The sequence below is a fragment of the Oryx dammah genome, unplaced genomic scaffold (assembly GCF_014754425.2).
Source record: "Oryx dammah isolate SB20612 unplaced genomic scaffold, SCBI_Odam_1.1 HiC_scaffold_2, whole genome shotgun sequence".
NCBI classification, from domain to species: domain Eukaryota; kingdom Metazoa; phylum Chordata; class Mammalia; order Artiodactyla; family Bovidae; genus Oryx; species Oryx dammah.
The window spans coordinates 113,992,063-114,064,151 of NW_024070186.1; the positions used below are offsets into that span (position 1 = coordinate 113,992,063).

A 72,089-nucleotide genomic window follows, 5' to 3' on the forward strand; every position below is an offset into this window, starting at 1 on the left:
AGTTCACTCAGTTGTGTCCAGCTCTTTGCAATCTCATGAATTGCAGCACACCAGGCTTCCTTGTCCAGCACCAAATCCCAGAGCTTGCTCAAACTCATGTCCATTGAGTCGGTGATGCCATCAAACCATGTCATCCTCTGTCATCCCCTTCTCCTCCTGCCTTCAATCTTTCCCAGCATCAGGATCTTTTCCAGTGAGTCAGTTCTTCACATCAGGTGGCCAAAGTACTGGAGTTTCAGCTTCAGCATCAGTTCTACCAATGAATATTCAAGTCTGATTTCCTTTAGGATTGACTGGATCTCCTTGCATCCAAGGGACTCTCAAGAGTCTTCACCAACACCACAGTTCAAAAGCATCAGTTTTTTGGTGCTCAGCTTTCTTTATAGTCCAGTTGTCACATTCATACATGACTAATGGAAAACCATAGTTTGACTAGACGGACCTTTGTTGGCAAAGTAATGTCTCTGCTCTTTAATATGCTGTCTAGGTTTGTCATAGCTTTTCTTCCAGGGAGCAAGCATCTTTTAATTTAATGGCTGCACTCACCACCTGCAGTGATTTTGGAGCCCCCCCAAAATAAAGTCTCTCACTGTTTCCACTATTTCCCCATCTATTTGCCATGAAGTGATGGGACCTGATGCCATGATCTTAGTTTTCTGAATGTTGATATTTAAGCCAGCTTTTCCACTCTCCTCTTTCTCTTTCATCAAGAGGCTCTTTAGTTTTTCACTCTCTGTCATAAGGGTGGTGTCATCTGCATAGCTGAGGTTATTGATATTTCTCCCGGCAATCTTGATTCCAGCATGTGCTTCATCCAGCCTGGCATTCTGCATGATGTACTTTGCATATAAGTTAAATAAGCAGGGTGACAATATACAGCCTTGGTGTACTCCTTTTCAAATTTGGAACCAGGCTGCTTTTCCGTGTCCAGTTCTAACTGTTGCTTCTTGATCTGCATACAGCTTTCTCAGGAGACAGGTCAGGTGGTCTGGTATCTCAGAATTTTCCACAGTTTATTGTGATCCATATACAGTGAAAGGCTTAAACATAGTCAATGAAACAGAAACAGATGTTTTTCTGGAATTCTCTTGCTTTTTCTATGATCTAACAGATGTTGGTAATTTGATCTCTTATTCTTTTGCTTTTTCTAAATCCAGCTTGAACATCTGGAAGTTCATGGTTTGCATACTGTTCAAGCCCAGCTTGGAGAATTTTGAGCATTACTTTCCTAGCATGTGGGATGAGTGCAATCGTACAGTAGTTTGAACATTTTTTTGCATTTCCTCTCTTTGGGATTGGAATGAAATGTGATCTTTTCCAGTCCTATGGCCACTGCTGAGTTTTCCAAATTTGCTGGCATATTAAGTGCAGCACTTTCACAGCATCATCATTTAGGATTTGAAGTAGCTTAACTGGAATTCCATCACCTCCACTAGCTTTGTTCGTAGTGATGCTTCCTAAGGCCCACTTGATTTCACATTCCAGGATGTCTGCTCTAGGTGAGTGATCAGACCATCGTGGTTATCTGTGTCATGAAGATCTTTTTTGTATAGTTCTTCTGTGTGTTCTTGCCACCTCTCTTAATATCTTTTGCTCTGTTAAGTCCATACCATTTCTGTCCTTTATTGAGCCCATCTTTGCATGAAATGTTCCCTTGGTATCTCTAATTTTCTTGAAGAGATCTCTGGTCTTTCCCATTCTATTGTTTTCCTCTATTTCTTTGCATTGATCACTGAGAAGCCTTTCTTGTCTCTCCTTGCTATTCTTTGGAACTCTTTAATCAAATGGATATATCTTTCCTTTTCTCCTTTGCCTTTAACTTCTCTTCTTTTCTCAGCTATTTGTAAGGCCTCCTCAGACAATCATTTTGCCTTTTTGCATTTCTTTTTCTTGGGAATGGTCTTGATCACTGTTTCCTGTACAATGTCATGAACCTTTGTCCATATTTTTTCAGGCACTCTGTCTATCAGATCTAATCCCTCGAGTCTGTTTCTCACTTCCACTGTATAATCATAAGGGATTTGACTTAGGTCATACCTGATTGGTCTCGTGGCTTTCCCTACTTTCTTCAATTAAAGTCTGAATTTTGAAACAAGGAGTTCATGATCTGAGCCTCATGATCTTATGGCCTCGTCTGAGACTAATTACCTGTCAAAGAGTCTACTCTAATACCACCATATTAAGGGGCTGGTGCTTCAACATACAAATTTGGGAGGAAACTGACATTCAGCCCCTACAGTAGTCTGCACTTGTGTGCTCATTGTGTGCTCAGGACTCTTTGTGACCCTGTGGACTGTTCCACCTGACTCTTCTGTTCATGGAATTTTCCAGATAGGGATACTGGAGGAGGTTGCCATTTCCTCCTATAGAGGATCTCCCTCGCCCAGGGATCTAACCCACATGTCTTGTGCCTCCTGTATTGGCAGGCAGATTCTTTACCACTGTGCTAATTGGCAGATTTCAAAGACTGAGACCATTTCCTTCCAATTCTGCCACTTGTTTCTTTCCCATGCCCATTTCAAATTAGGTTCTCAATTTAAACTGTTAGCTTTCTGACACAGTGAAGATTTTCAGACTACCCAATAACAAGCATAGCTAGAAGGGGCCTTAGAAAGCATTATGGACAGTGAGAGGCAACTCACTCCTTTTTGGTCCTCATAGAAGCAGGCTGAGTTAAGAGAATCCTTCAACAGTGAAAGTCAGGTCAAAATCCTTGAATCCTTTCTCGTGTTTTCTTCATTGCTTTCCCATTTTGTTTATAGTTCTGTGTCAAATGAAAGTTGAATACACAAGAAGTGAACTCACTATGTCCTAAATAAAGTAGAATAGAAGACATTTTGATGGTCAGCAACATTCCTGGGATCTACCTCTGTTCACTCAAACACAACATGCTTACTATGTGGAGTTATATGTAATATGAGTCTCCAGACTATATGATTGATTATGATCAAAGGCCTATATTTGAGTTCTTTTCAGAGGTACAGCACAATTTTAGTGCTTAATATATGTTTAGTAAATACACTTATAAAACCACAATGAAGAATATGCAAGCATGTAAAATATTTTCATTTCTACTTATTTTAGTATGATATGAATACTTGATTAAAATTTCCTGTGTGTTTAAATAATATATATAAATATTTAAAATCACTTATTAGGTACTAAAACCTTGTCATTAAAATAATAGAACAGTTATGAATGCAAAAAACTTTGAATGTTAAACACAATTAAACATTTAATCTACATAATTTTATGCTGTTTTCATATAAAAGAACACATATAAGTATTAAATCTAAATGTTTCTTTTTAATATTTTTAGCAGTGAATATATGACTTTTTTATTTCTCAGGCTGTAGATAATGGGATTTAGGAAAGGAATTATGACAGTGTAAAACAGAGAGTCCATCATATCCTGATCATCTGCTTGTGTGGATCCAGGGTGCACATACATAAAAAGAAGAGGGCCATAATATAAAGAGACAGATAGAAGGTGGGCCCCACAGGTGGAGAAGGTCTTCCTTATGCCTTGCGCAGACTTCTTTTTTAAAATTGTGAAGAGAACTAGTGTATAAGAGATAAGAACAATAAGAATGGTGAACACCTGTATTGAACCAGAGAAAATAAATATCATCAGAACATTAATAGAAGGGTCAGTGCAAGAAATTTTAAACAAGGGCATGATGTCACAGTAAAAGTGATGTATTATGTTGTCATTACAAAAGGTTAATCTGAATAAAAAGCCTGTATGAATTAAGGCATGAAAAAGGCCACCGACAAATGATGAAACTAACATTCCCAAGCATAGTCTATGAGTCATAATCGCTGGATAAAGTAGTGGGTTGCATATGGCTAGATAACGATCATACGACATCATTGCCAGCAGAAAACATTCCGTAGTTGCACTGACTACAAATGAAAAAAATTGCACCATGCATTCAGAGAGAGATATCCTCTTATTCTGGGTAATAATGTTGACCAACATTTTGGGAGTCACTGTGGAGGATAACCAAATATCCACTAATGCCAAATTCCCCAGGAATAAGTACATGGGAATTTGAAGATGAGGGTCATTCCAGATGAGAGCAATCAGACAAAGGTTTCCCATGATAGTGATGAGGTATATCATCAAGAACAGCAGGAACAGGGGGACTTGCCATACTGGTTCATATGTAAGTCCTGTGAGAACAAACTCTGTCAGCTCTGTTGCATTTTTTGTTTCCATATCCTTAATAGATGGTCTCTGAAATACAGTGCAGTAGATGGAAAAAGGACAGCACCAGTCATTAAAAAGAAAATTTCAGGAAGATAATAGAAATACAAACATATACTTTATTTTATTTACTCTTACTGAAATACATGAAAAGTATTTGGTGGAAATTATTGTGCTGGAAAAAAACCAACTATAACATTGGCCAAAAATTTTGATCAGTTTTTCTGTATGGTTTTATGGAAAAACCCAAACAAACTTTTTGACCAACCACCTATTGTATCTCAAAATGTATATGAGAGTGAACAGATGTAGAATAGAAGAAAGACATTCTGAACATGAGCAAATTTATGGGAAAACTGCTGCTGCTGCTGCTAAGTCACTTCAGTCATGTCTGACTTTGTGCAACCCCAGAGACGGCAGCCCACCAGGCTCCCCCATCCCTGGGATTCTCCGGGCAAGAACACTGGAGTGGGTTACCATTTCCTTCTCCAATGCATGAAAGTGAAAACTGAAAGTGAAGTCGCTCAGTTATGTCTGAATCTTAGCGACCCCATGGACTGCAGCCTACCAGCCTCCTCCGTCCACGGGATTTTCCAGGCAAGAGTACTGGAGTGGGGTGCCATTGCCTTCTCCGATGCACATCATAAGAGTCAGATATGACTGAGCAACTTTCACTAGCCCACTCTTCATATCTCATGTGTATATTTTATACATTTATATATTTTATAAATATTTTATATTTTAAATATTTAAAATATATTTAAATATATAAGATATTTTATATTTTATAAGTGCTCCCCAAGTGATTTAAATGTATCTGAAGTTTTTAGTTCATATGTGATATGACATTGGAAGTTTTTGAGAAGGCGAAGAAACCGATCAAAATAAATTACAATGTAGAGTTACTGGGACTTGGTGACACATGAGATATGAAGAATGGGCTAGTGAAAGTTGCTCAGTTATGTCTGACTCTTTGCCACCCTATGGACTATATGGTCCATGGAATTCTCCAGGCCAGAATACTGGAGTGTAGCCTTTCCCTTCTCCAGGGGGATCTTCCCAATCCAGGAATCGAACCAGGGTCTCCAGCATTGCAGAAGATTCTTTACAAGCTGAACCACAAGGGAAGCCCAAGAATATTGGAGTGGGTAGCCTATCCCTTCTCCAGAGGATCTTCCTGACCCAGAAATCAAACCAGGGTCTCCTGCATTGCAGGCAGATTCTTTACCAACTGGGCTATCAGGGAAGCAGAAAGAGTGGGTTAGTAAAGATTAAAGTCACTTGGTATCTTACTAGGTGATCATGGAAAATTAAGGAAACTTCAGATGCAGAGGCCAATTTTTGCAAGAAACTTCTGAATATCAAAGTGACATAAATTTAGCAATAATAAGCTATAAGAGCTTAAAAGAAATAATGACTCATGAGACACTGAGGTGGCTGAAAGCATAGTATGTATGGCCATCCAGAAGACAGTGGACAGTGTGGATATGGTAAAAGAAAATACATGTGGATGTGTTACATTAAATTAAAATAGATACCCATCATGTATTAGTTAATAATATTTGATTCTCTTTTCTGCCATATGACTCTTGATGTTAGACAAAAATAAGCATTCACTCTAGAAGTCAAATTTCTAAAAACTGATCTTCTCTTCCCCCTGAACCTAGAGTGAGGGGACCAGATCTAACATTAGCCACTCAAACTCATCTACACGGAATTTGGATATGAAGAGGGAAGAAAGAGGTCAAAGGCTGAGAAAAGAGATTTTCCAAGTCAATGAAGTTGCAATATCGTGATGCCAAAATGCATCCTGCACCCACAACAATGGCATTTTCATTGTGAGCTTCAAATTCAGTATTCAAATTCAAATTCAAATCAGCAGCAATGGCAACAGGTCTCACTGAGCTAGAGCTGCAATATGATTTTGGTGGTTAACTGTTCAACTTCTTTTTTTGTGTGTTCCTGCCCATTTGTCCAGTGGATTTATGTAACTTTCCTAGCACTTACTTGTTAGAGCCAATTTCCATTGAATTAACTCATTTCATGTTGCAACCAGGAACACTGGCTCATACAAGGAGGGAAAAGAAAAGACCAGAAAAGGCTACTGAACAGTGACTAGAGAAGCAGGAGGGAATTAGAAAGGTTTTTTTATGAGCCTAAAGAGTGGAAAGCACAAAAAAGACAAAGGAAAGTACAATTTATTTGGTAAGAAAAAGAGTGAACTGAAATCACTGAGTAGGATTTAAGAGATTTGTAATGGCTTTAATGAGATGAGTTTTCATTTGTAACAGAACAGATGTCAGATAATAATGAGTAATGAATGGGACGCCAGTGGTATAGCAGTGAGGAGAATGAAGAGTATCTGAGATGTGGAGACAGATGCAAATTATTTTTTGTCTTGAGAAACAATGTCATTAAATTTTCAAAAGAAAGAGAGGCAGGCATTGAGAAGAAAGAGGATAAAGGAATAGAATGGAAAATTTGGAGGGGGAGGTGAAAAGGAAACAAGCAGAAAGAGGAGAAGGGATATAGATGGATAAGGGTAGGACAGACAAAGCATTGAAGAGGGAATGAAGAAGTATCAGAGAAAAGCTTAGATGAAATAAGGAAAGGCTAGAGGTATGGCTTAAATATTTGTCTTAAATTTGATTTTTGTTAAAAGCTTTCAGTACTATAAATCATTTTTCTTTTATTCAAAGCCCTGTTTATTTCTTATGGAATTTGTATATGGAACAGATACTTTCATTTCAACTTTACTTTATAAATTTGTATTGTTAAATATTCTACCACTGCACAGTATCTTTGTTATTATTATGATTACAGCTGACTTTCCCTAGAAATCCTGCTGGGTTTACCTGACAGATTCTGTTTTTCTACCAGCTTAATAGCAGAAAAAATTGAGCCAAATACTGAAGCTAAATACAGACAACATAAATAACCAATCCAAAAATTTGAATTTGTTTAATGTATATTTGGAATGGGTTTTGTTCCATGCAGTCCCCAATAACTAATGAAAATCAAATTTTCAATTCAATGTGTGGATGATTATTAAGTCATAAGGCAGAAAAGAGCGCTGGGAAATATTTTATGAATTTTTCCAGACATTTTTTTAATGAAATTATTGTCAGAAGTTGGTGAAAGGATAGAGAGGTTATGGTTTAAGCAAATTAACTTAAAATTTAATTTGTTAATGTGGTTAATTAAATGAATATTCATTGGAAGGACTGATGCTGAAGCTGAAACTCCAATACTTTGGCCACCTGATGCAAAGAGCCGACTCATTGGAAAAGACTATGATGCTGGGAAAGATTGAAGGAAAAAAGACAAAGGGGGTGGCAAAAGATGAAATGGTTAGATTGCATAACCAACTTAATGAACTTGAATTTGAGCAAACTCCAGAAGATAGTGGAAGACAGGGGAGCCTGGAGTGCTGCAGTCCATGGCATTGCAAAGAGCTGGATACAACTTAGTGACTGAACAACAGCAACAAAATGAAATGAGTGTTTTGAATGCAATTATCAGAAAGATTTCTTATGCAGGAAACATTATGACTTAAATCCCTAAACTCACTTTCAATTTTTTTGACATTCTACTTCACCAGAACTTATCCTACAGAGTCATAGTAATTATTCTAACTAAATAATTATATATCATTCAGGAACAGAGTGTAGTCTTAGAGCTATTTTGCTCATCCAGATTTTACTCACAATAATACAAGTTACAGATTATTCACTGTTCACTTCTCATTTTCAGTTGGCTATGCATTGGCTTGAATTGGCTTATAAATGAAATCAAAATTGTTATACATTTAATGGCATTTTAACTTTTTATAAAAAATAATGAGTATTATAGAAATCATTCACTCTTACCATTATCTCTTAAGAAACTGTGGAAATCCTTTTTTACTTTCTGAAGTAGAAAATAGGACAAGAACACTACAGTGACTCTACCGAGGCAGCATCATTTTGCACACTGATTCATTTTGGAGTCTTCATTTTCCAAGCTCAGGAAAATGTTGTTTATATGAGTTTGTTTTGAACCACATCAACCAATTACATAACTGTGCGCTTTTGCCAAAGGAGGAAGTGAAAAACCCCAATCCCCCTGATAGCACCCAAGGATTCTCTTTAAAACAGTCCTAAGCTTTTCCACTGAGTGTTATGGACATGGACATTTATGAGGAATCCAGGCAATACCACAGGGCATTACAGACTCTGAAATAAAAATCAAATCAGTGTTGACAGTTCTAGATTTTTTTTAAAGTGAAATTGCACTACTTACATCACAGATGACATTTCTAACACGTTTATACAAACCCCAGTTTATCTATGAATTTTGATACTCTGTGTGCTTTGGTCAGTATGGTCTGATTTAACTAATCACACTTGGTTTTCAGAAGCCAAAGTTTTAAATTCCCTTTATGAGCCAACCCCAAGTAAGTTTCCTCCTCATGAAGACGGTAGCTCATATTCCATGCCAATTTCTAACTTTCCACTTTACAATGAAATTTGATGAGAAATCTTCCTAGGCATAGGTCAAGGAGAGGTGCAAAAGAAAAATGAAAAGAAAGAATACATGGGAAGTAGCTTAGCGTTTCTTAAAATGCACATTCTGTTTCAATAGGTTAGAACTGGGTCCTGAGTGTCTTCATTTCTAGCACGGATATACCTCTGAACATTTGTACTCCTCAAGGTCTTCATTTGCAGGTCTAGCTTTTCAGGGAGCTAGACCATTATAGAAAGAAATAAAAATTGCAAATGGAGTTGGCACGCATAGAGAGCAAAGAGGAGCTTTTTTGGGAGGCCAGCACAGATAGGATCACAGAAGATCTGGAGTCTGTGTTGGGGACTTTGTTCTTTATCTCGATTGAAAGGGCAACTATTAAGGGATTTTGAACATGAGGGTTATGTGTTCAGATTTGCCTTTAATTATTAACAGAGAAGTTGCCATTGAACATTTATTTATAAATACAGTGACATTATTTATGTCAAAGTAGTGTAATATGAAAAATGATAATATTTAGTTGTGATATTTGAAAAATAGAAAAATGCTTAACCTCCACTAGGGACCAACTTAGTAGCTAGGAAAAAAAAAAGGCATAGACTTTCGTAGACTCATTAATCAGTTATCCTGTGTTCTTAGAAGTATGCTAGTGAAAGCAGAAAAAAGGCATGAAAAAAAACACCATAGACCAAATAAGTCAGTATGAAAACTCAGCGAAGGATGGAGTAAGCAGTATAATGTGCATTAGTAGCTTCAGCATAACTCAAACGCAACAATTTACTGCCCACTTCAGTTGTGTATGTGTTCAGTAACACAGTCATATCTGACTCTTTGCGACCCCATGAACTGTAGTCTGTCAGGCTCCTCTGCCCATGGATTTTCCAGGCAGGAATACTGGAATGGGTTCCCGTTTACTTCTCCATCAGTTCTGTATAATTACCTTTTAACTCATTTTGTTGCCTATGAATGAGTACAAAGGTCTTCATTGCTGCTCTTAGTATGAATAGTATTTTCAATTTTAGTCATGTGAAGGATAAGTTGTATCTGGCACCTCCAACAAAAGAAAAAAAAAAAAGGTACAACACCTAGTGGGACCCTGTGGATTTTAGAAACAACACCATCATCATTTGGGTGTGTTATTCCAGCCCATTCCAACCAAAGCTGCTAGCTTTGAGTGTGGCTCAGAACAGGAGAACATTTACAAAAGGTCCAGGCTGCTGTGCAAACTGCTCAGCCAATTGAACCACATGATCTCACAGAAACTATGGTGCTTGGAGGGCAGTGGCAGGCAAGGATGCAGTTGGGAGCCTGTGGCAGGCCTCTTGGGCAGCCCTGGTAGCTCAGATGGTAAAGAATCTGCCTGCAGTGCAGGAGAACCAGGTTTGATCCCTGGGTCAGGAAGATCCCCTGGAGAAGGGAATGGCTCCCCACTCCAGTATTCTTGCCTGGAGAATTCCATGGACAGAGGAACCTGGCAGTCTACAGTCCATGGGATTGCAAAAAGCTGGACATGACTGAGTGACTAGCACACACATAGGTAAAAAGTAGAGCAGACCCTTGGTTCTGGAGCAAAGGCCTGCATCCACTGCAAACAACTACTCTCCTTGTGACAAACAGCTGTTGGCCTGCGTCTAGGCATTTTTAGAGGCTGAATGCTTAAACATTTAAGATGCTGGTTAAAGTGCCAGTTTTCCATGAGACCAGAGCAGCTTTTCATAAACTTGGTGTTTTATGACCCACCAAGCCATAAAATTGGCAGTACACTGCCATAACTTTGTCAAATGGAAGAGAAATGTACCCACTCTGGCCTGAGCAAGCCCTGAGGGCACCAGTATGTTTCTTGAAGAAACATGATCCCCATATCTGCTTCAATGACTTCTCTAGCCCAGCCTGCACTATGGCTTTGTGGGTTGGTCTCTATAATCCATGGAAAGAGGAAGAGATTACCTGGAGCTGATTTAACAATGATTCTGTACCACATGAAGATGCCATCTGAAGGTGGACAACTACCACACTACTGACACTCTCCATGACATCCCTGTAGGATAGTAGTGATGGAATATCCTCCCAATGAGCAAAACTTTGAGCAGTCTACCTGCTTGGTTTCCTGGAAGGAGAAATGGCCAGATTTATCATGATATAGTCTTCCCAGGTGGTGCTAGTGGTAAGGAACCCACCTGCCAATGCAGGAGACATAAGAGACACAGGTTCAATTCCTAGTTCAGGAAGATTCCCCAGGAAAGGAAATAGCAACCGATTCCAGTATTCCTGCCTAGAGAATCCAATGGACAGAGGAGCCTAGAGGGCTACAGTTCATAGGGTCTCACAGAGTGAGACATGACTGAAGCAACCTAGCACGCACACACATGATGATATATAATATATTAGTTTCAATCCCTGGGTTGGGAAGATCCCTCAGAGAAGAGAACAGCTACCCACTCCAGTATTCTGGCCTGGAGAGTTCTGTGTATTATATAGCTCATGGGGTTGCAAAGAGTTGGACACGACTGAGCGACTTTCATTTTCACATATTAGTTTTAGGTATACAACACAGTGACTCAAAATTCTTATAGATTATGCTCCATTTAAAGAGATTATAAAACATTGGTTATATTACCTGTGCTATACAATAGATCTTTTTTTTTTTTAACTTTTGGTAATAAAATACTTTATTGGTACATCTTACTATCAAAAACATAGTAATGTTTCCATTGCTTAGCTTCCATCTTTAAATTAAAGCTTGTTTTTTTAAAAAAAGAAAAAATTCATTTGGTTCTGTCAAAAAACAAGCTACAACTCACTTCTGTAAATAATTATGTTCTCTCACTTTAAATATCTTAATTCACTGGTTTTTACAATAAATAACTGTATATAAAAGGAGACAATGACCTAAACAATTTTGCAGAGAACATTTTACACATCTTAAAAAACCAAGCCTAAATGCTATCCCAACTTAATACTTAAAAGAATATTCAGTAAGAGTTATTGTAAAATTGAATTCATGTAGCACCAAGAAGTTTTGGACTTATAATTTATATTTCAGATGATATGATATATGGAGCAAAAATAATAATGATTTGTCTTCCATGAATTTTCAGGGGTTTATATACAACAGAAAGAATTCCGTATAGGTCCCTTTTAAAAGCCAAAAGTTCAAAAATCTATGCATGCCTTTCACCACATCTCCAACTTGTGGATATAGCGATTGACCCTATGGCAAAAGATCCATGTGTGATAAACAGCACAGTACAGTCCTATCTGAATGTAACTGCTTACTCATCTTGGCTCATTAATATAATTTATACCTCAATTAAAATATCATTCTACTGCAAGTTATATATTTCCCTAAAATACTCTATAATGCAGATTTCCGCCCCCTTCCTTGAATCAGTATGATCTCATGGCATACCTCACTAAATTGTTTGGTTTTTCTCCTCTCAGTGAGACTTCCCCTCAACTCAAAGTATTATAATAATGTAAATACAGATGTAGCATAATTAACATATAAGACAAAAAGGATAATACAAACATATGGATCCATGCTAAATGAGACAACACAAAGCAAAAACCCACGACACTGTGCTATGTTCATCTATTCTGAACCACAAGAAGGCCCTGCTCGAGTCCTGGCTCATGTAAACTGATGTTCCCAGACACCCCTAGTGGCCTGTACTCCAGCATAACTAACTGTTGCGTTTAAGGTGTTTCCATATTTGTTTGTTTGTTCAGAACAGCCTATAGCAACTCTGATTCCTAATCCTGAACATGATGATAAATTAGTAACACATTATATTTTTAATCAAGTCATAGATTCTATCCTTAGTATATTCTACTATTACACATCTGTTTAAAGATAGACATTCAGGGGGCTAGGCAACACAAAGCTGAGGAATTTTTATCTCTGCCTGCTCTTCATTAGTTGGGAATTTTAGATATGTCATTTAGTTATCCTCCACTTCAGTGAAAAAGGATTCTTTAAGCAACGGACCAAAGATCTTCATTTAAAACCAAGCAGGTTGACTCAGCGGTCAGCAGGTGAAGAACCCTTGTTGACACACTCCATCTATAACACTCCATCTTCTCTAAAGGAACAGGATGCTCCAACCTACCTTGAGCACAACACATTCCACCCCTTAGCCCAGATGCAACCAGGATACACATCAGCACATGAAGCCAGGCAGAAATTAACTCAAGACTACTCTTAGAACAAATACCAGATTTTGATTTGTCAATGATCCATAGTGAGGTATGCTCAGAAAGAGACTTTGCATTGCAACGCTGCTTTTTCTTCTCACACCAAGTTAAACTGCTGAAGTAATATCAGCAAGAGCACAAAAGCCATGTCTTCCTGAAAGAGGCACTGCATCTGGAATTGGAATTAAGGCTAAGCAAATAGTGCTGGTTTGTGGTTTAGACTAGTGTGTCAACGATTACATTAACCAACAGCTTCGCTATTTGTCCTGAATGCCTGTTTGTGAAGATGCGTCTCTATCTCCTCCCTGAAGACCAGCATTCCCAGGTGCGAGTGAGAGGCCTCGTTCATGGCTTTGGACTGGATGCACATGCGGTACTGCTCAGGGGTCAACTCGTCAGCACAGCGCTTCTCATGCCAGAGGTGGAAAAGACCAGGAACCGGAGTCCGAATCACAATCAGGTCGCTGTGTAAGTATTTTCGATACAGATGAACATCTTCTCCACCCCAACCTTTTACTTCCATGTCAAATCCACCAATGGTCAGAAAATCTGATTGGTACTGACAAGTCATTCCAAATCCAAAATCTCGCCAAAAGCCAGAATCCTTTTTGTGAACCAGCTGCTGTTCCACAGGTGGGGGCACATCCAGGTTGGCATAAACGATAGCAGGGTTGTAAAGACTGAACACCACAGGGTAAAACACCTTCTTACCTGGCTCAGCATTTAATCTGCAGCTGTTAAGGAATTCGGCTGAGAAATATATATGGACATCACAGAAAAACATCAAGACTTCTCCCTTGTCCCAGGCTCGGGCACTCACATTTAGTCCTCGTCCACGATTAAATTCTTCATTCAATGAGACCAAGGTGTAACTGTGAAAATTAGACTCACTTGCGACAGATTCTAGGATAGACTTGACTTTAGAAAGTCCTTCTTTACCAAAATACACCACTGTGAGATGAATTCTCTTGTCCTGATGAATACATACATCCCTGAAGTTCTGCATAAACTGTGCAAACGCCTCAGTTCTTTCAGCAAGTGGCACGATGATATTAATAATTGATCTAGTAATGTCAATCATCTCACTCTTCACTTTCACGAGAGGTCCAAAAGGGTGAAAGAGAGTCACATGTCTATATTCCATAAGGTCTGCTTTCTTGAAGAAGAGTTCATACTGTGTGCCCTTATCTTTCTCAGTGCGATAATAACCTTCTATGAAGTCATTTTCATTAAATATCAGTTTCTCTCCAAGGGGACCATCCTCATCTTCCTGTTCATCATCTTCATCAGGATTATTAATGACCTCCAAGCCAGCTTCAATAACTTCTACCAATTCATCTCGCTTATCTTTTCTAACTGGCTTTTCCTCAGGGTGGCGAGTGAGACCCATTTCCAACTGGAATACTTTCATTAAGGTAAAACTTTCAAAGGGAATGACTCCATACTCACTCGGTAGTTTGGCTCCTATGCTAACTTCAGCTTTGTCAATCTGTGAATGAAGAAACTCTAAAAGATCACTAGGTGCTTGTTCTTTGTTGCCTTGATAGCTTATGCCATTAGCCCCTACATTCTTTCTCTCTTGCAAAGATCTCATCTTCTCACTCATTTCTTGTAGTTCTTGTTTCAGTTGGGCAATTTGGCGTTTCAGACTGGTTGCTCTGGTTTGATAATGTTCTTCTTGCTCCTGTAGGAGGGCTTGATAATACTCTTTACCATAATTTTCCCCAATGATACCAGGAAGAGATGCATTTCCATCAGTCTGGGGGGCACAGTCCAGAAGGTATAAAAATAATATCAAACTGCAGAGTAAAGCAAGACCCAACAGTAGCCAGTGGGTCCGGGTGTGAAGAATCAACCCTCTTCTAGGCATTCTTATTAATGTGGACTTGCCTAATGAGATGAGCTCTTTGCTTGTTCATACCTTTTGCAAAAGGTTATAAAAAAGTAAAAACAAAATCAAGATTTCCATAAAAGGTACCAAAATGAATTTGGCTGTAGCTTAAAAAATTGCTTCCTTCAGCAGTGAGGACTACTTGCAGACATGAGAAATCATGCGTATTTCCTATACTGTTACCATGATATCCAGAATAAAAAACCTGATCTACACAGTCAGATAAAATCCATGGGTGTTGATTTTTCACGTTCACCCATCTGCTCACGGTGGCCGCTGCCCTGCCGCCAGCTCCCCAGCCGCGGGCACTACTGGGCGGCACCCGGCTCTCTGAGGCCGCCACCGCCTCACCTCCCACTCTCGGGGCGCGCCCTACAATAGATCATTATAGTGTACTTGTTTTATGCATTTTAGTTTGTACCTCTTAAGTTTCCAATCCTGTCTTTCCCTTCCTTTTTTCCCTATCCCCATTGGTAAATGCTAAGTCTGTTTATGTTTTGTTATATTTATTCCTTTGTTTTATTTTTAGATTCTGCATACACGTGATAACATATGGTAATTGTCTTTCTCTGGGGGATTTATTTCACTGTCATTGCAAATGAAAAAAAATTATTTATTTTTCTTGGTTAAGTAGTATTCCATTGTATGTATGTACATTTATTTATGTGCATGTGTTAGTCGCTCAGTCGTGTCCAGCTATTTGTGACCCCATAGACTGTGGCCTACCAGGCTTCTCTGTCCATGGGATTCTCCAGGAAAGAATATTGGAGTGGGTTCCTCCTCCAGGGAATCTTCCCAACCCAGGGATTGAACCTAGGTCTCCTGCATTGCACACACATACTTTATCTTCTTTATCTATTCATCTATTGATGGACTCAGACTGCTTTTGTATCTTTGTTATTGTAAATAATGCTGCTGTGACTATATTGGGGTGCATGTTTCTTTTCAAATTAGTGTTTTCATTTTCCTGAGATATACACCTGGAAGTGGCTTTGTTGCTTCATATAGTAGTTTATTTTTAGTTTTTTGAGGAACCTACATACTGTTTTCCACAGTTGCTTCACCAAATTACACTCCCATCAGCAGTGTAAAAGGGTTCCCTTTTCTTCACATTCTCACCAGCATTTGGTTTTTGTTGTCTCATTGATGACAGTCAATCTAAGAGGTATGGGATGATAATGAAATATCAAATGCTTTTGATTTGCATTTCTCTGATGATTAGCGATGTTGAGCATCTTTTCATTTGCCTGTTGGCCATTTGTATGCTTTCTTTGGAAAAATGTCTATTCAGGTCCTCTATGTATTTTTTTTAATCATGGTATTTGATTGTTACATGTTGAGTTTATAATCTGTTTGTATATTTCATATATTAACCATTTATTTGTCATATTGTTTGCAAATTTTTCTACTATTTGTTAGTTTGTCTTTTTATTTTGTTAGTGTTTTCCTGTGTGTTTTTTTTTTTAAGGCGTTTAATTAGACCCCTTTTGTTTATTTGCTTTTGTTTCCTTTGCCTTAGGAGACAAAAATATATTACTAAGATTTAGGACCAAGAGTGTTCTGCCTAGGTTTTCTTCTAGAAATTTTATGCTTTCTAATTTTACACTTAGATGTTTATTTTCCATTTTGAGTTTATTTTTTATATGATGTGCAGAAATATTCTAATTTTATCCTTTTATATGTAGCTATCAGTTTTGTGAGCAAAACTTATTGAAAAGACTTTTTCTCATTTTATGTTCTTGCCTCCTTTGTGGTAGATTCCTTGACCATAACTACATGGCTTATTGTTGGGCTTTCTATTCTATTCTGTTGCTTTATGTGTCTGTTTTGTGCCAGTACCATACTATTTTGATTACTATAGCTTTGTAATATAGAATGAAGTCAGGGAGTGTGATACCTCCAGGTTGTTCTTCTTTCTTGAGATTGTTTTGGTTAGTAAACAATGTTTTTTTTCATACAAATTTTTACATTACTTGTTCCAGTTCTATGAAAAATGTCATTAGCATTTTGATCAAGAGTGCCTTGAATATATTGACTTGGATAGTATGGTCAGTTTATCAATATTACTTCTTAGTGTGCTGATTGGCAGGACCTGTGCCTGTGCCAGGGTGCCCTAGGGTTGATGTCTGCTCACTGATGAGTAGAGCTAGGGCCTGGGGTCTCTGGCTGCAGGAGCCTGGGGTTCTGAGGTTTATTGTCTGCATGCTGATATGTGGGCCATGTCCCTCTGGTGGACAGGCTTCTATGACATTTTGGAGGGGCGGGTATTTAGGAGTAGTCTCTATATCCCAGTCCTCTGGATCATCCAGAAGTGAGCCCCAGTGGCCTTCAAAGACTAATGTTCTGGGAGCTCATCTTTCTGGTGCAGGAGGACCCCCAAGGTGAGGAGCCTGATGTGGGGCTTGCCCCTCATTCCTTTCAGAGAACCTCTTCAATTGTAATTATTCTCCCAGCAGTGGATCACTCACCATGGGTCTATGTCTTAACTATACTGCAACTTGACTTACCTCCTACCTATCTCATTGTGGTTCCTTCTTTATAGCTTTAGTTTTGGAAGATCTATTCTGATTGATTTTGGTCTTCTCATCAATAGTTGTTCTATAAATAACTGTAATGTTGGTATACCTTTGAGAGGAGGTAAGCTCATAATCTTCCTTCTCTGCCAACCTGGCCCAGGGGTGCTATTGTATTCATTTAAAATTTAAGTGCAGTTTAAGGAATTGTGTATGGACACCAAGTTGACAATGAGTAGGCTTGTAATGATTCATTTTATGGATTAAGCTGACCTGATCTAGGGAAGCCCAAATATTTAGTTAAACATTATTTTTGTTTGTGTCTTTTGAGAGTTGGTGTTTTGGAAAAGTGTTAAATTAGTGAGCTGAATAAAGTTGATGGCCAACCATTTGTGAGTTGGAATCTATACTTCAACACTTGTATTCTTATGCCTTGAAACTACCATCAGCATTTCTGGGTCTCTACTTTGCAGAAAGCAGATGATGAAACTTCTTAGAGTTGATAAACATGTGAGCCAATATCTTACAACAAATGTCTTTAGTTACAGATATTGATATATGTTTAGATGTAGATATAGATAGAAAACTAGTCAATCCAATCACACTAGGACCACAGCCTTGTCTAATTCAATGAAACTAAGCCATGCCCGCGGGGCAACCCAGGGTGGGCAGGTCATGGTGGAGAGGTCTGACAGATTGGGGTCCACTGGAGAAGGGAATGGCAAACCACTTCAGTATTCTTGCCTTGAGAACCCCATGAACAGTATGAAAAAGCAAAATGATAGGATACTGAAAGAGGTACTCCCCAGGTCAGTAGGTGCCCAATATGCTACTGGAGATCAGTGGAGAAATAACTCTAGAAAGAATGAAGGGATGGAGCCAAAGCAAAACCAATACCCAGCTGTGGATGTAACCAGTGATAGAAGCAAGGTCCGATGCTGTAAAGAGCAATATTGCATAGGAACCTGGAAAGTCAGGTCCATGAATCAAGGCAAATTGGAAGTGGTCAAACGAGATGGCAAGAGTGAATGTCGACATTCTAGGAATCAGCGAACTGAAATGGACTGGAATGGGTGAATTTCACTCAGATGATCATTATATCTACTACTATGGGCAGGAATCCCTCAGAAGAAATGGAGTAGCCATCATGATCAACAAAAGAGTCTAAAATGCAGTACTTAGATGCAATCTCAAAAACGACAGAATGATCTCTGTTCGTTTCCAAGGCAAACCATTCAATTTCACGGTAATCCAAGTCTATGCCCCAACCAGTAACGCTGAAGAAGCTGAAGTTGAACGGTTCTATGAAGACCTACAAGACCTATTAGAACTAACACCTAAAAAAGATGTCCTTTTCATTATAGGGGACTGGAATGCAAAAGTAGGAAGTCAAGAAACACCTGGAGTAACAGGCAAATTTGGCCTTCGAATGCGGAATGAAGCAGGGCAACGACTAATAGAGTTTTGCCAAGAAAATGCACTGGTCATAGCAAGCACCCTCTTCCTACAACACAGGAGAAGACTCTACACATGGACATCACCAGATGGTCAACACCGAAATCACATTGCTTATATTTTTTGCAGCCAAATTTGGAGAAGCTCTATACAGTCAACAAAAACAAGACCAGGAGCTGATGGTGGCTCAGATCAGGAACTCCTTATTACCAAATTCAGACTTAAATTGAAGAAAGTAGGGAAAACTGCTAGACCATTCAGGTATGACCTAAATCAAATCCCTTATGATTTTACAGTAAAAGTGAGATATAGATTTAAGGGACTAGATCTGATAGATAGAGTGCCTGATGAACTATGGAATGAAGTTCGTGGCATTGTACAGGAGACAGGGGTCAAGACCATCCCCATGGAAAGAAATGCAAAAAAGCAAAATGACTGTCTGGAGAGGCCTTACAAATAGCTGTGAAAAGAAGAGAGGAAAAAGCAAAGGAGAAAAGGAAAGAATAAGCATCTGAATGCAGGATTCCAAAGAATAGCAAGAAGAGATAAGAAAGCCTTCCTCAGCAATCAGTGCAAAGAAATAGAGGAAAAGAACAGAATGGGAAAGACTAGAGATCTCTTCAAGAAAATTAGAGATACCAAGGGAACATTTCATGCAAAGATGGACTCGGTAAAGGACAGAAATGGTATGGACCTAACAGAAGCAGAAGATATTAAGAAGAGGTGGCAAGAATACACAGAAGAACTGTACAAAAAAGATCTTCATGACCCGGATAATCACGATGGTGTGATCACTCAACTAGAGCCAGACATCCTGGAATGTGAAGTCAAGTGGGCCTTAGAAAGCATCACTACGAACAAAGCTAGTGGAGGTGATGGAATTCCAGTTGAGCTATTTCAAATCCTGAAAGATGATGCTATGAAAGTGCTGCATTCAATATGCCAGCAAATTTGGAAAACTCAGCAGTGGCCACAGGACTGAAAAAGGTCAGTTTCCATTCCAATCCCAAAGAAAGGTAATGCCAAAAAATGCTCAAACTGCCACACAATTGCACTCATCTCACATGCGAGTAAAGTAATGCTCAAAATTCTCCAAGCCAGGCTTCAGCAATACGTGAACCGTGAACTTCCTGATGTTCAAGCTGGTTTTAGAAAAGGCAGAGGAGCCAGAGATCAAATTGCCAACATCCGCTGGATCATGGAAAAAGCAAGAGAGTTCCAGAAAAACATCTATTTCTGCTTTATTGACTATGCCAAAGCCTTTGACTGTGTGGATCACAACAAACTGTGGAAAATTCTGAAAGAGATGGGAATACCAGACCACTTGACCTGCCTCTTGAGAAGCTTGTATGCAGGTCAGGAAGCAACAGTTAGAACTGGACATGGAACAACAGACTGGTTCCAAATAAGAAAAGGAGTATGTCAAGGCTGTATATTGTTACTCTGCTTATTGAACTTCTATGCAGAGTACATCATGAGAAACGCTGGACTGGAAGAAAAACAAGCTGGAATCAAGATTGCCGGGAGAAATATCAATAACCTCAGATAGGCAGATGACACCACCCTTATGGCAGAAAGTGAAGAGGAACTAAAAAGCCTCTTCATGAAAGTGAAAGAGGAGAGCGAAAAAGTTGGCTTAAAGCTCAACATTCAGAAAATGAAGATCATGGCATCCGGTCCCATCACTTCATGGGAAATGGATGGGGAAACAGTGGAAACAGTGTCAGACTTTATTTTTTGGGGGCTCCAAAATCACTGCAGATGGTGACTGCAGCCATGAAATTAAGAGATGCTTACTCCTTGGAAGAAAAGTTATGAGCAACCTAATTAGCATATTGAAAAGTAGAGACATTACTTTGCTGACTAAAGTCCATCTAGTCAAGGCTATGGTTTTTCCAGTGGTCATGTATGGATGTGAGAGTTGGACTGTGAAGAAGGCTGAGCGCTGAAGAATTGATGCTTTTGAACTGTGGTGTTGGAGAAGACTCTTGAGAGTCCCTTGGACTGCAAGGAGATCCAACCAGTTCATTCTGAAGGAGATCAACCCTGGGATTTCTTTGGAAGGAGTGATACTAAAGCTGAAACTCCAGTACTTTGGCCACCTCATGCAAAGAGTTGACTCATTGGAAAAGAATCTGATGCTGGGAGGGATTGGGGGCAGGAGGAGAAGGGGACGGCCGAGGATGAGATGGCTGGATGGCATCACGGACTCGATGGACGTGAGTCTGAGTGAACTCCGGGAGATAGTGATGGACAGGTATACCTGGCGTGCTGCGATTCATGGGGTTGCAGAGAGTCGGACACGACTGAGCGACTGAACTGAACTGAGTGCTTAATGCATTTATGAAGCCATATTGAGAACATATGTATAAAACATTTTATTGTTTTCCTTAATTCTAATATGATATGGATACTTGATTAAATATTATTCTGTTTTCTAAAATTTTTAATTACATATGCACATATTTTAAGAGGTTTACTAGCATGCCTACCTTAATTCATTAAAACTCTAGGGTGGTTATAAGTGCAAAGAACTTTGAACACTAACTGTCATATAGCTGATTCCTAGAATGTCGATGCTCACTCTTGCCATCTTCTGTTTGACCACTTCCAATTTGCCTTGATTCATCGACCTAACATTCCAGTTTCCTATGCAATATTGCTCTTTACAGCCCTGAACCTTGCTTCTATCACCAGTCCCATCCACAACTGGGTGTTGTTTTTGCTTTGGCTCCATCCCTTCATTCTTTCTGGAGTTATTTCTCCATTGATCTCCAGTAGTATAATAGGCACCTACCTACTTGGGGAGTTCATCTTTCAGTGTCCTATATTTTTGCCTCTTCATACTGTTCATGGGGTTCTCAAGGCATGGCATCCAGTCCCATCACTTCATGGCAAATAAATGGGGAAACAGTGGAAACAGTGGCTGACTTTATTTTTCTGGGCTCTAAAATCACTGCAGATGGTGATTGCAGCCACAAAATGAAAAGACGCTTACTCCTTGGAAGGAAAGTTATGACCAACCTAGACAGCATATTAAAAAGCAGAGCCATTACTTTGCCAACAAAGGTCCGTCTAGTCAAGGCTATCGTTTTTCCAGTGGTCATGTATGGATGTGAGAGTTGAATTATAAAGAAAGCTGAGCCCTGAAGAATTGATGTTTTTGAACTGTGGTGTTGGAGAAGACTCTTGAGAGTCCCTTGGACTGCAAGGAGATCCAACCAGTCCATCCTAAAGGAGATCAGTCCTGGGTATTCATTGGAAGGACTGATGTTGAAGCTGAAACTCCAATACTTTGGCTACCTGATGCGAAGTGCTGACTCATTTGAAAAGACTCTGATGCTGGTAAAGATTGAGGGCAGGAGGAGAAGGGGACGACAGAGGATGAGATGGTTGGATGACATCACCAACTCACTAGACATGGGTTTGGGTAAACTCTGGGAGCTGGTGATGGACAGGGAGGCCTAGCATGCTGCAGTTTATGAGGTCACAAAGAGTCACACACGACTGAGCAACTGAACTCAACTGAACTGAACTGTCAAATAGCACCATCTAATCTGTGTCATTATACGACTGCATTAGTGAAGGAGGACTAATACTAGTATGAATTCTAAGCATTTTACTATTTTTGTCAGTGAGTCTACAACTCTCTTATTTCTTAGGCTGTAGATAACTGGATTTAACAAACGGATTATGATAATGTAAAACAAAGAGTCCATCATATCCTCATCATCTGCTTGTGCAGTTCCAGGGCACACACACATGAAGAGAAGAGCCCCATAGTATAAACAGACAGATAGCAGGTGGGCTGCACCGATGGAGAAGGCCCTCCTTGTGCAAAGACTTCTTTTTCAAAATTGTAAAGAGAACAAGTGTATAAGAGGCAAGAACAATGAGAATAGTGAACACCTGTATGGACCCAGAGAAAATAAATATCCCCAGAAATTTAATGAAAGGATCAGTGCAGGAAATCTTAAACAATAGTATTATATCATAGTAAAATTGATGTACTTGTTGGAATTGCAGAAAGTTAATTTGAATTTAAAAAGCATTATGAATTATAGCATGGAAAAGGCCACCTAAAAATGACAAAACTAATGGCCAGATCCATAGTCTACTGGTCATGATCACTGGATAAATTAATGGTTTGCAAATAGCCATATAGTGATCACATGCCCTTGTTGCCAGCAGAAAACGTTCTGAGGTTACACTGATTGCAAAGGGGGAAAAAATGTATTTTGCATTCAGTGAGAGAGATCATTTTGCTCTTGGCACAGAAGTTGACCAGCATCTTGGGAGTCACTGTGGAGGATATCCAGGCATTCACAAAGGCCAATTTTCCAAGGAATAAGTACATGAGAATGGGAAGGTGAGGGTCACTGCAGATGAGAGCAATCAGACCGAGGTTTCCCACAATGGCGATGAGGTATATCACCAAGAACAAGGGGATTTGCCACTGTGGTTGATACGTAAGTCATGTGAGAACAAATGCTGTCAGTAATGCTGTTGCTCTTGCGTGTCCTCACTGGATATTGCCTGAAATCAATGGGATAAATATTTATTACCTATTTAATATGGTTTTTTTTGAGGGTATGGAAATAAATTCTTATTTAAATTCAAAAAATGTGAAGCAATGAGCAGATTTAGAAAAATGAAGACATTCTAAACACATGGGAAATTTGTGGAAGTAGGGTGGAGTGTGATAGGGAATTATATCTAGGGCATGGATATAGAGTCTAGGGAAAAGAAGTTTGAAAGACTTAGATAATGAAATAAATGAATGGCTTGCAAAGTGTCTTGAACATTACTCATCAGCTAGTAAGTATACACTGAAAATAAGAGATATAAGGGGCACTGTAAGATATTTTTAAAAATGTGTATGAGGTAGTATAGAAAATAAACTATAGGGAGTGGAAATTATAGTCAGAAATACTAGCCAGGAAGCTGTTACATTGTCCAGTGGTTTCCAAACCAGATTACACATTAGAGTTGGCTAAGGAACTTTTTGTGTGAAATATAGGTTATGAGGTTTAATGTACATATTGATTTAGTGGGTTAATAATAAAGTCCAATAATCTGTATTTTTAAATTGTCCTTCAAGTAATTAAAGCAACTCAAGTTATTAAAACTCTTGGCTTAAAACTCAGCATTCAAAAAACTAAGATCATGGTCCCATCACTTCATGGCAAATAGATGGGGGAAAAAATGGAAACAGTGGCAGATTTTCTTTTCTAGGGCTCCAAAATCACTGTGAACCATGACTACAGCCATGAAATTTAAAGGCACTTGCTCCTTGGAAGAAAAGTTATGACAAAACTAGACAACATATTAAAAAGCAGAGTCATCACTTTGCTGACAAAGGTCTGTATAGTCAAAGCTATGGTTTTTCCAGTAGTCATGTACAAATTTGAGAGTTGAACCACAAAGAAAACTGAGCACTGAAGAATTGATGCTCTTGAGTTGTGGTGCTGGAGAAGATTTTCAGAGTCCCTTGGACTGCAAAGAGATCAAGCCAGTCAATCCTAAAGGAAATCAAGTCTGAATAGTCATTGGAAGGACTGATGCTGAAGCTGAAGCTCCAATACTTTGGCCACCTGATGTGAAGAGGCAGCTCATTGGAAAAGACCCTGATGTTGGGAATGATTGAGGGCCTGAGGAGAAGGGGACAACAGAGGATGAGATGGTTGGATGGCATTATCAGCTCAATGGACATGAATTTGAGCAAATGGCAGGAGATAGTAAAGGACAGGGAAACCTGGTGTGCTGCAGTCCATGGAGTTGCAAAGAGTCAGATAAGACTGAGTGACTGAACAATTTTGCACTCCAAGGCCAAACTTGCCTGCTATTTTGAGTATCTCTTGACTTTCTACTTTTTGCGCTTCAATCCCTTATGGTGAAAAGGACATCTTTGTTTGCTGTTAGTTCTAGAAGTTCTTGTAGGTATTCAAAGAACCATTTGACTTCAGCTTCTTCAGCATTAGTTGCTGTGACACAGACTTGGATGACTGTGATGTTGAATGCTTTGCTTTTGCAATGAACTGAGATCATCCTGCCATTTTTGAGATTTCACCCAAGTTCTGCATTTCAAACGCTTTTGTTGACGATGAGAGCTACTCCATTTCTTCTAAGGGGTTCTTGCCTACAGCCCTAGATATAATGGTCAACTAAATATGTATTTTTGGTTCTGTTATTCTGGAAAACCCCATACTAATAAATGTGCACTGTTCCTTTAATGAGTTTTTGCTTTATTTTGAAAACTAAAAGGAAATATGATAACAGAAGCCAAGCTGCATGCAGTAAGCATCTCAAACCAAGGAATCTTCTTGTGCTTTGTTACAAGATTCAAAAAGAGTGATGCACTCTTACTGCATTCTATATACTTGTACTGTGATTTTTTTTTTAGTTTCATAAATATTTCACAAATACTTGTTTAGAAATTCATATGTGCAAGCTATTCTGCCATTCACTGCAAAAAATATAGAGTGTTAAGATTTCTAAGTTGCTATCTAAAAGAGTTTTTAGGCCCAAAATAAGTAATATCCAAGCCCAAGGTTGGTCTAAGAAGAGTAAATAAACCAACAGTGTTTCAAATGAGTGGGCATTGCCATCCTCTTTAGGGCAATTTGAAAGTGAATCTTCTACACTCTAAAATACAAGATAGACCTTGAAGAAAGACATCATGGAAATTATGAAGGAGCAGCTGGGGGCTGGGGAGGTGGAATCTCTGTGGGGAGACCAGTAAGAGCAAAAGGACATAACTGATGAGGGAAGTGTATCCAGAGTCTTTCAGTAACTTATTGTTGATATAAAAGAGAGTCCATAGGAGAATTGTGAAGGAAAGGACTTGGAGTTCAACCATAGTATAATTGAAAGGACCTCAACTTATAGCACAGTGAACAAATGAAGGGTAAGGAAGATAGAGATAGAAAATTATGTAAACATATATATATAGATGTATATATATATGCATATATAGACATCATATAGTGTGAACATGCACATGTATAAATAAATATATGCTAAAGTGTGTATGTTGTGTGTATACATACACACACACCACACAAAAAACCTGGTAATGGCAACCCATTATAGATCTTTGAAGAGTAATATGACTTAATCTGACTTCTTTTTACAAAGAAATATCTGGCAGATATGTTTGGAAAATAAGAGAGAATGAGCGGAATGAAGTAGATAAGTAACTTGGATTTTGTAAATCACAGAGGTAGGTGGTTATGAAAGTGAGGGTCACAGTGGTATCAGTAAGAATGTACCTAGGATGAGTGATGAGAGGCAGAGAAGGGGTGGACCTGAAGGTGAATCACTCATTATTCTTAGAGTATGGAGTGTGATGAAAATGAACATTTAAGGACTTTGGGGCAAAAATATGCAAACTCTTGTTCATTTTCATATCTTTCCCAGCCACACCATGGGCATCAAGATATCATATCTTAACATTATTTGAACTTTGATGAGATGCATTTAGATTTCCTCATTGTCCACCACACATCCTGATAATCTGATAACCTTTACATGTTTCTAGTTTCTTACTAGGTTTACTTTTTAAAAATTCAAAGAATATTTATCCATTTTTTCTCTCCTACCCCTTTATTCTTCTTCTTTTAGGCTATACAGCATACATCTTCAATCTAATCTAGCTTTCTTAGTTTATGAAGCTTTTCAAGTTGGTCAATAGAATACAGACACAAAAAGGGCTGTAGAAGTCATAGACAATGAAAGGAAACATGCCTCTTTGCCTTTCCCTAAGCATCACTCTAAGCTAAGAGCATCTCTGGCATTGTAGCTCTGTTTTCACTGTCTTACTCCCATGCCATTTTTTTCCTCCTTGCTTTTCCTTTTCTTTGTGTGATATGACAGGTGATTACCACAAGAAGTGAAAGTTCAGTTCAGTTCAGTTAAGTCACTCCAGTGGTGTCCGACTCCTTGCGACCCCATGAACCGCAGCACACCAGGACTCCCTGTCCATCACCAACTCCCAGAGTCCACCCAAACCCATGTCCAGTGAGTCGGTGATGCCATCCAACCATCTCATCCTCTGTCATCCCCTTCTCCTCCTGCCCTCATCTTTACCAGCATCAAGGTCTTTTCCAAAGAGTCAACTGTTCACATGAGGTGGCCAAAGTATTGGAGTTTCAGCTTTAGCATCAGTCCTTCCAATGTACACCCAGGACTGATCTCCTTTAGGATGGACTGGTTGGATCTCCTTGCAGTCCAAGGGACTCTCAAGAGTCTTCTCCAACACCACAGTTCAAAAGCATCAATTCTTCGGTGCTCAGCTTTCTTTATAGTCCAACTCTCACACCCAATCATGACCACTGGAAAAACCATAGCCTTGACTAGACGGACCTTCGTTGGAAAAGTAATGGCTCTGCTTTTTAATATGCTGTCTAGGTTGGTCATAACTCCTTCCAAGGAGTAAGCGTCTTTTCATTTTGTGGCTGCAATCACAGTCTGCAGTGATTTTGGAGCCCAGAAAAATAAAGTCAGCCACTGTTTCCACTGTTTCCTCATCTATTTCCCATGAAGTGTTGGGACTAGATGCCATGATCTTCGTTTTCTGAATGTTGAGCTTTAAGCCAACTTTTTCACTCTCCTCTTTCACTTTCATCAAGAGGCTCTTTAGTTCTTCACTTTCTGCCATAAGGGTGGTGTTATCTGCATATCTGAAATTATTGACATTTCTCCTGGCAATCTTGATTCCAGCTTGTGTTTCCTCCAGCCCAGCGTTTCTCGTGATGAAAGTTACCATAGCCTAAATAAAGTGGAATATGGGACCTTTCACAGCAGATGAAATTCCTGGGATTTGCCTCTGTTCAATCAAATACCAACCTGCCTCCACTGTGGAATTAAAACTAATGAGTCTCTGTCTCTAGGTCTATGGTTTATAAGTATCAAAGATACCATAAATAATTCCCCCTTAGAGGAACTTCACTATTTTAGTACTTTATGCATTTTTAGTCATGTTCTAGAACATAAAAGCATACAAAATGATTGCTTGCCTTTGTTTTTTGCTTTATTTTAGTATTTTATAAACAATTAATTTAAAATTTTGTAATAAGAAGTAAGAATTATTTAGGGAATTTATTAGGTACTAACTTAAGTCCTAAAATTATAGGACATTATAAGTACAAAAAATTTTGAATACTAATCATTACATAGCAAGATTAAAACTATACAATTTAGTTAATGCTTTAATAAAAACAGATATTACTATGAGATCTAAGAATATCTCTTTAACACTTTTGTCAATGAATCTATGACTTTCTTATTTCTCAGGCTGTAGATAATTGGATTTAAGAAAGGAATTATGACAGTGTAAAATAGAGAGTCTATCATAACTTGATCATCTGCTTGTCCAGATCCAGGGTGCACATACATGAAGAGAAGAGGCCCATAGTATAAAGAGACAGACAGAAGGTGGGCTCCACAGGTGGAGAAGGCCTTCCTTATTCCTTGTATAGACTTCTTTTTTAATATTGTAAAGAGAATAAGTGTATAAGAGATAAGAACAATGAGAATGGTAAACACCTGAATTGAACCAGAGAAAATAAATACCATCAGAACATTAATAGAGGGATCAGTACAAGAAATTTTAATCAGTGGCATAATGTCACAATAAAAGTGATGTATTACATTAGACTTACAAAACGTGACTCTGAATAACAAACCTGTGTGAATTATGGAATGTATAAAGCCCCCTAAAAATGATAAGACTAATAGTTGCATGCATAGTCTATTGGTCATAATCACTGAATAAAGTAACGGTTTGCAAATAGCTACATAGCGATCATATGCCATTGTTGACAGCAAAAAACATTCCGTGGTTACACTGATGACAAAGGAAAAGAATTGTACCATGCATTCAGAGAGAGAGATCATCTTACTCTTGCCTAGGAAGTTGACCAGCATTTTGGGGGTAACTGTAGATGATACCCAGGCATCCACAAATGCTAAACTCCCAAGGAATAAGTACATGGGAATGTGAAGGTGAGGGTCATTGTAGATGAGAGCCATCAGACCAAGGTTCCCCATGACAGTGATGAGATATATCATCAAGAACAGAAGGAACAGGGGGACTTGCCACTCTGGTTGATGTGTGAGACCAGTGAGGATGAACTCTGTCAGCTCGGTTGCATTTTTTGTTTCCATATCCTTGATAGATAGCCTCTGAAACAAGTGCAGTAAATGGAAAAAAGTTATCAAGTATTTTAAAACTAATATTTATTGAAGGTAATTGAAATAAAACCATATACTATCTAATTGCTTTTTATTAATCTTACTACATAGTACATAAAAATTACTTGTATAAATTATGTTAAAACAGTGCAACATTTCAAAATTTACATTACAACATTTAAAAATTTGTACAGAAATGAAGAGATTTAGAAGAGAAGAAAGACTTTCTGGAGATGTGCAAAATTAGGGGATGCTATAGAATGAGGTCAAGAAATTCTATGTGTAGGACATGGATGCAGCATCTAAGTACAGATGTTAGAACGACCCAGTTTATAAAATGAATTGAATGCCATATGAATGATCTTGAGCTATATTCTTCAAGAAATAAGCAAGAAATGAAAACATATAAAACAGGAAGTGGCAACATCTGTTATTTTTGAAATTAAATATTTGACTGAAGAAAGTAGACTGCAGGGAGAGAAACTTGTGTCATAAATACTAATCAGGAAGTTGTGGCTATTGTCCAGTGACTCCCAAACTAGATTACACATCAGAATTGTCTGAGAAAATTTCGTTCAAATTATAGATTCTGAAGTATTACTGTAGACACTGGATCAGTAGATCTTGAATGAAGTCTAACAATATGCATTGTATAAATATTCCCCAGGTGATTTAAATGTATGGAAAATTCTTAGTTCATGTGTGATATGACATTAGGAGTGACAAAAAAGACAAAGTGAGAGATCGAAATAAATCAGAATGAAGACTCATTTGTGTTGCGGAATGCAGATTTGTGTCCCCGAGGTACTGTGAGGTCAAACAAATTAAAATGTCTGAGTTTGGAGTAGAGAAAGGTATAATGCAGGGACTAACAAGGAGAATGGGTGGCTTCAGCTCAAAAAATCCTAACTCACCAACGGTTTTCAAAAATTGATACTGAAAGCTCAGATGAAATGGCCAGTTTTTGCAAGGAGCATTCTCTGAACACCCAGGTATATAATTCTACAAAACCTTAATAAAAATAAAAAATAATGACTTGGGAGTCATAGAAGTGGCTAAAATATAGTATGATCTATCCATTGGAAAATGTGTATAAGGTAAAGGGAAATAAAGCATGAAAATAAATTTGAGGAAATTTAAAGAGATTTAAAAGTGGATGTATATGTGTGTGTGTATATATACCTATATATATATATAGGTATATACATAATTTTACATACATAACACCTGATCCTATTTTCTACCTAATAAGTCTAGAAACCAAACTTCTAGAAACTGACTTTTCCTTGATCCTAATGTAAGGGGGCTTGATCTGCTGCTAGTAATGCTACTGCACATACACTGACTTTGGAATATAGAGAGAGAATGAGAAAGACTTGTGTGCAGAAGAGACTTTTGGCTGCCAACTCAACCAAGGGAACAGTATCATGTCCTCAGAAAATGAATCCTGTGCCCATCACAATGGCATTTTCAGTGTGATTTGCGGTATTTAAGTTCAGCAACAATGACAACAGGGCTATTGAGCTAGAGCTAGAACATGATTTGGAGTGTTGACTACCCATTTCTCCAGTGGGTTTCTCCAACTTTCCTAGCATTTCTTTGTTGGATTCAGTTTTCATTCAATTAACTGTTTTCCTCTTGGAAACAAGAGTACTGGCTCACTCAAAAAAGAGAAAAGGAAAGACCAGAAAAGGCTACTGAGCAGAGTGATCAGAGAAGAGGGAAGGAGTTGGGAAGCTGAATGTCGGGAACTTAAAGAGAGGCCAATACTTTAAAAGCACACAGGAAAGTAGATAAGGAGTGAACAGAGATAATTGAGTGTGGGAATGAAGAGATTTTTAGTGGCTTTAGTAAGAGCAGTTTCCATTTTGTTATAGAACTGAATCAAAGAACACTGGAAAGTGGATGGAAGCAATGGCACAGCAGTGAGGAGAATGAAACAGAGGATCTGAGATGTGAAGAACAGATGAGATTTTTTTTTCTTGTAGAAAAATGTCATGAACATTTTCAAAAGAGATAGAGGAGGGCATTGAGATGACAGTGGGTAGAGAAGTAGAATGAGAAGTGTAGGTGGGTGGAAAGAAAACATGAAACAACAAAAAGCAGGAAGAGGAAGAAACATAGATGGATAAGTGTAGAAAAGAGAAGGAAATGAGGAGGGAGAGGAAGTATCAGAGAAAGGCTGAAGATGAAATAAGGGGAAAGTCTCAACAGTTTGGGGGCTTTATGTTTCTATTAACCCTGGTTTTCCTTGAAAGTTCTCAACACTGGGAAACTTTCCTTTTTCTTTCCTTCAAATATCCAAGTTTTTATTCCTATGGAATTTGTGTATGACAGTGTTTAATTTAAATAAATTTACTTCAGAAATTTATATTGTCTATAAATATACTAACACTGCATCAAACTACTTTTCATGTTTGAAAGATACTTTACCTTTGCTATTACTGAGATTAGAGCTGACTTTCTCTAGAAATCCTTCTGGTTTTCCATCACAGCATTTGCTTATCCACAGGTTTTATTAGCAGAATAAAATTGAGCCAAGGACTGGAACTGAATAAAGGTCATATAAATAACCAATGCCAATAACTGCAGCTGTTAACTGTGTATTTATTTGAAATACCCTTTCTTTCCAGTCAGCCCCAAATCAGTAAATAATGAAAAATTCTCAATTCATTGTATGGGTACTTATGAAGTTATAAAGGTCAAAATGATTGAGGGCCATTTCCAGCACTTTTGCATATATATGTACACAGATGTAATCAATGAAATAATTAAAGAGTAGATGAAAGGTTAGAGGGGTTACTATTTAGGTGATATAACTTAAAATTTAATCTACCAGTGTAGTTAATTAAATAGAATAAATATTTTGAACACAATTATCAGAAAGATTACTTACACAGGAAACTTTGTGACCTAAATATTTAAATCAACTTTTAATTTAATGTTCTAGTTTACCAACTCTTATCCTGTAGAGTCTTGTGATTACACTAAGCAGACAATTAAGTATGATTGAATGATAAAATGTAGCCTTAGAGCTATTCTGCTTATTCATATTTACTCACAGTAATATTTCAACTGACTGTTCAGGTATCTTGTAAACCAAATCAAAATTATTATAAATTTAAAATTCTTTCAAATTTCTATTAAAAATGAATATTATAAGAGTCATCGTCTCTTACCTATATCTGTTAAGAAATTGTTGAGATTCTTTGAGAGTTTGGCTTTCAGAAGCAAAAAAATAGTACAAGAGCACCAGAATGACAGTAACATGATAGTTCTTTCTACAGATTCACTTTGGAGGCTTAATTTTCCAGGCTCAGGAAAATGCTGCTTATATAAATTTTAACTATGTGCATTTGCCAGAAGAAGAAGGAATAATAAAATAAAATTCCCCTGATAGCACCATCGATTCCCTTGATGACAACCTAATGTGATGTTAAAGTGTTGCACTCAGTATGTCAGCAAATTTGAAAAACTCAGTAATAATGAGAGTCCATTAAAAATCCTTGAAGAGTTATGTGATTTAATCTCAGTTCCTTTTACAAAGAAAAATCTGGCAGATATGTTTAGGACATAAGAGAGAATCAGCAGAATGGAGGCAACGAGTAATTAGAGTTTTAGAGGTAGGTGGTTCTGAAGGTGAGGGTCGCAGTGGTACCTAGAATCAATAGTGAGAGGAAGACAAGGGGTGGACCTGACGGTGAATCGCTCATTAGTCTTAGAGTATGGAGTGAAAATGAACATCTGGAGCAGACACATCCAAACTCTTGTTCATGTCTTTCCTAGCCACTCACTGGGCAGTATGGTATCATATCTTAACATTATTTGAACTTTGTTAGTATGCATGTTAGTATGCAAAACTTCTCATTGTCATCCACACATTCCAATAACTTTACATGTGACTGTTTATTTTTCTAATTAATTTCACTTAAAAAAATTCTAGGAATATTGACCATTATTTTCCTATTCTGCCTCTTCATTCTTATCCATCCTAAACCTTCAGTTTATCTATTAACTTTCTTAGAAAAGTTTCCCAGATTGACCTACAAATACATACACCACTAGAAAGGACTTCAGAAATCATCATAGACAGTGAGAGAGAACTTGCCTTTTGTCTCTCTCTTGGAGCACACTAAGGTAAAAGCATCTCTCATAGTGTAGCTCTTTGTCTTCATTATCTTAGATCCCCTGTCTTTTTTTTTTCTCATTGCTTTGCCATTTCTTTCTGTGATATGAGAGTTGATTCCCATGAGAAGTGAAATTTACCGTGCACCAAATAAAGTGGAATGTAAGATGTTTTGATGGCCAGCAGAATTCCTAGGGGTTGCCTCTCTTCATTCAAATACCAATCTGCCTCCACTTTGGAGTTAAATGTGATTGACTTATAAGTGTAAAAGACATCATAAACAAGTCTCCTTCAGAGGAACTGCTCTCTTGATATTTAATGCATTTTAAAACCACATTGAAGAACATACAGGCATAGAAAATATTTGGAGTTTTTTGCTTTATTTTAGTATTCTATAAAGAGGATTAAATTTTTTATGTGTTTTTGAATAACAATATAAATTTATTTTATAGGATTTATTAGTTACTAATATCTTAAGTCACTAAAATAATAGAACAATTATACATCCAAAAAAACCTGAACACTATCACATAGCAACATCTAAACCATATAATTTTGTTAATATTTAAATGAAAAGAGTTCCGATAATACTATGAGATACAACCATCTCTCTTTAACATTTTTGTCAGGGAATCTATAACTTTCTTATTTCTCAGGCTATAAATAATTGGATTTAAGAAAGGAATTATGACAGTGTAAAACAAAGAGTCCATCATATCTTGATCATCTGCTTGTGTGGATCCAGGTCGCACATACATGAAAAGAAGAGGCCCATAGTATAAAGAGACAGACAGGAGGTGGGCTCCACAGGTGGAGAAGGCCTTCCTTATGCCTTGCAAAGATTTCCTTTTTAATATTGTAAAGAGAACAAGTGTATATGAGACAAGAACTATCAGAATGGTGAACACCTGTATTGAGCCAGAGAAAATAAATATCATCAGAACATTAATAGAAGGATCAGTACAAGAAATTTTAATCAGTGGCATGACATCACAGTAAAAATGAAGTATTATGTTAGAGTTACAAAAGGTTAACCTGAATAAAAGACCTGTATGAATTACGGCATGAAGAAGGCCACCTACAAATGATGAGACTAGCAGCTGCATGCATAGTCTATTGGTCATAATCACTGGATAAAGTAATGGTTTGCAAATGGCTGCATAGCGATCATATGCCATTGTTGCCAGCAAAAAACATTCCGTGGTTACACTGATTGCAAAGGAAAAGAATTGTACCTTGCATTCAGAGAGAGAGATCGTCTTACTCTTGCCCAGGAAGTTGACTAGCATCTTGGGGGTCACTGTGGATGATAACCAAGTATCCACAAAGGCTAAATTCCCAAGAAAAGAGTACATCAGAATATGAAGTTGAGGGTCATTGTAAATGAGTGCAATCAAACCAGTGTTTCCCACAATGGTGATGAGATATATCATCAAGAACAGAAGGAACAGGGGGATTTGCCACTCTGGTTGATGTGTAAGTCCTGTGAGAATGAACTCTCTCAGCTCTGTTGCATTTTTTGTTTCCATATCCTTAGTAGATGGCCCCTGAAATGCAATGTAGTAAATGGAAAAAGGACATCATTTATTTTTAAAAGTGAATCTGCTGAGGGTAATTGAAATAAAAGCGTATGCTAACCTGAATATTTTTTATTTTATTTACTCTTACTATGATTCATGAAAAATAGTAGTGGAAAGTTATATTAAAATAATGCAATTGCATCATTTAAAATTTTTTTCAGAAGTGAGCAGATTTAGAACATAGAAAAGCATTACGTCATTTAAAACTTTGCACAGAAACGAGAAGATTTAGAAGAGAAGAAAGACATTCTGAAGATGAGCAAACTTAGGGGATACTAAATAACCTCAGATATGCAGATGACACCACCCTTATGGCAGAAAGTGAAGAGAAACTAAAGAGCCTCTTGATGAAAGTGAAAGAAAAGAGTGAAAAAGTTGGCTTAAAACTCAACATTCAGAAAATGAAGATCACGGCATCTGGTCCCATCACTTCATGGCAAATAGATGGGGAAACAATGAAAACAGTGACAGACTTTATTTTGGGGGGGCTCCAAAATCACCGCAGATGGTGACTGCAACCATGAAGTTAAACAACACTTGCTCCTTAGAAGAAAAGCTATGACCAACCTAGACAGCATATTGAAAAGCAGAGACATTGCTTTGTCAACAAAGGTCCGTCTAGTCAAAGCCAGTCCAGTAGTCAACTATGGATGTGAAAGTTGGATTATAAAGAAAGCTGAGCACTGGAGAATTGATACTTTTGAACTGTGGTGTTGAAGGAGACTCTTGAGAGTCCCTTAGACTGCAAGGAGATCCAACCAGTCTATCCTAAATGAAATCAGTCCTTATTCATTGGAAGGACTGACATTGAAGCTGAAGCTTCAATACTTTGGCCACCTGATGCAAAGAACTGACTTACTGGAAAAGACCCTGTTGCTGGGAAAGACTGAAGGCAGAAGGAGAAGGGGACAACAGAGGATGAGATAGTCATATGGCACCACCGACTCAATGGACATGAGTTTGAGCAAGCTCTGGGAGTTGGTGATGGACAGGGAAGCCTGGTGTGCTGCAGTCCATGGGGTCGCAAAGAGTCAGACACAACTAAGTGACTAAAATGACTGATAGAGTAAGGTCAAGAAATTCTTTGTGTAGAACATGAATGTAAGAACAAAGTAACAATGTTAGAAGGGACCAGTTTATAAAATGAATGAAATGCCATAGGAAGATCTTGAACTTCATTCTGCAAGCATTTGGCAATAATTTAAAACTTATTAGACAAGGAGATGGAGAAGGCAATGGCAACCCACTCCAGTACTCTTGCCTGGAAAATCCCACGGACGGAGGAGCCTGGTGGGCTACAGTCCATGGGGTCGCAACTGAGCAACTTCACTTTCACTTTCCAATTTCATGTATTGGAGAAGGAAATGGCAACCCACTCCAGTGTTCTTGCCTGGAGAATCCCAGGGACAGGGGAGCCTGGTGGGCTGCCATCTATGGGGTTGCACAGAGTCGGACACGACTGAAGCGACCCAGCAGCAGCAGCAGCAGCAGACAAGGAGAGAGAACATCACTTATTTTTTGAAGTTAAATATTTGGCTATAGAAAATAGAGTGCAGGGAGAAGAAACTTGCATCATAAACAATAATTAGGAAGCTGTAGCTATTGTCCAGTGATTCCTAAACCAGATTATATATCAGAATTGTCTGGGGGAGTTTTGTGCAAAATACTGATTCTGAAGTATAACTGAAGAAATTGATTCAGTGGATCATGAATGGGCTCTGATAAAAGGCATTTTCTAAATATTCACCAGGTGATCTAAATGTATGTGAAATTCTTAGTTCATGTGATATAACGTTAGGAATGATGCGGAAGACAAAGAGATCAAAATAAAATGAGAATGAAGATCACTTGTACTGCTGAATTCAAGTTTGTGTTCCCAATGCATAGAGAGACCAGATAAACCAAAAAGTTTGTTTGGGAGTTTGGAACAGAGAAAAGTTTAGTACAGGGCTAGCTTACTCCTTGGAAGAAAAGTTATGAGCAACATAGATAGCATATTCAAAAGCAGAGACATTACTTTGCCAACTAAGGTCCGTCTAGTCAAGGCTATGGTTTTTCCTGTGGTCATGTATGGATGTGAGAGTTGGACTGTGAAGAAGGCTGAGCACCGAAGAATTGATGCTTTTGAACTGTGGTGTTGGAGAAGACTCTTGAGAGTCCCTTGGACTGCAAGGAGACCCAACCAGTCCATTCTGAAGGAGATCAACCCTGGGATTTCTTTGGAAGGAATGATGCTAAAGCTGAAACTCCAGTACTTTGGCCACCTCATGCGAAGAGTTGACTCATTGGAAAAGACTTTGATGCTGGGAGGGATTGAGGGCAGGAGGAGAAGGGGACAACAGAGGATGAGATGGCTGGATGGCATCACTGATTTGATGCACGCAAGTCTGAGTGAACTCCGGGAGTTGGTGATGGACAGGGAGGCCTGGCGAGCTGCGATTCATGGGGTCGCAAAGAGTCAGACACGACTGAGCGACTGAACTGAATTGAACTGAGGCAAGGGGAATATGTGGCTTATATCCTAAAATCCTAACTCATCCTTGGTTTTTGAGGAAGAGTTTTTAAAGGCAAAACTTGGGATGAGGGCGGCAGAATGTATGACTCTTCTGATCGGTTTGTGGTGAAGTAACAGGGTGTGTTCCAGGAATCTTGTGCTCAGCCTGAATTTATCATCCTCTACCTGGATAGAGGCCTTGAAGAAAAACTTAAAGCTATGTTGTTATGTATATTCCTTGAGGGAGAACAAGGACCCTCCTTCATCTCTGCAATATTGTTTGCTGACCATTCATCTTTGCTTCTGTATCCCCCCCACCCCCCGCTTTTCCTAATTAGGAACTGTTTGAATCTGACCTTAGGAACTCAGGGAAGGTCTAGGAGCTAAAGCTTTTTTCCTACAGAGAAATGGGAAATAATGAGTCTTTTGTACTTATGAGGGCCCCACAGGATCCTGCTCAGTTTCACTGGAACTTGGTGACATGTAAGATGTGAAGGAGTGATTAGTAAAGGAGAGAGAGTAACTAAGTGACTGGGCAGATGGACATCAAAAATTGACATAGAAGATTCAGATGAAGTAGCTAGTTTTTGCAAGAACATCCTCTGGATATTCAAGTTAGATAAACTTTACGGTATGATTCTACAAGAAATTGATAGAAATAATGACTTGGGGGTCATTGAGGTGGCTGAAATACATAGTATGTATGACCTTTCCATTGGCCAGTGTGAGTAAGGTAAAAAGAGAGAAGGCATGAAAATAAACTTGAGGAAGTTATATTAGGGAGAAATGGATGTATATCATTTATTAGATGGAAAAATCTGATCCTCTTTTTTTACCATATGAGTCTTGGTGGCAAAAAAAAACTGTCATCCACTCTAGAAGCCAAAATCCTAGAAAGTGACTTTGCCCTCCCCCTTGAACCTAGGATGGGGCAGGGGCGGGGGGGGTGGTTGGTGAGGCATTTTATTTAGGGTTAGACACTCAAACTCTTCCCTTGTGGCTCAGCTGGTAAAGAATCTGCCTGCAATGCAGCCCACCTGGGTTTGATCCCTGGGTTGGGAAGATCCCTGGAAAAAGGAAAGGCTACACTTCCTCAGTATTCTGGCCTAGAGAATTTCATGAACTATATAATCCACAGGGTCGCAAAGAGTCAGACATGACTGGGCAACTTTCACTTTCACTTAAACTCAGAGCTTCCCTGGTAGCTCAGCTGGTAAGGAATCTGCCTGCAATGCAGGAGTGGGGCTTGGCAAACCACTCCAGGATTCTTGCCTAGAGAAATCCCCATGAACAGAAGAGGTTGGCGGGCTACAGTTCATGGAGTTGTAAAGAGTGGGACATGACTGAGTGACTAAGCAAAGCACCCAAACTCACCACACTGCATTTAGAATGTATATCAAGACAAAAATCATATGTGCACGAAAAGAATTTTGTTTGCCAACTCAACCAAAGAAAAAGTGTTGTGACCCCAGAAAATGAATCCTATGTCTACAACAATGGCATTGTCAGTGTGCAGCGCGGCATTTAAGTTCAGCTACAATGATAACAGGTCTTACTGAACTAGAACTGAAACATGATTTGGCTGTCAGCTGTCTGATTTCTTTCTTTGTGTACCTTCCCATTTATCCAGTGGATTTCGTCAACTTAGCCTAGCGTTTCTTCATTGGAGCCAATTTCCATTCAATTAACTTAATTCTTCTTGCAACGAAGAGCTCTGGGTCACCCAAAAGGAGAAAAAGAAAGACCCAAAAATGCTACTGAGCAGAGTGAATAGAAGAAGCAGGAGGGAATTGGAAAACTGTGTTGGGAACTCAAACAGAGGAAAATACTCAAGAAGAACAAAATCAAATACAGTCCTTAAAGCAAAATGAATATTCTGATAGAATAGAGTGAAAAGAAATCTTTGCATGTGGGAATTACGTGACTTTTAGTGGCTTTAGTGAGAGCAGTTTTCATATTGTGACAGAATCGAGTTAGAGAACAATGAGAAGTGGCACAGCAGTGAGGAGAATGAAAGAAAGTATCTAATACGGTTAGAACAGTTTACATGTCTTGACCAAACTAGATAGCATATTAAAAAGCAGAGACATTACTTTGCCAACAAAGTCAAGGCTATGGTTTTTCCAGTGGTCATGTATGGATGTGAGAGTTGACCGTAGAGAAAGCTGAGTGCTGAAGAATTGATGCTTTTGCACTGTGGTGTTAAAGAAGACTCCTGAGAGTCCCTTGGACTGCAAGGAGATCCAACCAGTCCATTCTGAAGGAGATCAACCCTGGGATTTCTTTGGAAGGAATGATGCTAAACCTGAAGCTCCAGTACTTTGGCCACCTCATGCAAAGAGTTGACTCATTGGAAAAGACTTTGATGCTGGGAGGGATTGAGGGCAGGAGGAGAAGGGGACGACCAAGGATGAGATGGCTGGATGGAATCATCGACTTGATGAACATGAGTTTGGGTAAACTCCAGGAGTTGGTGATGGACAGGGAGGCCTGGCGTTCTCCGACTCATGGGGTCGGAAAGAGTTGGACACGACTGAGTGACTGAACTGAACGGAACTGAACCACCGGAAGACAGATGTGAATTTTTTTTTTCCTGTAGAACAGTATCATGTAGTTTTTCAAAAGAGAAAGAGGAAGGTATTGAGATAAGAATGGGTAGAGAAGTGAAGTGGAAAATTTGATTGAGTGAAAAGAAAACAGAAAGGAACAAAAAGCAGAAAGAGATTAAAGACCATGGATAAGCATAGGAAAGATCAGGAAATGGAGAGAGAGAGAAGTATTAGAAAGGCTGAAGATGAAATAAAAGTCTCAGAGTTTGCGGGCTTAGTGGTGGCAAATATTTGTCTTAACTCTGGTTTCATCAAAAGTTGGCAGCACTGGGAAACCTTTCTTTTACTTTTATTCAAAATTCCAAGTTTATTTTTGTATGGAATTTATATATGAAATAGTATTGCATTTTCAATTTATTTTAAAATTGTTCATAAATATACCAGCATTGCCTCAGTTCTTTTCATATTTAAAAGATGCTTTATCATTGTTATTAGTGTAGTGAAAGCTGAATTTATCTAGATATTCAGCTTTTCTTTATAGCATTTGCTTCTCCACAACTTTTAGTAGCAGAATCAAATTGAGCTAAAAACTAAGGCTGAATAAAGGCAATGTACCTGTAATTGCAGTTCTTCCATGCAATCCCAAATTAATAAATAATCAGAAATTCTTAATTCAGTGTGTGGGTACTTAAGGCCTACCTTTTACTAAAGGTCAAAAGAGACTAGAAGGGTATTTTTACCATTTCAGAAGATACATAAATAGATAGATAGATGATATATTTACATATTCAATGAAATAACCTAAGAAATACACGGGAAAGTAGTGAATGTAGGTTAACTAAGTAAAATAAATATTTTGAACACAATTGTCAGGAAGATCTTCCATGGGAAACATTGTGACCTAAATATTTCAACCCACTATTAATTTATTTAATGTTCCAGTTTACCAAAGCTTATCTTATGGAATAATTATATAATAATTATAGTAACCAAATAAATATCATTAACGATTACAATGTGGCCTTAGAGCTACCTTGCTTAACCATATTTACTCACAATAATAAAATATACAGATTATTCACTATTTTTCATTTTCATCTGGCTATTTTGGTATCTTGTAAACCAAATCAAAATTATTACAAATTTTATAGTATTTTTAACTTTTGGTTCAATTCAGTTGCTCAGTTGTGTCCGACTCTTTGTTTTTAGTAAAAACATAATGATATTATAAAAATCATTCTCTCTTACCTGTATCTACTAAGAAGTTTTCAAGATCCTTTTAGAGTTCAGCTTTCTGAAGTAGAAAATAATACAAGAGCACTGCAATGACAATAACACAGGTAACAGTTCTTTATACACTGTTTCATTTTGAAGGCTTCATTTTCCAAGTTCAGGAAACTGTTGTTTATATGAATTTGTCTTTAACACAGTTGTACAGTTGTGTGCTTTTGTCAGAAGAGGAAAGAGCTTAGAACTCAAATTCCCCTGATAATGCCCAAAGATCCCCTTTAGGACAAAGCTAAGCTGGTCTACTGGGCATTTTGGACTTGGACATGTATAAGAAATCCAGGCTGTCTCATTGGACATTACAGACTGAAATCATAAACATCAAGTCCTTGTAGACAGTTCCCAAGTTTATCAATTGAAATTGTACTTCATACCACTTCTTTCCACCACAGGCACTTTTAAAATGTTTATGCAGACTCCAGTTTATCTATAAATTCAATAGTCTAAGTTCTTTGGTGAGTACAGTATTGTCTGAGCTCATCACACATGATTTCAGTGAGGCCAAAGTTACAGATTCTCTTTAGCCGTCAACTCCTAATTTTTTCCTTCTTGTGCAAACCATGGCTCACATTCCACAATTACACCTGACTTCCTACTTTAAGCTGAAAACTAGTGAGAAATCTTACTAGGCAAAATTCGCAGGAGAAGAAAAGGAAAAAGAAAACTGAGGACCACTGTGGGAAGTGGCCTAGGTTAGTGCTTCTCAAACATTATTCCAGCAGTTTTTTTTAAATGCAAATTCTGTTTAAGTAGTGATGACTGTGTGTCTACATTTCTAATATAGTGTTGTCTCCAGACATGTGCCTTCTTCAGTTTCATCATCTGCAGGCCTACCTTATCAAAAAACCAGATAATTAGATAAATAAAGCAAAAAATTTTGCAAATGTAGCAGAAATATAAAAAGAGAAGCAAAGAGGAGTCAGAATGGTCAAGGGAGGCCAGCACTGGTGGGGTCACATCAGATCTCATGGTAGGTGAGATTTTGTTCTATACCCCAACTTAAATGAAAACTGTTGAGGGATTTTGAACATGGTGGCCACATGTTCAGATTTGCCTTTAAATATAAACAAAGTTGCCATTGAGCATCACTGAAGAAAATAATGGCATTATTTACATCAAAATATTACAATATGACAATTGTGATGTTGTGTTTTATATATGAAGTGTACAACGAATGTTTAACCTCTGCTTGGGATTTGATTGGAAGTTAGAGGGAAAGCAAAGGACATTTTTTGGGTCATTTTTCAATCCTTCTATGAATTAGAATTCTGCTAGTGAAAGCTAAAAATGAGGTGAAAAAGAAAATATAGATAAAGAGAAGTCACTGTGGAAACTCAGCAGACAGATGAAGTAAGCAGTATAATGTGCATCAACACATATAATATGTAGCTTTAAGATAACCCACCCTTGCCTTAAATATACTGCCCACTTCAATATTGTGTAACTATCTTTTCACTCTTTTTTTTAATCTATCAGGTTTCTTTTTTTTTTTTTAATTTAACAGGTGTCTGCATTGTTGCTTCCAGTATAAGCAGTCTTTCCAATTTTATCTTTTCAGTAGGTGGGTCATGATATCTCACTATGGTCTTAATTTGCATTTCTCCCAATGACAAATTATATTGAGAATGTTTATTCTGTCTTACAAAATAAATCCAAAAAGATATTACTATAATTTATGTCAAATAATGTTCTAGTATGTTTTCTTTTCTTTTTAAATTTTTTATTTTACTTTACAATTCTGTATTGGTTTTGCCATACATTGACATGAATCCACCACGGGTGTACATGCGTTCTCAAACATGAACCCCCCTCCCACCCCCCTCCCCACAACATCTCTCTGGGTCATCCCCGTGTACCAGCCCCAAGCGTGCCGTATCCTGCATTGGACATAGACTGGCAATTCGATTCTTATATGATATTATACATGTTTCAATGCCATTCTCCCAAATCATCTCACCCATTCTGTGGTTACTCTGATTGCAAAGGAAAAAATTATATCTTGCATTAAGTTAGAGAGATCATTTTGCTCTTGGCAGAGATTCTCTAGCAACTGGCTGAGGGCAGGATGGTCACTGTGGATGATATCTAGGAATCTACAAAGGCCAGATTCTCAAGGAATAAGTACTTGGGCACGTGAAGGTGGGGGTCATTCCATAACAGAGCAGTCAGACCAAGGTTCCTCACAATAGTGATGAGATATATCAGCAAGAACACCAATGACAAGGGGATTTGCCATTTGGTTGATATGTAAGTCCTGTGAAAATAAACTGTCAGTAATATTGCATTTTCTTTTTCCATATCTTCACTGGGTGGTGTCTGAAATCCATAGAGTAAATGAAAAGAATAGCAGTCAGAAATTATAAAGTGAAATTATGGGGGAAGAGAGTTGAAATGAAACCTTGCACTTCAGAATTCTCTTAATTTTATTTCCTCCTTAATATAATAAAAGGGGTCTGTTTTGGAGGGTGGAAATAAATTTTGCTGTTGTTGTTCAGTCACTAAGTCCTGTCTAACCCGTTGAGACTCCAGGGACTGTAGTATGCCAAGTTCCTCTGTCCTCTAACTATCTCCTGGCGTTTGCTCAAATTCATGTCCATTGAACTGGTGATGCTATCCAGCCATCTCATCCTCTGTCGCCCCCTTCTCCACCACTCCTCAATCTTTCCCAACATCAGGGTCTTTTCTAATGAGTCGACTTCTCACATCAGCTAGCCATAGTATTGGAGCTTCAGCTTCAGCGACAATCCTTCCAGTGAATAATCAGGATTGATTTCCTTTAGGATTGACTGGTTTGATCTTCTTGCAGTCCTAGGGACTTTCAAGAGCCTTCTCCAAGACCACAATTTGAAAGCATCAATTCCTAAGCACTCAGTCTTCTATATGGTCCTATGGTCACATCCATATGTGACTATTGGAAAAAACGTAGCTTTGACTATATATGCACCTTTGTTGGCAAAGTGATATTTCTGGTTTTTCATTCACTGTGTAGGTTTATCATAGGTTGGAAGAAAATAAAATCTGTTACTGTTTCCACTTTTTTTCTATTTACCATGAAGTGGTGGGATCACATGCCATGATCTTTGTTTTTTGAATGTTGAGTTTTAAGCCAACTTTTTCACTCTCCTCTCTGAGTCTCATCAGGAGGCTTTTTAGTTCCTCTTCACTTTCTGCCATTAGAATGATATTATCTACATATCTGAGGCTGTTGATATTTCTCCTAGCCATCTTGATTCCAGCTTGTGATTCATCCAGCCCAGCATTTCGTAATTAAATAAGCAGAGTAGTAATTTTGTACAAGGTGGGGCTAAAGATGTATTTTCTAGAGCCTACACTGGTTGTGAGATTGATCTTGCTCTTTGCCCAATTTCTGGGGGTAGGGAGGGGTATCTAATCCCAAGTTGCTGAATCAGAACCAGGAGGATTGGGCTTTGAGCTGACCCTGTACCTCTTTTTTTCAATTTATTTTTTAATTGAATAATAATTGCTTTACAGAATTTTGTTGGTAATCAACTACAGATACACTTATGTTCCCTCCCTCTTGAACATCCCTCCCATCTCCCTCCCATCCCATCCCCTATAGGCTTTTATAGAGCCCCTGATTGAGTTTCCTGATTCATACAGCAAATTCCTGTTTACTATATGTCTATCTATTTTATATATGGTAATGTAGGTTTCCATGTTACTCTCTCCATACATCTTGCCCTCTCCCTTCTCCACCACCTCCATGTCCATTAGTCTGTTCTCTATGTCCGTGTCTCCACTGCTGTCCTGCAAATAATTTCATTAGTACCATCTTTCTAGATTTCATGTATATATGTGTTCAGTTCAGTTCAGTCACTCAGTCGTGTCTGACTCTTTGCGACCCCATGAATCACAGCACGCCAGGCCTCCCTGTCCATCACCAACTCCTGGAGTTCACTCAAACTCATGTCTATCAAGTCGGTGATGCCATCCAGCCATCTCATCCTCTGTCATCCCCTTTTCCTCCTGCCTCCAATCCCTCCCAGCATCAGGGTCTTTTCCAATGAGTCAGCTATTCGCATCAGGTGGCCAAAGTATTGGAGTTTCAGCTTTAGCACCAGTCCTTCCAATGAACACCCAGGACTGATCTCCTTTAGGATGGACTGGTTGGATCTCCTTGCAGTCCAAGGGACTCTCAAGAGTCTTCTCCAACACCACATTTCCAAAACATCAATATGTGTTAGTATACAATATTTATCTTTATTTCTGACTTACTTCACTCTGTATAATAGGCTCTAGGTTCATCTACCTCATTAGAACTGACTCAAATGAGTTCCTTTTTATGACTGAGTATTATTCCATTGTATATACATACCACAGTTTCTTTATCTATTCAACTGTTGATGAACATCTAGGTTGCATACATGTTCTAGCTATTGTAAATAGTACTGCAATGAACGGGGTACATGTGTTTTTTCAATTTGATTTCCTCAGGGTATATGCCTAGTAGTGGGATTGCTGTGACCCTTTTCCTTTAAATGTGTCTTTTCCCCTCTCCCTACACACTCAGCAGAGGGGATGTTAAAATACGTGGGTCACATGCACAAAGTTTCAGTGTGCTGCTTATTTAGGTATCTACAGCTCTGCTAAGAGATCTGGGAGGCTTCACAGGTGTCACTTCAGTAAATGCCATCAATGGCCACTACTGTCCCACCCAGGTGCTACCTTGGGACCTGCTGATTTCTAAACCCATGATCAAACTTTTTCCTCAGTTGTGGCCACCCCAAATCTAATCTATTTTGCTTAACTATCCTGCAGAAAGATTGTATCAATTTTAGAGGTATAACTGGTGTATTATACTGCCCTAAAATTGGCTGTCATATCCTTTTATTTTTTTTTTTATTTTTACTATTGTGTACTTTTAAGTATGTGTATTTTGGCATTATTGAAATTCATTTATTTACCTTTTTATTTTACTTTACAATACTGTATTGGTTTTGCCATACATCAACAGGAATCCACCATGGGTGTACATGTGTTCCTAATCCTGAACCCCTCTCCCACCTCCCTCCCTATACCATCCCTCTGGGTCATCTCAGTGCACCAGCCCCAAGCATCCTGTATCCTGCATCAGACCTCGACTGGCGATTCATTTCTTATATGATATTATCTTGAGAGTCCCTTGGACTGCAAGGAGATTCAACCAGTCCATTCTGAAGGAGATCAGCCCTGGGATTTCTTTGGAAGGAATGATGCTAAAGCTGAAACTCCAGTACTTTGGCCACCTCATGCAAAGAGTTGACTCATTGGAAAAGACTCTGATGCTGGGAGGGATTGGGGGCAGGAGGAGAAGGGGACGACAGAGGATGAGATGGCTGGATGGCATCACGGACTCAATGGACGAGTCTGAGTGAACTCCGGGAGATGGTGATGGACAGGGAGACCTGGCGTGCTGCGACTCATGGGGTCACAAAGAGTCAGACATGACTGAGCAACTGAACTGTACTGGACATGTTTCAATGCCATTCTCCCAAATCATTCCACCCTCTCCCTCTCCCACAGAGTCCAAAAGACTGTTCTATTCATCTGTGGCTCTTTTGCTGTCTCGCATACAGGGTTATTGTTATCATCTTTCTAAATTCCATATATATGTGTTAGTATACTGTATTGGTGTTTTTCTTTCAGGCTTACTTCACTCTGTATAATCGGCTCCAGTTTCATCCACCTCATTAGAACTGATTCAAATGTATTCTTTTCAATGGTTGAGTAATACTCCATTGTGTATATGTACCACAGCTTTCTTATCCATTCATCTGCTGATGGACATCTAGGTTGCTTCCATGTCCTGGCTATTATAAACAGTGCTGCGATGAACATTGGGGTACACGTATCTTCTTCAATTCTGCTTTCCTCGGTGTGCATGCCCAGCAGTGGGATTGCAGGGTCATAAGGCAGTTCTATTTCCAGTTTTTTAAGGAATCTCCACATTGTTCTCCATAATGGCTGTATTCCTTTGCATTCCCACCAACAGTATAAGAGGGTTTCCTTTTCTCCACACCCTCTCCAGCATTTATTGCTTGTAGACTTTTGGATCGCAATCATTCTGACTGGCATGAAATGGCACCTCATTGTGGTTTTGATTTGCATTTCTCTGATAATGAATGATGTTGAGCATCTTTTCATGTGTTTGTTAGCCATCTGTATATCTTCTTTGGAGAAATGTCTATTTAGTTCTTTGGCCCAGCTTTTGATTGAGTCATTTATTTTTCTGGAATTGAGCTGCATGTGTTGCTTGTATATTTTTGAGATTAGTTGTTTGTCAGTTGCTTCATTTGCTACTATTTTCTCCCATTCCAAAAGCTGTCTTTTCACCTTGCTTATAGTTTCCTTAGTTGTGCAGGAGCTTTTAAGTTTAATTAGATCCCATTTGTTTATTTTTGCTTTTATTTCCCGTATTGTGGGAGGTGGGTCATAGAGGATCCTCCTGTGATTTATGTCAGAGTGTTCTGCCTATGTTCTCCTCTAGGAGTTTTATAGTTTCTGGTCTTACGTTTAGATCTTTAATCCATTTTGAGTTTATTTTTGTGTATGGTGTTAGAAAGTGTTCTAGTTTCATTCTTTTATAAGTGGTTGCCCAGTTTTCCCAGCACCACTTGTTAAAGAGATTGTCTTTAATCCATTATATATTCTTTCCGCCTTTGTCAATGCTAAGGTGTCCAAAGGTGTGTGGATTTATCTCTGGGCTTTCTATTTTGTGTTGTATCCTTTTAAATGTTTCCCAAACTGATAGATCTTCATTCCCCTCATACAATAGAAGTAAAATAAATAAAGCCAAAAATGATTAATTTCACATATTTAAATTGAAATAAGTGAAATATATTTCTTACGATTATTAGATTTGCAATTTTTTCTGTTGAATGTCCATTGTCCCTTCCTTTCACTCAGATGTTTGCGTGTCTTTTATGAATTTTAGTAGTTTCTTATATATGTGTTAACCATTTTCTTTCTCTCATAAATATCTTCAATTTTTTTTGTATTTTATGTGGTTATTAACTCTGCTGTTTTATTATTACGTAAAAGTTTTAAAATTTATATAGTCATTGTAAGAGGAACAATGCAGGAAAACAAAGACTTTGCCCACTAGTTAAGGAGAGAAATTTAATTTAGTAAACAGTTCGAAAGTATTGTTAAATCAAAAAGTCAAACAGAATAGTAAGGTAGCTCAGATATTACTATTAGTGAGGAGTTTCTACAAGGGTGAGTGGTTAGGTAACATAATCTATGATTTCACACACATGAGCAACTTTCTTACAGTAGGTGGATTCAGTGATTAGATGCAACTTGTACTTGGAGACACTCCCTTTAGCAGTGGAAGAGGGGAGAAACATTATGGGTTCTCCCCCATCTTTAGTTACACTGCTCCTCATTGTCCAAATGTAGATAGAAGACATTTGAAAAGCAAGGAGTCTGAATTTGACAGTAGTCCTTAATTATAAAACAAAATACAAGAAAGGAAGTAGGAAAATGGATTGAGGGCAAAAAAGAAAATGAAAGAATGATCAAAGAATCCCATGTATCAGTTAATCTGCTTATTATTTCTAGGTTTGGCATTTTGGTAAATAAACCCTTTTCTTGACTTGTCAATGTGTGGAATTTTTACTGTGGAAAGACATGAAAAATCTTGTTTAACTATTTGGTAGGTAATATATATGAAAGTTTTAGTTTAGTGCCTAGCAGTTGGTAGGTTCTCAGTAAATTATTTATTTCTTTCATAATTGTACATGTAAGGATCAATACATGGTTTTGTTTATAAATGTAGAATTGTTAATATTTTCTGTCTCAATTATGCTTGATCAGCATCTCCAGGTTTTTGTTAATGCTATCCATGCATTAATACTCTTAATTGGAATCAGCCTAGGATAGAGATATTCATAATAATTAGCAAGTCAAATAGTAATATGAGAGGAAGAAACCTTTATTTAATTAATATATTTAGTAATTAGACTGTCATATATGATGGGTTGCCAATCAAAAGTAAACAGCATGAAAATATCAAATACATAAGCTTATCAATATAAGTAGCAACATATTCAACTACAGATTGATAAATCAACAATAAATTAAAATACTCTATTTCAGAAAAGTTTATAGAAAATTGACTAACAATAAAGAGGAAAGTGTTGATTAGGAAATAAATATTTTATGTGAATTCATATTCAAATAGAATATCTTAAACTCAAAATTTATATTCAAATGGAAATATATAGCTTACTTCTGTCACACGATATTGCCTAAGAAGGAATTAATTTCTGAGAACTTGAGGTATGAGGAGTTTGTTAGATTATGGCTTCTAATTGCAGAAATTTGCCAGCAATATTAAAGGAAGGCAACTGTTGTATATAACTTCTAGTTCTAGGATTTGTTGAAAATTGTAACTATTATACTCTGAAACTAATAGTAACTGCTGGAACTAATCATAGTGAAACACAGTTTTGTGTTACTCAAGAGTACTCTTGTGTTACTTAAGATTAATTATTTAGTTTATCCCTGATGAAAACTAGTAACATATTTTGGAGTACATTTTAGCAGAAAGTCTCTTTTCTGAACTTGTTTATTCAGCTCAGAAACTAATCATGTGTTAATAATTTGATATTTTATATTGAAAGTTGTCATTTCCCATTTTTCTCAATATTCTTTGATTTTGAAAAAAGTTTTCTCAAATTGCAATCGGCTGTCCACATGGCATGGTAATTGTTTCAGAATGTTATGATATGTTCATATTTTTTTTCATAACATTTATTACTTCCTTATTTCTTAAACTATAAATAAAAGGGTTTAATAAAGGAATCACTAGAGTATAAAAAATAGCAACAGGTAAATCTTTATCTTCTTCATTAACTGAATTTGGTCGAATGTATGTGAAGAGAAGAGAACCATAGAATATTGAGACAGAAAGAAAGTGGGATGCACAAGTAGATAAAGCTTTCTTTCTTCCTTCTTTAGATTTCATCTTGAAAATTGTGAAAATGATATAAAGGTAAGAAATTATTACTATGGTAATAGTGAATATTTGAACTGATCCTCCAAAGACAAATATCATTAATTCATTGATATAAGGGTCCACACAGGAGAGTCTGTATAATGGAAGAACATCACAAAAAAAGTGATTGATTTGATGAGACCCACGGAAAGTTAACCTAAACAGAAACCCTATGTGAATCATAGAATGCAGGTTTCCAGCTACGTATGCCCCTGTGGTCATCTCAATGCAGAGTTTCTGTGACATCATGATGTGGTACTGCAGTGGTTTGCAGATGGCCACAAAGCGATCATAAGCCATTGCCGCCAGGAGAAAGGAGTCTGCACTTTCAGCAAGACAGAGAAAATAAAATTGTGCCATGCATTCATAGAGGGAAATCATCTTGTCCTTAGAAAAGAAGTTCTCCAACATTTGGGGGGTAATGGCACAGGAACAACAGGAATCCATCAGAGCGAGATTACCCAGGAAGATGTACATTGGTGTGTGAAGACGTTGCTCTGTTACTATCAATGCTACCAGGCCAAGATTCCCCACCATGGTGATCAGATAGATGATAAAGAACACCAGAAACAGAAGAATCCTCAGATCTGGGTGATCTGTAAATCCTATGAGGATAAATTCAGTTGCCAAGGAGCAGTTTTCCTCAGCCATCTCTACCTTGTTTGTTGAGATAAGAATTATGGAAATATAAGATTTTAATTTAGAGCATGTATTATTTTATCTTCAAAATTTTTATTTTTACAACAAGGAGAGGAGCTTCTTCAGATTCTCCTACTGTCTCTGTGATAGAGGCACACAGACTTCTAAGGGACATATGTTCCCTTAACATGTCAGCCTCTATGACCTCAAATCTAAAACTCAGGTTCATGAGACTGTTTTGATAATTCTAGGGAGGATGCTTACAGTGGGAAAAGTTTGTGTGTATGAAATTGTACAAGTACAGTGTACAAATTTAAGGTATCCATATTTGGTTCAGTGTCCTCAAATAAGTTCAGTGTCAGTATTTAAAATTTTTTAGAATAAATTTAAAATCAACTTTTCTTTATATATATATTTTTCATTGAGCAAAAGTTTTCATATAATCTCCCAGTGGAGTGCCTGTTTGGAAAAAAAAAAAAAAACAGTAGACAGCTTAAAGTTTGGCCTTAGGAGTTGCATGAAGATTACCAAGATTAAGGGGAGAACTATTCCCTATTCAGTTTTAAAAACAGTAATCTTTGGTAGCTGAGGAATTAAATATCCATTGATTAGCATATCTTTTATTCCTTTTCCCAGTGTCATACCTATTTCCATAAATACTCTGTCCATGATTATTTCTGGTGCTTTTGCCCATGTATCTAAATTTACTCTTTTTATATAAAGCATAATTTACATGTAAGGCTATTTAAGAAAGTTTTAACTAAATGCCCCAGATCACACTGACCTCCATTTTGTCTGCTCTCAAGCATGTCTTATATATGCAGCACAATCTAGAATGCCTTATGTATAATCTACCTCTTTATTATTGAAGGTGCAATTTGCTTATTAAATTATAGACATTTTGAAGTTAACTGTGACTTGTACTTCTTATGATAGCTGTACTGTGCTACAAGGAGAAAACAGTATTGATTTCAGCCCTACCTCCATCCCAGTGACCTGGAAGGGGTGAAGTTGTTTTCAGAATCCTATCAGTGATCCTTAGTGACCTCTCCTGCAAGTTGAGTCTATTAATTTTGAAGAAGAGTCTACAAAGAAAAATTTTCAAACCTCATCATTCAAAAAATGGGGATTAATATCCAAAATATATAAGGAACTCATACAACTCACTGGTAAAAGTAAATCTGATTTAAAAGTGGGCAGAGGAACTAAAAGGGTATTCTTCCAGAAGACATTCAAATAATCAACAGCACATGAAAAGGTATTTAGTATCACTAATCATTAGGAAAATGCAAGTCAAAAACACAAGATATTACCCTATACCTCTCAGAATGCCTGTCATCAAGAAGGCAAAAAATAACAAGCATTGGCAAAGATATAAAGAAAAGAGAACTCTTATGCACTATTGGTGGGAATGTAAATTGGTTCAGCTATTACAAATAAGATTGATTTTCCTCAAAAAATTAAAAATAAAACTGTCATATGATCCCTAAGTTCCACATCTGGATGTATAATCAAAAAGAAATGAAAACAAGTTATAAAAGGGATATCTGCACTGTAATATGTATTGCAACATTATCCACAATAGACAAGACACCTAGTGTCCATCATAGGATGGGTGGATAAAGAAGACAATGTGGATAGTGTGGTGTGTATGCATACATACATACATACATACATATATACATATACACAAACACACACACACAATTGAATATTATTCAGCCATGAGGAAGAATGATACTCTGCCATTTGTGAAAACATGAATGGACCTGGAGGACGTTATGCTTGCTAAGTGATTGAGAAAGACAAATACTGTATGGTATAATTCACATGTGCATCTAAAAAAGCAAAACTTATAAAAACAGAGTAAAATGGTATTACTAGGGGATAAGGAGTAAGAGAATAAGAGTAATGTTGTTTAAGGCTACAAATTTGTGACTAATAGATAAATAAGTCCTGGAATCTAATGCACAGTATAGTGAATGTAGATAAAAATATTTACCATAATCATCAAAAGTACTGAGACTAGATCTTAATTTTTCCCACTACAGAAATGACAATTATGTGACATGATAGAGTCCTAAATGTTACAGTGACAATCATATTACCATATACAAATGTATCAAATCAGCATGTTATATATGTTAAATAATGGTTTTATGATAAATACCATATGTATATTTAATTTAAAAGAAGGTATCCTTTCATTTGAATCTACTCATCTACTATTTTTTGGACTCTAAAAAAAATTGTGTAAGATTTTCCAAAGTATATCACAGTGGAATAAAAGCTAATAAATAATAGTAATCTTGCTTTTATACTTTAGTTTTTCATAAACTTGGAAGTGAAAACCCTTTAAAACTTAATGTAATTTTTGAGGACAAATTTTTTCTTCTTAAAAAGCTATCATTTAGTGGTCCACTAAGACTGTTAACTGTTAGGTTTACTAATATAAATTCTTTGGTCAAAATAGTTTTATTTTTCCATAATCAAAACATCAAAGTAAAAACACCAACTGAAAATTTTGGTTGGTTGTTTTAAAGTACTAAAAAATAATCCACTTAATTATTCAGCTAAGTTAGAAATGTTCAATGTAAGTGCCTGAATTATTTAATAGAGTTCTTTTTTGTCTTTACCTGTATATTTTGAAGTTCTACCTTAATCTGAAAAGGTCATTGTGAATAACAGTTTGAATCTCATCCTGAATTTTCCACAATTCAGTTTTGAAAAGAGCTAGAAAGATAATGGCATAGTTGAAACCTAATAACAACTAAAAATGCTTAATAATTGCAGATAAATATATAAATGGATGTTAATACTAAAAGTAAAAATAAATTAGAATATCTCCCTTACCTAAATTTCACTAAGAATGTTTTGTAGGACCTCATGTTTCCTTCTTGGTCTTAGGTCTTACAGAATTTCAGAATATAAACTTTGGCCTCTAAAACATTTGGGATTAAAAGAATGAAAATCAGGAAACTGCAAATAGGTCAGAGTCAATAATTATGTTCCTTACAATGCAAAGTTAAAAATTTCCATCAAATCCTAAGGGATTTCCTTGCACAGACATGAGAGTATTTCTGTGGGGAGATTCAATCCCCTACACATAAAAAGATGCCTTGTAAGACTATGAGGTTGAAGCACATAAAAACATGCCTTGTAAGACTAAAATTGTTTGATGATCACCTTGCTAATTATTATATATATTCTTATTAAGTGCTGTTTATTATCTGCATAAATTTTAAATGAGCTGAAAATAGCCTCATTAATTTTACCTTTTACTGAAACAATTAATATGCCTTATGAAAGATTATTAGAATTTTGAAAGGAGACTAAAAGATGTGATAGGTTCAGCCAGGGTCATTAACTTTACTCTTTTATTTACATTTGTCCCAATATCTTTTAAAAACCTCTTTAAAAACTGTAATATCATTATTTATCTCTACATATGAATTACTGAGATGTTTCTCCTACCTTTTCAGTTTCCCTCAGCTGCTATTATCTTTCTTACCTTATTTTTTCCCCTTCCTTCCACTTTGTTGTTCAGTCACTAAATTGTGTCTGACTCTTTGCGAGCCCCATTGACTGCAGCATACCAGTCTTCCCTGTCCTTAACTATTTCCCAGAGTTTGCTCAAACTCATGTCCATTGAGTCCGTGATGCCATCCAGCCATCTCATCCTCTCTCATTCCCTTCTCCTCCTGCCTTCAGTTTTTCCCAACATCAGGGTCTTTTCCAATGAGTTGGTTCTTCACATCAGGTGGCCAAAGTATTGGAGCTTCAGCTCCAGCATCAGTCCTACCAATGAGTATTCAGGGTTGATTTCCTTTAGGATTGACTCCTTTGATCTCCTTGCAGTCCAAGGGACTCTCAAGAACCTTCATTCCATTAATCACCTTCAATATACTATGTATTTATTTGTTATTGTATCACAAGGAGTCAGTCAGTCACTCCTTCCACCCAATCACCATTAGCATATAGACTTAAGAGGAAAGGGATTTCTCTGTTATGTTCACCCCTGTATATTTCTAACATCTTAAACAATATGTGACATTTTGTGGTGCTCAACAAATATTTGTCCAATGAATGAAAAAATTATACTCTCCTACACAAGAATTTGCAAGCCCTTTCATTGGTTTTTCACACAAGTCCTTTGTTTTGTGTTGTTGTTGTTTGTCTTTTCAGATGCTGCACAGTCTGTCTGTATTTTGCCTGTCACCTTTCTTTATTCCTCTCACCTCAGGGCACTTAGCCATGTGCCTCCCTTCACTGTTCTATGCACCTGTTTAACTAATTTGCTTATGTTTCCCTCATCTAAAACACTGTTTTCCTCTCTACTCCAAGAACTACACCATCCTCATCTCAAATCAAATCTCCTCCTTAAGGACTTTCCTAGGTCCTTAAATTTATTTTTTTGTTTCCTAATATACAAATATGTTGCTGTTCAGTCTCTCAGTATTTTCCACTCTTTGCAACCCCATGGACTGCAGCACACCAGGCTTCCTTGTCCTTTACCATCTCCCAGAGCTTGCTCAACTCATGTCCATTGAGTTGGTGATGCCAACCAACCATCTCATCCTCTGTCATTTGCTTCTCTTCCTGCCTTCAATCTTTCCCAGCATCAGAGTCTTTTCTAATGAGTTGGCTCTTCATATCAGGTGACCAAAGTATACATGATACTTGTTTTTATATTGCATTTGCTACTTGATCAAGTATGATTTGTATGTGTCTTGATTTTAAGTCTTGACTGTATATACTTAAGTCAGCAAGTCACTGACTGTGTCATATGTAATTGGAACCCCTGTTCACAAACTGAGCTAGATCCTCAGTATGTGCTTTTTTATTTTTAAAATTTCAGTTCAGTTTAACCTTAATCAAGTGCTTGCAATAGAAATGGTGTTGGAAAAGACGGGGGGTAAAGTGAGCACAGAATGTGAGCATGGGGGGATAAGACTTTCTCAAGTTTTACAAATGCTTCTGATAAGAATCTCCTAGTGATGACAGAGACACTTACATTGCTAACTACTAAGCAATTTAGGCTGTAATATAAAAAAGTATAAATAATCTGTATTAAAATATAGTGAACAAAGTTAACTGTGACCTGGACAAATTTTTAAAAAAAGATTTCTAAGTGAAATTGTCATTCCTGGTGAACCTTGAAGATAAATTAGGATTTTATAAACAAAGTACATGAGGAAAGAATTAACATGAGGGAATCAAATGAAAAAAGCCTAGAAACTTGAAAGAGAAAGACCTAATTAAAAGATTAATAGCAAACTAGAGTGGTAGAAGTTTACTTATACATAATATAAAGAGATCAGGTAATATAAAGAGAATGGAGAATTAGATTGGAAGTTGTTCTGTTTTGGTTCCTTTCCATTGATTTTTTTCTGTCCTTTCCAATTTACCAAACCCTGTTTCTCAGTAAAGTCACAACTAACTGTAAATGTCTGCTCCAAAGAACATCTAATTACCTTTCTAACCAAACTGTAGACTTTGACTCTATTGAAAATCTTTACCTTTGGCTTCTGTGATAACACTCACTGCTTCAATCTTCCTGATTGTTCCATCTGCTGGAACAGATTATATGCTGAGTTGTGTTTCTTTCTTTTTCCTTAATTATACAACGTTCCCCTGAGTTCTATACTTGATCTCATTCTTCTTTCATTCTAGAATTTCCCCTAGATTGTCTCATCTCCTTATGTATTTCACTTATCTTCCAACTGCTGGTTGCTTCACAATATGAGAGATTCCAAACCATTTTTGGTGTACATTCATGTCAGTAAAGTCATTTGGTATATTTCTAAATATACACATTTTATTTATAAATTAGATAGATGTACCACACTGCTAAAATATTATGCATATCATAAAACATAAAAATGGAAATTAAAACAATAAGACTAAATTATAGAAATTATACTAGATTTTAATTTAAGATTTCAGATCATATTAGATATTGAAATTTCTTTTTAAATTATTATTGCTCTTATAAAAAATTTTATAGCACCTCTCTTAGAGGTTCTTCCCTATGATTAAGCTCAGTGGCAAACTTTAACAAACCAGTTGGGCAGGAGTTCTAATGCCTCAGGCTACTTTGGGTCATTAGATTTGTGTCATCCCACCAGGTAAATAGCAATAATTAGCTTCAGTACTTCCTTAAGTCAATGGGAATATGACTGGTAGTGGAAGAATGTATAAATGTATAAAGTTTTAAATGCCATGTCATCAGTTACAGATATGAAGACAGTAATGCTGCTGTATGTGTTGGGAGCCACGTTAGGTATTACTGACAAAATGGAGGCATGGGCCCAGCCCCCTCTCCTCATTCTGCAGGCACAGACCCAGGATGAAGGAGTTAGCTCTTGTGATTCTGACTTGTTTCTTCCATTCTTCGGTTGAGTTGGCTGGGAAGAATGTTAAGGTGCTTATTGTTCTTGAGAGAAGCATGAAAAAGCACAAAGCCTTCTGCAGTTGTGCCCAGAAAATTGTAAAGTAATCATTGACATTTGTTCAAGGATTTTTACAAAGAATGTCCCGGGATGAGTGCATAGGCCACAGCTTGAGGTCATGGGAAGGATTGTTATCTGAGACCTCTTTGTGAGGGATATGTTTATGGCAAAGGAAGTTTGCTGAGCTTAGGGTTTAGGAATAATTAAGAATAGCTAGAAGCCTTTTTAGAAGCTAGCTTAAGACACTAGGGGCAAGCAGGATTTAGGAAGATAAGAAATAAACTGAGGAATGTGGTATGCAGCCCAGACATAAGCATGAGTTACAATGTAATCACAAGTAAACATGATTCTGAGAGAATCACTGAAGCAGGAACTCTGTTTGAAAGGCAACAATGAGGCAATAATCTGGGTGAGGGGGAACTGAAAATGTCAAACCTCTGACCTAATGCTTTTGAAAAAGTATAAAAGAGAACCTGATGCTTGAAATAAACATGTAGTCCCTACCTCGAGTCAGAGGCTACATCATTTCCCGCCGACACTGCTCATCCCTTCAGGCTGATCCCCCTGGCTGCTGGAGCTGGACTCCAGCATGTATGTTTTTTCTTCCTGTTTTGGTAAGAATGTGTGTGTGTGTGTGTGTGTGTGTGTGTGTGTGTGTGTGTGTGATTGTGTCTACATATACAGATAATGTATGTGTTTTCTTTCCGCTATTATTCCCTATCCCTTGTCACATAAGATGTATTAACTATATATCATTGTAATTAAGCATTGTTAATTAGACATCATAGTATTAAGTGCCCAGATATTGAGGAGAAGAGTAAACATCACTTAAGGATTTTATCTTCTCATCTGGGGAAAGAGTGCATTTTCAGTTGTACACAGCATAGTTGTATCATTTTAGGCAGAATTATGACCTTGTTGTCTTTATTTGAAGATTAAATATGGTAAGGAATTATGTATAGGTGTCAAATTCATAACAGGTGAACTTGTGGTGGCTCACTTTATGTATCAGCTTCTCTGGGCCATGGAATATCCAGATATCTTGAAAAATACTACCTATGGATGTGTGTCTGTGAGGGTGGTTCCAGACTTGATTATTGTGGAGTTATTAGACTGAGTGGAGAAGGCAGTGACACCCCACTCCAGTACTCTTAGCTGGAAAATCCCATGGATCGAGGGGCCTGGTGGTCTGCTGTCTATGCAGTCGCACAGAGTCGGACACGACTGAAGCGACTTAGCAGCAGCCGCAGTAGACTGAGTAAAGCAGGTGCCTCTCCCTAATTTAACAACAACAACAACATAAAAGCAGTGGATCACTGGATTTTTCTCTCTGCTTGTCTCAGACATTGCTCCTCTCATGTCTTTGATGGTCTTGGTTCTTAAGATTTCAGACTCAGACAGAAATCTACACCATTGATTCTACTGTCTCAGGCCTTTGAACTATGAACACCTATTTCCTTGGGTCTCCTGCTTGCAGAGGGCAGATTCTCAGTCTCTATAATTATATGTGCCAATATCTTATAATAAAACTCTTTATATGATATACATTTAGATAGATAGATATCTATATGTATGTAGAGATTATATATTTATATCATATTGGTTCTGTTAACTGTAAAACCCTATGTTAACACAAATACTCACAGTACATTTAGCAATCTTCTTGCTTTATATCGAAAAGTAGAAGGAAATATCATGACAATACTGTTAGTCATTTCATTCCAGTAAGTGTCATTTAAATGGTATTAATATCTTCTCAGAAGTTAAAAAAAATCATATTCTGATAGCATTTATAATGTCTAATATATGATTTGCTCCAAGTTCTGCATACAAAGAATAATTTGGCATCTGTGTTTGGGAAGTAAGACAGGATCCACAGAATGGGAGGAAAAGTAACTTGAGTTTTGTAAATCAAAAAGATATGTAGTTATGAAGGTAAGGGTCTCAGTGGTATCAGAAAGAATATACATAGAACCAGTGGCGAGATGAAGAGAAAGGTGGAGCTGAAGATGAATAACTTATTATTCTTAGAGTATGTAGTGTGATAAAATGGACATTTATGGACTTGAAGTCACAAACATCCAAATTCTTGTTTATTTCCATGTCCTTCCCATCTGCTCACTGAGCTATATAACCTTGTATCATCTCAAAGTTATTTGATCTTTGACATTCAGTGGATCACAGAGAAAGCAAGGAATTCCAGAAAAACATCTACTTCTGCTTCACTGACCACATGAAAGGCTTTGACTGTGGATCATAAGAAACTGTGGAAAATTCTTAAAGACATGGGAATACCAGACCACCTTACCTGTCTTCTGAGAAACCTGTATGCATGTCAAAAAGCAATGGTTAGAACCTTACATGGACTGACGGGTTCATAATTGGGAAAGGAGTGCAACAAGACCATATATGGTCACCCTGTTTATTTAACCTATACACAGAGTGTGTGTTAATTGCTCAGTCATGTCCAGCTCTTTGCGACCCTGCAGACTGTAACCCACCAGGCCCCTCTGTCCATGGAATTCTCCAGACAAGAATACTGGAGCCAGTAGCCATCCCCTTCTCCAGGGGATCTTCCCAACCCAGGGATAGAACTTGGGTGTCCTGCATTGCAGGCAGTTTCTTTACCATCTGAGCCGTCAGACAAGCCAGAGTACATCATGTGAAATGCCAGGCTGGATGGCTCACAAGCTGCTATCAAGATTGCTGCGAGAAATATCAACAACCTCAGATATGTAGATGATACCACTCTAATGGCAGAAACTAAAAAGGGACTGAAAAGCCTCTTGATGAGGCTAAAAGAGAAGAGTGAGAAAGCTGGCTTAAAACTCAAAATTCTGAAAACTAAGATAATTGCAATCACTTCATGGCAAATAGAAGGGAAGAAGTAAAAGCAGTGACAGATTTGATTTTCTTGGGCTCCAAAATCACTGCACATGATTACTGAAGCCATGAAATTAAAAGATGCTTGCTCCTTGTAAGGAAAGCTATGACAAACCTAGACAGCATATTTAAAAGCAGAGACATCACTTTGCCAACAGAGGTCCGTATAATCAAAGCTATGGTTTTTCCAGTAGTCCTGTCTGGATGTGAGATTTGGGCCATAAAGAAGCTGAGCACCGAAGAATTGATGCCTTTGAATTGTGGTGCTGCAGAAGACTTTTGAGAGTCCCTTGGACTGCATGGAGATCAAACCAGTCAATCCTAAAGGAAATCAATCCTGAATATTCATTGGAAGGACTAATACTAAAGCTGAAGTTCCAGTATTTTGGCCACTTGATGCGAAGACCTGACTCATTGGAAAAGACCCTGATGCTGGGAAAGATTGAAGGCAAAAGGAGAAAAGGGCAGCAGAGGATGAGATGATTAGATAGCATCACCAACTCAGTGAACATGCCTAGGAGATAGTGAAGGGCAGGGAAGCCTGGTGTGCTTCAGTCCATGGGGTCACAAAGATTCAGACACGACTTAGCTCCTGAACAATGACAACAACAAATATACATTTAAAGCTCGTCATTGTCAACAACACACTCCAATAACAACTACTGTTATTGTTAACAGTATATTACTGTTCTTAAAATCTTAATCTTTTGCCTATTTTTAACTCTAGAAAAATTGACCATTTTCTTTCTATTCTTCAATTTTTTTCTTCTTTTCTATGCCTACCCAACTTAAATCATCATTGTAATCTATTAGTTTTCTAAATTTTCTAAATTAGTGAAGTTTTTCAGATTGACCTTCAAATACAAACAAAGCTAGAAAGGTCCTTAGAAAGCGTCATAGACAGTGAGAGACAACTTGCCTCTTTGCCTTTCTCTAAAAAGCACACTAGCTAAGGGCATCTTTTACACTGTAGCTCTGACTTAATATTTTACTTCTAATGCCACATTTCCTCATTATTTTCTAATTTCTGTTTATTTCTTTATGTGATATGAGAGTTCATCCCTACTAAAGATTAATGATCAGTCAGATAAAGTAGAAAGTAATACCTTTTGATGGCAGGCAGAATTCTGGGAATACTTCTGTTCATTCAAACACAAACCTGCCTACTTGTGGAGTTGCATGTGATATGAGGCTCTACAGATGTGTGAGTATCAAATACATGATAAACTATTCAGAGGAACTCCACTAGCTTAGTACTTAATGCATTTATAAAGTCACACATTGAAGAACATGCAAACATATGAAATATTTCCATTTGTTTTCTACTTTAATTACTTTTCTATGACATAAACAATTGATTAAATACCTTATATATTTTAGAATAAGATGAACAAATGCTTTAAAGTATTGTTAGGCACTAACATCTTAAGTCATTAAAATAATAGGACAATTATAAATGTAAAAAACTTTGAACACTAATCAGCATGTCGCAACATCTAATCTGTAATATTTTGTGTTGTTTTAATGAAAAAAGAACGTTTATTAGTGTGATATCTACTCATTTCTTCTTAACATTTTTGTCAGTGAATCTATGGCTTTCTTATTTCTCAAGCTGTAGATAATTGGATTTAACAAAGGAATTATGACAATGTAAAATAGAGAGTCCATCATATCCTGATCATCTGCTTGTGCAGATCCATGGCACACATACATGAAAAGAGCCACATAATATAAAGAGACAGATAGCAGGTGGGCGCCACAGGTGGAGAAGGTCCTCCTCAGGCCTTCAACAGACTTCTTTTTTAAAACTGTAAAGAGAACAACTGAATAAGACACAAGAACATGAGAAAGGTGAACACCTGTATTGATCCAGATAAAATAAATACTATCAGAAAATTAATGGAAGGGTCAGTACAGGACATCTTAAACAATGGTATAATATCACAGTAAAAGTGCTATACTATAATGGAATCATAAAAGGTTAATTTGAATAAAAAAGTGTTATGAAGTGTGGCATGAGAAAGGCCACCTAAAATTGACAAAGCTAGTAGCCAGATGTGCAGTCTATCTGTCATAATCACTGGATAATATCACTGGTTTACCTATGGCCACATAGCAATCGTATGCCATTGTTGCCGGCAAAAAGCATTCTGTGGTTACACTGATTGCAAGGGAAAAAAATGTGTAACTTGCATTCAGTGAGAGAGGTAATTTTGCTCTTGCCACAGAAGTTGACCAGCATCTTTGGAGTCACTATGGAGGATATCCAGGCATCAACAAACACCAATTTTCCAAAGATGAAGATGAGAATATGAAGGTGACAGTCATTGCAGAAGAGAACAATCAGACCAAGGTTTCCCACAATGGTGATGAGGTATATCACCAAGAAAAACAAGAACAAAGAGATTTGCCACCGTGGTTGGTACTTAAGTCCTGTGAGAAAAAACTCCGTCAGCAATGTTGCTTTTTTCATTTCTGTATCCTTAATAGATGGCCTCAAAAAACAATGCAGTAAATGTGAAAAGAATATATATCAGAAGATTAAAAAAAATTTACTTAGGCTGGTATAAATGAAACCATAAACTAGCCTGAATATGATTTTATTTACTCTCACTTTAATATGAGAAAAGTATTGGGGAAAATTGTTATATTTGGAAAATGTGATTATTTCAGTTCAAAATATGTACAAGGATAAACTTATTTAAAAAAAGGAAATTCTGAACATGAACAAATTTATGGGGAAACTATTGAATGAGATATGGAAATTCTGTGTGTTTGAGATGAATGCAGGTTTTAAAAATGTTAGAAAGGCCTAGGTTATCAAGTAAATTGAATATCATATGAATAATCTTCAATTTTATTCATCAAGCATTAGGCAAGCACTGAAAATTTCAAGATGTGGCATGTCATCAATGGTTATTTTTGAAACTAAATATTTGGTTGTAGAAAACAGAGTGTAGGAAGAAGAATCTTGTGTCATAAATACTCTTTAGTAAGCTATGACTCTTGTCCAGTTATTCCCAAACTAAATTACATGTCCAAATTGTTTGGGGTCGTTTTTCATGTAGAATATTATCTGAGATACTATTTTAGAAATTGATCCAAAAGATCATGAATGTGGTCAAATAACATGCACTTTTCAATGCTCCCCAGGTGATTAAAAGTATGTGAAGTTCTTGTTCATGTATGATGTGATTGGGGTGATGAGGGAGAAGACTGACAGATGTCAGTTCAGTTCAGTTCAGTCGCCCAGTCATGTCCGACTCTTTGCAACTCAATGGACTGCAGCACACCAGGCCTCCCTGTCCATCACCAACTCCCAGAGCTTACTCAACTCATGTCCATTGAGTCGGTGAGACCATCTAACCATCTCACCCTCTGTCGTCCCCTTCTCCTCACACCCTCAATCTTTCCCAGCATCAGGGTCTTTGCAAAGGAGTCAAATTTTCACATCATGTGGCCAAAGTATTGGAGTTTCAGCTTCAGCATCAGTCCTTCCAATGAATATTCAGGACTGATTTCCCTTAGGATGGACTGGTTGGATCTCCTTGTTGTCCATGTGACTCTCAAGAGTCTTCTCCAACACCACAGTTCAAAAGCACCAATTCTTCAGCGCTCAGCCTTCTTTACAGTCCAACTCTCATATCCATACATGACTACTGGAAAAAACCATAGCTTTGGCTAGACAGACTTTTGTTGGCAAAATAATGTCTCTGCTTTTTAATATGCAGTCTCGATTGGTCATAACTTTTCTTCCAAGGAGCAAGTGTCTTTTTATTTCATGGCTGCAATCGCCATCTGCAGTGATTTTAGAGCTCTAAAAAATAAAGTCTGTCACTGTTTCCACTGTTTCCCCGTCTATTTGCCAAGAGTGATGGGACTGGATGCCATTATCTTTGTTTTCTGAATGTTGAGCTTTAAGCCAACTTTTTCACTCTCCTCTTTCACTTTCATCAAGAGGCTCTTTAGTTCTTCTTCACTTTCTGCCATAAGCATGGTGTCATCTGCATATCTGAGGTTATTGATATTTCTCCCAGTAATCTTGAACAAGCACTCCAGCTTGTGCTTCATCCAGTTCAGCATTTCTCATGATGTACTCTGCATATAAGTTAAATAATCAAGGTGACAATATACAGCATCAACATACTCCTTTCTCAATTTGGAACCAGTCTGTTTTTCCATGTCCAGTTCTAACCATTGCTTCTTGACCTGCATACAGATTTCTGAGGAGGCAAGGAAGGTGGTCTGGTATTCCCATCTCTTGAAGAATTTTCCACAATTTGTTGTGACCCACACAATCAAAGGCTTTGGCATAGTCAATAAAGCAGAAATAGATGTTTTTCTGGAACTCTCTTGCTTTTTTGATGATCCGATGGATGTTGGCAGTTTGATCTCTGGTTCCTCTGCCTTTTCTAAATCCAGCTTGAACATCTGACAGAGACATAGATCAAAATAAACCAGGGCTTCCCTGGTGGCTCAGTGGTAAAGAATCCACCTGCCAATGCAGAAGACCTTGGTTCAGTCTCTGGGCCAGGAAGATACCATGTGCGACCAAGTAACTAAGCCCATGATCCACCACTGTTGGGCCTGTGTTCTAGAGCCTGGGAACTGCAGCTACTGAGGCCAGGCGCCACAGCTACTGAAGCCCTCTCGATGAGAAGCCCGCACGCTGCAGCTACAGAGGAGCCTCTGCTCTCTGCAACTAGAGAAAAGCCCACGCATCAACAAAGAAGCAGGACAGCCAGAAATAAATAAATAAATAAAATTATTAAAAATAAATCAGAATATAGAATCAGTGAGACTTGGTGACAGATTAAATGTGAAGGAGTGGTTAGTAAGAGAGTCACTTCGTGACTGATTAAGAGTTCATTAAAACCTGAGACTGAAGACTTGGATGAAGTAGCTAGTTTTTGCAAGGAGCATCTTCTGAACATCTGAGTGAGATCAACTTAGCAGTGTAATTCTACAAGTGTTTAATAGAAATAATGACTTGAATGTCATTGAGGTGAATGAAAGCAGTTACTATGGCTGATACATTGAACAGTGTGCATAAAGTAAAAAATTGAAGGAATGAACTTGAAGTTATATAAAGAGATTAAAGATGAATATACATCATTTATTGGATGGATGACATTGATTCTCCTTTCTACCAAATAAGTTGTGATGGCAGACTAAAGCTCTCATCCTTTCTCATCCTTTCGAGAAGCCAAAGTTTCTGGAAACTAACTTTCCCATCCATGGCACCTAGAGGGAGGGGACTTGGTATAGCTGGGGGGAAAAAAAACTCATTTACCCTGGATTTGGGATTTGGAGAGGGGAGACAGAGGTTAAACATGGGACAAAGAGAATTTTGGTTGCTTTGGTTGTATAATCAGCTGAGGAACCAGAACATGAGTCCTGTGCACATAGCAGTGCCATCGATAGTGAGCTGTGGAATTCAAGTTCAGCAGCAATGACAAGTGATCTTACTGAGCTAGAGCTGGGACACGTTTTTGGCTGTTGACCGTCTGACTTCTTTCTTTGTATCTTGCCAATTTCTCCAGGGGATCTCTCCAATTCCCCTAACATTTCTGCATTTCAGCCAGTTTTCATTCAGTTAACTCATTTCATCTTGCAACCAAGAGCTCTGGCTCACACAGAAGGAGAAAAGGAAAGAGAAGAAAAGGATACTGAGCAGAGTGAACAGAGAAGGTGGGGATTGGAAAGCTGAGTGTTGGGAACTTAAAGAGAGGAAAATACTCAAAAAAGGACAAAGTAAAGTATGGTGTCTAAAGTAAAATAACTGCTCTGGGAAGATAAGGAGTAAACAGAAGTCACTGAGTGTGAGAATTAAGAGTTTTTTAGTGAGAGCAGTCTCCATTTGAGTATAGAGTTGAGATCAGAGAATAATGAGAAGGGAATGGGAAGCAAGTGGCAGAGCAGTGAGGAGAATGAAACAAAGTATTTAAGATGTGGACAACAGTTGACATTTGTTTACCACCCACAGGCAGATGCATTTTTTCCTTATAGAACAATATTATGCAAGTTTTCAAGAGAGAGAGGAGGGAATTGAGAAGATAGTGGATAAAGAAGTGGAGTGGGAAATTTGAGTGGATGAAAACAAGGAACAACAAAAAACAGGAAGAGACTAAGGAACATAGTAAGTGTAGGAAAGACAAGCAATGAAGAAAGCAAGTATCACAGAAGAGCTGAAGATGAGATAAGAGGACATTCTCAGTGGTTTGAGGGGGCAAATATCTATCAACTCTGGTTTCAACAAAGATTGTCAGCACAGGGAAACATTTCTTTTTTTCTTTTACTCAAAATTCTGAGTTTATTTTCCTATGGAATTTGTGTATGAATTAGAGACTTTCATTGTAATTTTACTTTTAGTTTATAAACATATTAGCATTGCCTCAAAGTTATTTTCACTTTTAAAAGATGCTTTTACTTTGTTATTATTGTGATTAGAGCTGACTTTCTCTAGAAATCCTTCTGGTATACATGCACAGCATTTGCTTCTCCACAGGTTTTATTAGTGAAATAAAATTGAGCAAAGACTGGAACTGAATAAAGGCAATATAAATATCCTGTGCTAACAATTGAAGTTGTTAAATGTACATTTATTTCGAGTAAAAATCCTTCCACTCAATCCCAAATCACTAAAAGTTAAAAAATTCTCAATTTGATATGTGGGTACTTATTAAGTCATAAATCTGAGAAAAGCACTGGAGAAACATTTTCTGCATCTTTCTGTCTGTGGGTATACAGGTATATATTACAAAATTATTGTCAGAAGTGAGTGAAAGAATAGAGATTACTATTTAAGTGATTTAACTTAAAATTTAATCAGAGAATGTGGGTAGTTAAATCAAATAAATATTTTGAACACAGTTATCAGAAAGATTTCTTATCCAGAAAACATTATGACCTAAATCCTTAAACTATTGCTCATTTGTTTGAAGTTCTAGTTCACCAAAACTTGTCCTATAGAGTCATTATAGTTATGTTAACCAGATAATTAAAGAGTATATTATGTTCTTAGAGTTATTTTGCTCATCCAGACTTTACTCTCAAAAATAAAATATACAGATTATTCACTATATTTTTCCATTTTTCAACTGACAATTTGACATTTTGTAAATCAAATAAAAATTATTATAGCTGAAAAGAGAGATGCAATGAGGAGCCAAATGGGGTCAGGGAGGCCAGCTTATGTGGGTAACACAGGACCCTGAAGAGCAGGTCAGAGATTTTGTTCTATATCCCAATTTAAAGGAAAACTATTATGGGATTTTGAAATGGTGGTACAATGATCAGATTTTCCTTTTTTGCATTAACAGAGAAAGTTGTCAGTGTAATTCATTGAGATAAACAAACGTTCAGTTCAGTTCAGTTCAGTTTCTCAGTCGTGCCCGACTCTGCGACCCTATGAATCGCAGCACCCCAGGCCTCCCTGTCCATCACCAACTCCCAGAGTTCACTCAAACTCACGTCCATTGAGTCGGTGATGCCATCCAGCCATCTCATCCTCTGTTGTCCCCTTCTCCTTCTGTCCCCAATCCCTCCCAGCATCAGATTCTTTTCCAATGAGTCAACTCTTTGCATGAGGTGGCCAAACTACTGCAGTTTCAGCTTCAGCATCATTCCCTCCAAAGAAATCCCAGGGCCGATCTCCTTTAGAATGGACTGGTTGGATCTCCTTGCAATCCAAGAGACACTCAAGAGTCTTTTCCAACACCACAGTTCAAAAGCATCAATTCTTTGGTGCTCAGCTTTCTTCACAGTCCAACTCTCACATCCATACATGACCACAGGAAAAACCATAGCCTTGACTAGATAGACTTTGTTGGCAAAGTAATGTCTCTGCTTTTCAATATGCTATCAGGGTGGGTCATAACTTTCCTTCCAAGGAGTAAGTGTCTTTTAATTTCATGGCTGCAATCACCATCTGCAGTGATTTTGGAGCCCCTAAAAATAAACTCTGACACTGTTTCCACTGTTTCCCCATCTGTTTCCCGTGAAACGATGGGAACAGATGCCATGATCTTCATTTTCTGAATGTTGAGCTTTAAGCCAACTTTTTCACTCTCCTCTTTCACTTTCGTCAAGAGGCTTTTTAGTTCTTCTTCACTTTCTGCCATAAGGGTGGTGTCCTCTGCATATCTGAGGTTATTGATATTTCTCCCAGCAATCTTGATTCCAGCTTGTGCTTCTTCCAGTCCAGCATTTCTCATGATGTACTCTGCATAGAAGTTAAATAAGCAGGGTGACAATAGACAGCCTTGACGTACTCCTTTTCCTATTTGGAACCAGTCTGTTGTTCCATGTCCAGTTCTAACAGTTGCTTCCTGACCTGCATACAAGCTTCTCAAGAGGCAGGTCAGGTGGTCTGGTATTCCCATCTCTTTCAGAATTTTCCACAGTTTATTGTGATCCACACAGTCAAAGGCTTTGGCATAGTCAATAAAGCAGAAATAGATATTTTTCTGGAACTCTCTCACTTTTTGGATGATCCAGCAGATGTTGGCAATTTGATTCTCTGGTTCCTCTGCCTTTTCTAAAACCAGTTTGAACATCTGGAAGTTCACGGTTCACATATTGCTGAAGCCTGGCTTGGAGAATTTTGAGCATTACTTTACTAGCATGTGAGACGAGTGCAATTGTGTGGTAGTTTGAGCATTCTTTGGCATTGTCTTTCTTTGGGATTGGAATGAAAACTGCCCTTTTCCAGTCCTGTGACCACTGCTGAGCTTTCCAAATTTGCTGGCATATTGAGTGCAGCACTTTCACAGCATCATCTTTCAGGATTTGAAATAGCTCAACTGGAATTCCATCACCTCCACTAGCTTTGTTCGTAGTGATGCTTTCTAAGGCCCACTTGACTTCACATTCCAGGATGTTTGGCTCTAGTTGAGTGATCACACCATCATGATTATCTTGCTCATGAAGATCCTTTTTTGTACAGTTGTTCTGTGTATTCTTGCCACCTCTTCTTAATATCTTCTGCTTCTGTTAATAGAGTTTTGCTAAGAAAATGCACTGGTCATAGCAAACACCCTCTTCCAACAAAACAAGAGAAGACTCTACACATGGACATCACCAGATGGTCAACACCAAAATCAGATTGATTATATTCTTTGCAGCCAAAGATGGAGAAGCTCTATAGAGTCAGCAAAAACAAGATCAGGAGCTGGCTGTGGCTCAGATCATGAACTCCTTATTGCCAAATTCAGACTTAAATTGAAGAAAGTAGGAAAAACCACTAGACCATTCAGGAATGACCTAAATCAAATCCCTTATGATTATACTGTGGAAGGGAGAAATAGAGTGCCTGATGAACTATGGACAGAGGTCGTGACATTGTAGAGGAGATGGATCAAGACCATCCCCATGGAAAAGAAATGCAAAAAAAGCAAAATGGCTGTCTGGGGAGGGCTTACAAATAGCTGTGAAAAGAAGAGAGGCGAAAAGCAAAGGAGAAAAGGAAAGATATAAGCATCTGAATGCAGAGTTCCAAAGAATAGCAAGGAGACATAAGAAAGCCTTCCTCAGCGGTCAATGCAAAGAAATAGAGGAAAACAACAGAATGGGAAAGACTAGAGATCTCTTTAAGAAAATTAGAGATACCAAGGGAACATTTCAGGCAAAGATTGGCTCGATAAAGGACAGAAATGGTATGGACCTAACAGTATTTTAACCTTCCATAAAAAAATAATGAATATTAGAAAAATCACTCTCTCTTACCTATATCTGTTAGAAGTTGTTGAGATCCTTTCAGGGTTTGAGCTTTCTGAAGTAGAAAATAATCTAAGAGCACTGCAATAACAATAACACAGGCGACAGTTCTTTGAACACTGTTGCATTTTTGGAAGCTTCATTATATAAGCTCAGGAAAATGTTATTTACATAACTTTATGTAAATTTGTTTTGAACACATGAGTTAACCAATTGTACAACTGTGTGATTCTGCCAGAAGCAGAAGGAATGAAGGACTAAAATTCCCCTGATTGTACCCATTGATTAACTTTTGGCCAAAGCTAAACTGTTCTCCTGGACACTGTGGATTTGTTCATGTATGAGGTTCCACAGGGCATCACAGTCTCTGAAATCATGAACACCAGTCATAGTAGACTGTTCTGGTTTTAACAATAGAAATTACACTTTATGTCACCACTTTCAACCACAGATGACGCTTCTGACGTGTATGCAAACTCCGGTTTGTCAATAAATGTTGACGCTCTGAGTGCTTTGATCAGTATGGTCTTAGAATCTAAGATTCCTGTCAAGACATAACCCCAAGTAAATTTGTTCTCCTCAAACAAACGGTAGCTCATGTTACAGACACATGCTTACCTCCCAACTTTAAGCTGAAATATGGTGAGAAAGCTTTTTAAGCAAAGGTCTGGGGAAGGAGTAAAGGAAAAACAAAAGACCACAATGAGAGGTGACCTGTATCAGTACTTCTCAAACTTTAATACCTGTGAGTCTCCTGGAGGTCTAGATAAAATGCAAATTCTGTTTCAGTAGATCAGGGTTAGGACCTGAGCATCTTCATTTATAACAGGTAAATCGTATGGATATGGACAGGTGCAGTCCACAGGACCCTCACCATTGGAAGGACTGTCAGTTTATCAGAGAGCCTGGATAATTAGAGAAGCACAACACAGCAAATGTAGCTGAAAAGAGGGATGCATGAAGAGCCAAATGGGATCAGGGAAGCCAGCTTCTATGGGTAACACAGAAACTTGGAGGCCAAGTCAGAGACTTTGTTCTATATCCCAATTTAAAGGAAAACTATTATGGGATTTTGAAATGGTTGTATGATCATCAGATTTTCCTTTTTTGCATTAGCAGAGAAAGTTGTCAGTGTAATTCATTCAGATAAACAAAAGTTAACTTTCTTAGTTTTGATAATTTGATGTGCTATCTGAGTAACAAAAGAAAATGCTTAACCTCCACTTGGGACTTGGATGGCTAGATAGGGGGAAGTAAAAGCCATCATAGACTTATTGATCTGCTTCCTTAGAATTTTGCTGCTGAAATCCAAAATAGAGGAGAAAAATATCATAGAAGAGAGGAATCATGTGAAAAATGCACAGAGAAATAGAGTGGGTAATGTGATGTGCAGTGGTAGCTTCAACATAACCAACACTTGGCTTCAGTATGATGTCCTCTTTAATTTGGGGTAATTACTTCCTAACTTATTTGATTGTCTATCCTTGATCACAAATACCTGTGTTACTGCTTCCAGTATGGATTTTTTTTTTTCAATTTTAATCATTTTGATAAGTAATAGCTTGTTGTACTTTCATTTGCATTTCCCTAGTAACTATTTTGTAGAGTGTTTTTTTGCATCTTTCTTTGACATCTCTATAACTTTTTTGATGGAGTGTTCAAATATCTTACCCATTTTAGGTTGATTTCATTTGTTTTTATTATGAGTATTGGGACTGTTTCATCTATTCTGGATACAAGTCTTTTATCAAACATATGACTGATAAATATTATATCATTTTAGTCTATTACTTGGATGACATTGTGCTTATTGGTCTTAGTGAGTAGGAAATAGTATTTATTAGGAAGCCACTTGCAGGACGGGGGTAGAAAATAAATATGACAACAGTTCAGGGATCTTCTATTTCAGTGAAATTTGTAGGTGTCCAGTGATATAGAGCTTGTCAAAAAAAAAAAAATATGCTTCTAAGGTTAAGGATAAGTTGTTACATCTGGCCCTTGCTAAAAAAGAGAGGCACAACACAGAATGTGCCTCTGTGAATTGTGGAGGCAGTATTATCCTTATTTTGGTATATTTCAGCCCATTACCAATTGCTAGCTTTGAGTGGAGCTCGACGCAAAAGAAGGCTTTGTGCCGTGCGTAGGCTGTTGTGCACACTGTTCTGCCTCTCGGGCCATATCCAGTAGATCCTGTGGAGACTGAATCAGCAGTGACAGCTCCTTGGAGCCTTTAATCAGCCTGTGGATGTAGATCGAAATACAAGCCCTTAGAATTTTGAGCAAAGCACTGCCATCCTCTGTGGATAACTACTCTACTGTAGAGAAACAGCTGTAGGCCTGATAGTTAACCTTGGCAAAAAAAAAAAAAAAAATTAATGTTTAACCATGGACCACTAATTTG

The 72,089-nt window shown here is 37.7% G+C and overlaps 5 protein-coding genes and 2 pseudogenes across 6 annotated transcripts; all 7 read right to left on the reverse strand.

Annotated features, from left to right (window-relative positions):
* Positions 1–3,292: 3,292 nt before the first annotated feature.
* LOC120852931 (olfactory receptor 5H8-like) lies at positions 3,293–4,243 on the reverse strand. The gene has a single exon (XM_040226434.1). It carries the CDS (start codon positions 4,220–4,222, stop codon positions 3,293–3,295), a length of 930 nt encoding a protein of 309 aa, XP_040082368.1. The 5' UTR covers positions 4,223–4,243.
* A 7,118-nt stretch (positions 4,244–11,361) lies between these two features.
* On the reverse strand, positions 11,362–14,839 carry LOC120852941 (chondroitin sulfate N-acetylgalactosaminyltransferase 2-like). 2 transcript variants are annotated; one of them, XM_040226449.1, is made up of 2 exons: positions 13,619–14,839; positions 13,432–13,526 (listed from the first exon to the last, which is right to left on the reverse strand). In XM_040226449.1, the coding sequence occupies exons 1-2, from the start codon at positions 14,775–14,777 to the stop codon at positions 13,432–13,434; spliced, it is 1,254 nt and encodes a 417-aa protein (XP_040082383.1). In that variant the 5' UTR covers positions 14,778–14,839. The 2 variants fall into 2 exon arrangements, with proteins under 2 accessions (XP_040082378.1, XP_040082383.1); XM_040226444.1 differs by having other exon boundaries at positions 11,362–14,837.
* Positions 14,840–22,344: 7,505 nt separating this feature from the next.
* Positions 22,345–26,092, reverse strand: LOC120882039 (annotated as a pseudogene).
* Positions 26,093–28,003: 1,911 nt separating this feature from the next.
* Positions 28,004–28,954, reverse strand: LOC120852952 (olfactory receptor 5H8-like). The gene has a single exon (XM_040226464.1). It carries the CDS (start codon positions 28,931–28,933, stop codon positions 28,004–28,006), a length of 930 nt encoding a protein of 309 aa, XP_040082398.1. The 5' UTR covers positions 28,934–28,954.
* A 4,722-nt stretch (positions 28,955–33,676) lies between these two features.
* LOC120852960 (olfactory receptor 5H2-like) lies at positions 33,677–34,618 on the reverse strand. The gene has a single exon (XM_040226475.1). It carries the CDS (start codon positions 34,613–34,615, stop codon positions 33,677–33,679), a length of 939 nt encoding a protein of 312 aa, XP_040082409.1. The 5' UTR covers positions 34,616–34,618.
* Positions 34,619–49,721: 15,103 nt separating this feature from the next.
* Positions 49,722–50,648, reverse strand: LOC120852968 (olfactory receptor 5K1-like). The gene has a single exon (XM_040226489.1). It carries the CDS (start codon positions 50,646–50,648, stop codon positions 49,722–49,724), a length of 927 nt encoding a protein of 308 aa, XP_040082423.1.
* Positions 50,649–61,513: 10,865 nt separating this feature from the next.
* On the reverse strand, positions 61,514–62,444 carry LOC120852977 (annotated as a pseudogene).
* Positions 62,445–72,089: the final 9,645 nt, after the last annotated feature.

Excerpts from the sequence above, each read along its gene's own strand:
- LOC120852968 (XM_040226489.1), bottom strand. The coding sequence starts at position 50,648 with ATGGCTGAGGAAAACTGCTCCTTGGCAACTGAATTTATCCTCATAGGA.
- LOC120852952 (XM_040226464.1), bottom strand. The coding sequence starts at position 28,933 with ATGGAAACAAAAAATGCAACCGAGCTGACAGAGTTCATCCTCACTGGT.
- LOC120852941 (XM_040226444.1), bottom strand. The coding sequence starts at position 14,777 with ATGCCTAGAAGAGGGTTGATTCTTCACACCCGGACCCACTGGCTACTG.
- LOC120852960 (XM_040226475.1), bottom strand. The coding sequence starts at position 34,615 with ATGGAAACAAAAAATGCAACAGAGCTGAGAGAGTTCATTCTCACAGGA.
- LOC120852931 (XM_040226434.1), bottom strand. The coding sequence starts at position 4,222 with ATGGAAACAAAAAATGCAACAGAGCTGACAGAGTTTGTTCTCACAGGA.